We start from the raw sequence: 72,089 nt of genomic DNA on the forward strand, positions 1-72,089 counted from the left end.
CTACCCTGGATTTCATGATTGCCAGGGCTAGGGAGAGGGAGATTGATCTGGAGCATATCCGGAAGAGGAAGGCAGAGGAGGGACAGGTTACAGGGGCTTCAGGGAAGAAGCCCAAGGGATCAGATGCTGGGCCAAAAGGCCAACAGGGGCGAGGCCGCTGCAGGAAATGCAGCAAGACGCACGAGGGAGCGTGCAAGTTGGGATCGTCAGACTGCTATAAGTGCGGCAAGTTAGGGCATTTTAGCAGGGATTGTACCGCCCCTGCACCTGTCTTCTCGACGTCTGAGTTGCTGTTCTTCCACTGCAACCAGAGGGGCCACAAGAAGGCCAATTGCCCCCAGTTGACAGCAGCATCAACGCTAGTGAAGGCGCCAACTCCAGCGACCCGACGGATCACAGATGGCCGGCAGGGCAAGTCGGAGGCTCCAGTGGTGAGGAGCCGGGCCTTTCAGCTGACTACAGAGGAGGCACGCGCCACACCCGATGTGGTGACGGGTATGATTCTTTATTTATGCTTTTATGTTATGTTGTTGTAATTTTGATATGTTATATGTATGTGCTCTGCTTAGGATCGTTCCATGTGAACGGTATTCCGGTTCAGGTGTTGTTCGATTCGGGGGCTACCCGATCGTTTGTTTCTCTTGCACTTAGCAAGAAGTTTCCTGAGTCTTTGGGCAGGTTGGATTGCCCTTTAGAGGTGGAGATTGCGAACGACCGGTCGATTCGAGCATCAAAGGTTTTCCGAGATTGTGTATTGAGATTGTTTGAGGAGCGGTATCTGGTTGACCTGGTTCCCATTCTGTTGCGGGGGAACAAGGTCATTATTGGTATGGATTGGCTGAGCCCCAATGGAGCAGTGATAGACTACGCGCAGCAACTAGTGCGAGTCAGAGCCCCAAGTGGGGGAGAGTTGGTGATTCACGGTGAGAGACCACAGCGAGGGCCAGCCTTATGCTCGGCAGCGAGGGCAAAGCGTTACCTTCAGCAAGGTTGCGCAGGATATGTCGCTTATGTCATAGACTCTCGGGAGGCGGGTAAGGAGACAGTGGGCGACGTGCCCGTGGTTTGAGAGTTTGCGGATGTATTCCCCAAGGAGTTGCATGGGATACCTCTGGAGAGGCAGGTGGAGTTCAGGATCGAACTAGTCCCTGGTGTGGCTCCGATAGCCAAGGCACCGTATCGGTTGGTTCCTCCCAAGATGCAGGAGTTGTCTGCATAGCTGCAGGAGCTGTTAGACAAGGGATTCATTAGACCGAGCAGTTCACCCTGGGGAGCCCCGATTCTGTTTGTGAAGAAGAAGGACGGGTCGCATTGGATGTGTATAGACTATCGGGAGCTGAACAAGGTAACAGTGAAGAACCGTTACCCACTCCTGAGGATTGATGATCTCTTTGACCAGTTACAAGGAGCATCTTGGTTCTCCAAGATCGATTTGCATTCAGGTTATCATAAGATGAGGGTCAGAGAGGAGGATGTGCAGAAGATTGCGTTTCGGACACGTTATGGCCATTATGAGTTCGTGGTGATGCCGTTTGGGCTCACCAATGCTCCTGCCGCGTTCATGGACCTCATGAACCGCGTGTGCAGACCGATGTTGGATCGGTTTGTGATAGTTTTCATTGATGACATCTTGGTTTATTCCAAGACGCAGGAGGAGCACGAGGGGAATCTCCAAGAGGTGTTGGAGACCCTGAGGAGAGAGAGCTTATATGCTAAGTTCTCTAAGTGTGAGTTCTGGTTGCGCGAGGTGCAGTTTCTTGGGCACCTTGTCAACCATGAAGGGATTTCAGTAGACCCGGCCAAGGTGGAGGCCGTGATGAGATGGGAGGTTCCAAAGTCTGCATCCGAGATTCAGAGTTTCCTGGGTTTAGTGGGCTATTATCGGAGATTCATCCATGATTTATCCAAGATAGCCGTACCATTGACCAGCTAACAAGGAAGGCCGTGGTCTTTCGTTGGGAGCCTGAGCAGCAGGTAGCGTTCGAGACACTGAGACAAAGATTGTGCGAGGCGCCAATCTTAGCCATGCCAGAGGTCATGGAGGATTTTTTTGTGTATTGCGATGCATCCATCTCAGGTTTGGGCACGGTATTGATGCAGAGAAGGCATGTCATCGCCTACGCGTCGAGGTAGCTGAAGCCTCATGAGGCGAATTACCCGACGCATGACTTGGAGCTAGGGGCTGTTGTGTTCGTCCTTAAATTTGGCGTCATTACCTCTATAGGGTTCGCTGTACCATTTACACAAACCATAAGAGTTTGAGGTACCTCATGGATCAGCTGAATCTAAACATGAGGCAACGTCGGTGGTTGGATTTGGTAAAGGATTACGATTGCGAGATCCTTTATCACCCAGGAAAGGCCAATGTGGTGGCCGACGCGCTTAGCCGTAAGGCAGCGTCGATCCGAGATATCTGCCTACGGATGACAGTAGTGACTCCGCTGTTGGAGCGGATTCGGGAGGCTCAGCAGGAGGAACATCGGAAGAGTGAGCGGATTGTGGGACATGTTTCCTCCTTCGACTAGGATAGCCGAGGGCTATTGACTCTTCACCGTAGGATGTGGGTCCCTTATCATGGAGGCCTGCGTCAGGTTCTGATGGAGGAGGCGCACAAATCCCGGTTCTCTATTCATCCCGGGGCGACGAAGATGTATAGGGATCTTCGTCTAGACTATTGGTGGCCCTGCATAAAGCGGGATGTGGCTTGGTACGTTGAGCGGTGTTTGACTTTCAGGAAGGTCAATGCCGAGCATCAGAGATCGCACGGCAAGATGCAGCCGTTGGACATCCCGTTGTGGAAATAGGAAGATATTACGATGGATTTTATCACGAAGCTTCCCAGGACCGCGCGAGGAGTGGATTCGATATGGGTCATCGTGGATTGATTGACCAAGAGCGTCTATTTTATTCCAATTCAGGAGAGCATATCGGCCGAAAAGTTGGCCGACATCTATATCAGGGAGATAGTGGCGCGGCATGGGGTGCCATTTGTTGGATACGGTGTCTACGTCCATAACTATTTCTGGTAAGTACTTGACCCGACCCGACATGGTCCATTTGGGTTGCATGGCACCATGCAATTGAATAAACTAAATGAGAGAAATAACACATATGATTTATTAATATATTATAAGTTCTAATATATTAATAATATTGTTTAATTAGTTTTGATCAGTAATTAATTTAGAATTCATTAAGTGATCAAAAGATAACTAATTAAATATATGGGTAGATTATGTAAATCTTCCATATCTTATATAGTGGGCTAAGAGGCTCCATGGATTATCAAGTTAGGTTCCACCCATAGGATGCTCCATGGAGTTAACCCATGGATCAAGAAATGAACAGTCATGGAACATTAGGGTTTACCTAATGCAACACACTATATAAGCAATGTAACTCTCCCCAAAATCGGTTACACTAAAAAACTAGAGGGCTTGGCCGATTTTGCATGTGTTAGAGTATTCTCTCAAGTTTATTCTTTGCATTTGGTGTTGTGTGAAGCATTTGAGGCATCACACTTGAGGTGCTAGGCTAACGAGGTTTCAAGGAACACTTTCAACAACAAGGTATGTAGTTCTATCTTTTATACAAAGAAAATTGTACCCCATGTATGCTAGATAGGTTCATAACCTTGGAAAACAACTTTGCATGATTATTAGACAAACATAGATCCAAGGTTATTAGGGTTGCATGTACACTTAGGAAGTGTTAGAATGCTCAAAACCCATCAGTGGTATCAGAGCCTAGGCGTGCTTGTTTGATTTTTTTGCAAACTGCTTAAAAAATTGAGTTTTTTGCTTTCTGCCCGTATGAACTCGCCAAGTCCATGGGGGGACTCGACGAGTCCATGACCAAATGCAAGCTACTCGTCGAGTCAGTTCATGCACTCGGCGAGTAGAGGCTGTAGTTTTCAGAATTTCGATTTTTGTTGCTGGAAATGGACTATGAACATTACCCTAAACTGTTTTGGTGTTTTAAAACTTGTTTTAGTTGGTGTAATGCTCATGTTAATCCATTTACAATGACAAATCATCAAAATTACAAGTTTTTAAGTGTAATTTTTGATTCATGAAAGTATTCATATTCATGTTCTTGATCTTATGATGTTTAGATGATCATAGGAATTGTTTGTAACTTATGTGGTAGATTAATTCATGATCATTATGTGTTTTAATGGAGTCCATAACTTGTCCTCAAGTTATGGAAAACCAAAAGTCACTTTGTTTTAAAAACCATTAAAAGAACACATGGGTTATAAAAATGAAGAGTCTTCATTTTTAATACTCTAATTAACTCATAAGTTACAAGAAATGAAAAGTTTTGAAAGTTTACAAAACTTGCCCTCAAGTTTTGGAACAAGTAAAGTCATATTAAAAACTTTAATTCCAACCCTTAGAATTTTAAAAGTTAAAATTCAACCTTTATACTTATAATATTATAAGTTAATAATATATATATATATATATATATATATATATATATATATATATATATATATATATGTATATGTATAAGATCAAAGTCGTATTACCGCTAGTACGCCTCATTCACGAAGCCAGTCTATAAGGTGGGTATAAGGTTGTTGCCTATAAAATGGCAACTTAATGGGTGTTCACTCTCACCCACCGCTTGCTTGACTGGTGGATGGTCGTTAGCCGAACGGGTAGGACAAGGATTTATAAATTCTCATTAAAAGTATGATGAATATATTAAAGTAACTAAATGCTTTTATTAAATTTCCAATCTTAGTTACTTTAGGAAAAATGTGAATAAGATGTTAATCCATGAAATTACACTTTACACTTTGTCTAAGTCGTTAGTGGAGTGTGTGTGGTTAACCGGCACACTAACTTGAACTTAACAAGGTAGGTAAAGGGTGACTTAATGTTTATCATAGTATCGATGGAGCGTGTGTGGTTAACCGGCACGTCGATTGAGAGGTAATACATTAAGGGTACCAAGTGATTTTCATGGTTACTTCACACCTCGTTTTGTGATCCTCGGCATCCCAGTCACAAAACTTGGAGGGCACACTCGAGATTGAAACATGCCTTTGAAAAGTTCAATGAATCTCAAAAGAATCTAGGAGTTTCTAAGAACCAAATTAAATTTTTTTAATATTTCGTCTTTGGTGGAAATTGGTGAATTGTCATTCACCTACCTTTCAAATATGTTATTACTTAGATTACGGCATACCTCTTCTAAGTATAATATATTGTGATTGGGTCCTAGCCTTAATACTACACTTGGGTGTTTTATTAAGGACTATCTCTATTTCTAAACTAAACTTTTCTCCTTTTCAGATGTCTGCAAACCCTGTTGCTTTTGGTTCTAATCCTAATGGCTCCTTTCCTCTAATGAACTTGTGTGGGAAAGTCACTTTTGATGGATCCAACTTTAATGAATGGATCAGAAACATTCGAATGATTACCCGCTACGAGGACAAAGAATATGTCCTCGATAAGGAGCTTAAGGAGATTGATGAGACAGTTGCTACTCCTCAAGAGATCGCTGACTTTAGGGCACATGAAAGGGATGCCACCAAGGTGGCATGCATCATGATGGCCACTATGACAGCCGACCTCCAAAAGTCCTACGAGGACTTCTACCCTTTTGAAATGCACCAAGATTTGATGGAAAGATACCATCAAAGTGCAAGACAATAGAGGTATGAAATCATCTCCTCCATGATAACAACCTGAATGAAGGATGGTGAACCCATCACGGGCCACATGCAGAAAATGCAAAGATTTATGGACCGTTTGCTGAAGCTTAATGTGAACTTCCCCGAGGAGCTTGCAATAGATATCATTTTGCACTCCTTACCTTCATGTTATGATCAATTCCGCATGACATACCACATGAACAAGGAAGAGGTCACTCTCAACAAACTTCAAGGACTCTTAAAGACCGCGGAAAGTGGTCTTAAGGGTAAGGTGGTTGTTACTACTCCTACTCCTACCAACTCCACCCCTGTCTTGGCAATCGGGAAAGGACAAGGAAAGAAGAGAAAGAGTTCTTCGAAGGGTACCAAGGCTAGGACCCTTGAAGGCTCTTCTTCAAGTGGAACCAAGAAAGGTTTCATCACTCCTTCTTTTGACCCAAAAGAGGCTGAATGCTTCTATTGCCATGAAAAGGCACATTGGAAGCGAAACTGCCCAAAGTACCAGCAAGATGTGAAGGATGGGAAAGTCAAACCCAACCATGCAAGTATTCATATCTAATAACTCACCCCATTCTAACTCATAGGTCCTTGATACCGGTTGTGGTATTCATATCTGTTCTGATGTGCAGGGACTAAGAAGAAGTGAGAATGTGGAGCAAGGAAGAATAAACTTGATCATGGGAAACAGGAAAGCTTCACCTGTCACCAAGATTGGAGTTTATACTTTATTGCTAAGTAGTGGGTTTAGTTTAGATTTGAATAAATGTTGTTATTCGCCAGAAATGGCAAGAAATATTATTTACTTTCATGCATTGTATAAACAAGGTTTTACCTTTTCATTTGATAATGAAGTTGGTTCGATTAATGCTTTCTTTGATAATATTATTTATTTTAAAGCATTACCTGTGATGGTGTGTATGAAACTGTATCTGTGGTTGATAACTTAGGAAATAATATTTTGTGTATTGATTCTCTTAATAATAATAACTTGGATAAAGCATCATTATGGCATTGTCGTCTTGGACATATAAGCAAAAACGCATAGGCCAACTCCAAAAGGATGGAGTCTTGGAGTCATTTGACCTAAGGTCAGATGATAGTTGCGAATCATGCTTACTTGGAAAAATGACAAAGTCACCCTTCACAGGTTCTTGTGAGAGGGGTGAAGGTTTGTTGGATCTTGTACACACAGATGTGTGTGGACCCTTCAAACATACCACAAGGGATGCTAATCATTATTATTTGACTTTTATTGATTATTATAGTAGATATGGGTATGTCTACTTAATGAAGCATAAGTCATATACTTTCGAAAGGTTTAAGGAATTTAAACAGGAAGTCGAGAATCAGTTGGGCAGGAACATTAAGATGCTTCGATCCGATCGAGGTGGTGAGTATCTTAGTTCAGAGTTCCTCGACTATCTTAGGGAATGTGGGATTGTCTCACAATTGACACCTCCCAGGACACCATAGTTGAATGGTGTAGCTGAGAGGCATAATCGAACCTTGTTGGATATGGTTTGTTCCATGATGAGTCGAGCTTCGCTACCAATCTCATTCTGGGGGTATGCCTTAGAGACTGCCACCCATATCCTAATCTAGTCCCTATAAAGAAAGTTGCCAAAACTCCTCATGAGATGTGGACTGGTAAAGTACCCAAACTAGGCCACATCAAGATTTGGGGTTGCGAGGCGTTTGTGAGGCGCGAGTCTCATGATAAGCTAGAACCCCGAAGTAAGAGGTGTATTTTCATCGGCTACCCACAAAGATCCTTTGGTTACCTCTTCTACAGACCTAGTGATAATGTGGTCTTTGTAGTAAGAAGAGGAGTTTTTCGAGAGAGAGATTTTATAAGCCAAGGAGACAGTGGGAGGCAAATTGACCTTGAAGAACTTCAAGAGTCAAGTGGTGAAGGAACTTCAAACTCTATCCCTCAACTTGAGGAGGAAACTCCTGTTGAGCCAATTGACGAGTCTATACCTCTGAGGCGTTCAGTTAGGAATGCACCTGAGCATTACTATGGTTTCCATATTACTACGGAAGGTGAGACACTTATTAGTGATAAGACACTACTAGGTCTGGATGAACCTAACAGTTACGCGGAAGCCATGGCAGGCCCTGAGTCTGCTGAATGGAAAGAGGCGATGGATAGTGAGATACAATCCATGTATGACAATCAAGTGTGGAACTTGGTTGAAAATGTACCAGGTCGTAAGACTGTAGGGTGCAAATGGATCTTCAAGAAGAAGACCGACATGGATGGTAATGTACACACTTATAAGGCTCGACTGGTTGCAAAGGGCTTCTTGTTGGATTAGTGTCTAAGTCCATAACTATTTTTGGTATGTACTTCACTCGATGGTGCATGGTCCTTTTGGGTTGCCTTCATCAAAGCAACTTGATAGGATGAATTATGGAGAGGAGTAATTATGATTTATTAATATATTATGAGAATAATATATTAAAGGAGAAATCATATTATTTAATTAATATTAGTCAATAATTAATAAGAATTGATTTTTTGGCTAAAAGACATTAATTAAATAAAGGGGACTAGAACTGTCGATTGTGTGATAGTTAAATATTGGGCTAATGGACTCCAGAGAGGATGGAGTGGACGAATTCTATGGGGAAACCCATTAGAAATCGTCCAAGGCCTCTAAGGAGGGAGTCCATGGGTTGCTTAGGGCCTAAGCAGTCAAATTAGGGATTCCTTGTTAGATAGCCCTAATAGCCTCACTATTTAAGGACCCCTAGGGCACTAAAAACGTGGTGAAGAGTTTCCTTAGGGTTTCTACACATTTTGGGTGCCTCCTCTCTTATCATTCTTCATCCTCTTGCTCTTGGTGTTTGTGAGCCATTAGAGGAGTGACACTTGTGACTCTAAGCTTTCTAAAGCCATTACAAGGAGGATTTGAGATTGTTATTGCTACATAACAATCAAGGTAAGATGTAAACCCCAATCTTATGTTAATATGATTAATTGTATGCTAGATCTAGGGTTTATAGCTTTGGATATTCAATTGCATGTTCATTAGACAAACTAGATCCAAAAGCTATTAGGGTTTGCATGTACACCATTGGAATGATGTTTTGCTCATAACCCATCAGTTGTATCAAAGACATGGTTGTTTGTTTGATGTAGCTGGTCAGAAAGAGGGAAAATCGGGATTTTGTGCTATTTTGGCTTAGGATTATTACCAAAAACGTTTTTGATGAATAAAATCCGATTTTTTTATTGATTTTGGGTGAATATCCTTACCAAAATAGAAGATAATTACCAATTAATCAAATATTTGTTACCTTATACGATAATGTTTAATTATTTGAGTTATTTGATGAATTATCTTGTAAGAATTTGGACTAGGTCAAATTAGATAACCACCAATTAATTGTTAATTGCCTTATTTGAATTTTGTGATCTAGAATATTCTTGACAAAGTTTGGAAAAGTTTCAAATTAATCCCTTTAGGTTTTATAGTTTAAATTTGAACTTAAAAGTTTTGGTTTTGAAATTTAAATAAGTTAAACCCTAATGTTTTGAAATGTTTCAAAACTTGCCCTCAAGTTTTGGAATTTAAAAGTTGATTAAAAGTTTAATTTTGAAATGTTAAATTCTAAAACCCTATTATTGTTTTGAAAAGTTCAAATCGCACCCTTATAGTTTTATTAATTAATTAAGGTGTATAATTAAAAGAGATTTAATAAAACCATAAAGTTTTGTTTTATATTTAATTAAATTAAAAGTATAATTTATTAAATTAGAATACCTAGTATTTTAAAAGTGTAAAATACACCCTATACTATATATAACATTAAAAGTCTAGTATTATATATGTATGAGTAAACAGTCAGTCTTACCGTTAGTAGGCCTCATTCACGAAGCTGGTCTATAAGGGGTGTTTAAGGAAATTGCCTATAAAATGGCGATTGAATGGGTATCCACTCTTACCCACCGCACTCTTGACTAGTGGAGGGTCGTTAGCCGAACGGGTAGGATATGACAAAAACCTTCCATTATAAGTATAATGAAATACAAAAGTAACTAAATGCTTTTACAAAATTCCCAATCTTAGTTACTTTAGGCAAAAGTGAATTGATGAAATTCCATGAAATTACACTTTGTGCCCTTGCGAAGACGTTAGTGGAGCGTGTGTGGTTAACCGGCACACTAAATGGTTCTAAGCAAAGGTAGCAAAGGGTGACTCATTGTTTGTCATAGTTCGGTGGAGCGTGTGTGGTTAACCGGCACATCGAATAGGTGATTGTAACATTGAGGGCACCATGTAAATTTGCATGGTTATTCACACCCTGTTTTGTGATCCTCGGCATCCCAGTCACAAATCAAGGGGCATATCGAGATTTAAACATGCCATTGAAAAGTTCAATGAATCTCAAAAGATCTAGGAATTTTCAATAGATTCAAAACTTAAATTTCTTTTTCGTTTTTCATGGTGGAAATTAGTGAATCGTCATTCACTTACCTTCAAATGTTCTGCAATTTGGGTTACGACATCCCTCTCCCAAGTTGTAGAGTATTGTGTTGGGTCCTAGCCTTAATATCTCATTTGGGTGATTTATTAAGGACTCAATCAATCAACTAACTTGAATTTTTCTTCCATTTTGTATATGTCAAAGTGTGACAACTATGGTCTTCCCATATCCCATGGAACAAGCTTTCCACATGAAGATGATATTCCACGATTCGATCGGGGAACAAGAGATCATGCTTCACTTCCTCCACCTCCTCCAATTATTCTCCCTAACCCACAAGTTCGAAGGCTTGAAAAGTTCAAGCTCACTCAAGCCCTTTTGGCAAGTAAACATGGGAAACCTATGTGTGTACACGTCTTAGAGATGAAGTCACACATTGATAGGTTAAGAATGTTGGGATCCATTATCTTTAAGGAGCTAGCTGTTGACTGGGTTCTTCGGTCACTTCCTGAATCATATAGTGAATTCGTTAGAGAGTACTATATGATGGATCATGACGTGACCCTCATTGATTTGACCTATTTGCTTATAGCTGCTGAATCAGCAATGATTTGGTGAGCTGGTCGGGCAAATTTGTCTGGTGAATCAAACTCCCAAATTTCAATGGACATTGAAAATGGTGACATTGGAGATCCAGAAAAGGTAGATTCTGAGATAGTTCCTTGTGCCATTCCAAATGAGTCCATTTGCTTCTATTGCCAAGAGAATGGGCATTGGAGACGAAGCTGCCCTATTTACCTAAGAGATCTAAGAGATGGGAGAGTCAAAACGTATGACTCTACTTTAGGTAAAATCCATTAACTAACTCTTTTAAGTTTCTATTCTAGATTCTTAGTACATGATGTGATAAGATTGCATTTTGATGTTTTGAAGGATCGAAAGGAAGCTTAAGGGAAGGAGTGAGTGGAATCTAATCGTGAAGAAATGGATTTTGATCACATTGCTTGAAGATTAGATTTTTGAGATACTACTTGGATTTAGAATAGATTGCTAAGAAATATGTATTAACATAGTTTTTCAATTGAATTGAATTGTAAGGACAAAATTTTCAGCAATAATATAAATTTTGATTTTATATTATTTTTTTATCCTTGCAATGGCGTGTATGAAAAGTTGATGTTTGAATGTTTCTGTTATTAGCAATAATGGATTATGTTATTTGTGGAAATGTAAAGAATTTACCAAATAGGGAGAGTTTCTCATCGCCCAAGTTTCAATTGGACAGAAACTTGGAATCATACAACTTGGTTGCATGATGAATGAGAAATTTCATATTTGGAAATTAGACTAATTCGTTGACAAAGTGTCAAGTGAAGGACTAGGAGATCGGGTACACAAAGTTGTGTGTTGATCAAGTCCACCACAAGAGTAAAAAATATATTCATCATGATTTACTAAAGGTTTAGTAAATATGATTATACTTATAAGATTAAGTGTAATTCTGAATTGATTGAAAGAGTTTAAATCAATAGCAGAACGAATAAGAAGAATCAAGTAGGCAGAAAGATAAAAGTGTCTCTATTCTAAGAAGAAGGGAGAGTACCTTTTATTATGTTTTATGATATGTCTTAATGATTAAGAACCATATTTCAATTGATCCTCTAAGTGAGTCTTAGTACAATTGTATGTCTGAGAATAGGAATCAAGAATGGAAGAGATGGTTAAATCAAAAAGGTCAATCATACTTCGTTCCAAAACAAGTCTTAGAGTTAAGATTGTGACATTGAGTGACAAGTCTTAAGAAGGTTTATAACATTCATCAAATGTGGAAAGTTGTGATGTCTTGGATAAGACAAAGACCAACTAGGACCAATTTTATGAAGTGCTTTCTCTTGATAAAAGCTACACTAACTCTTGAATATTTGTTTGTCGAGAAATGTTTATTGACAAGAGAATCTTATATGTCAAGGAGTCAGTGAGAGTCTTAATGGTCTTGAAAGGTTTCAAGAACAAATCAAGAATAAACCTTATCGATCATCACTAGCACACGACTTGAGGTTCACAACCTATCGTGTTGACACTATCTTGTTTCTGTGCCGTTCCAATTGAGTTAATTATGCATGTGAGTTCTATGAGTTCTCATTTGAACGCATAAAAGGCAAGCACCTTGATCAATGAAAAGTACATTGATAGGAAAGGATGAGTTGCTTAACTGCTTGGAAGACATGGTGGGCACTCCTGTTACCATAAGGCAAGAAATCAAGATTAAGAGTTCGGTCCATACGAGTTTGGATTTGTCGCAAATCTTGGTTTTGACAAATTCACATGGATAGGAACACATACACCATTAAAATCTAAGTGTCATAAGATTCCCTCCTTCATGAAGATGACTGTGAGGAAATACTTTCACTAAGAGAGAGGTTAAGAAGATAGTGATTGTAAAAATTGGATTCTCGAATTTGATTATGGTTACGGTATCCCTTTCCATGATTTGAATTGTGAGATTTGGCAATTAGTCTGAATTGTTTAGACACACATATGAACTATCTTAGGAAAAGGTGTATAAGTTTAAGAAGCTTAGATAAAGGCTTATCAAGGCATCTGCTATTAGAAATCTGAAAGTTCAGCTTATTTCTGAATACATGTCAAAGCTAGTGGGAGGAAAAGTGTTATGCTTATATGATAATAATCATCATGATAGTGGGAACATAAATGTTGTGCTTGTATGATTATTAAGGCAAGTATTGCAAGTCGTAAGGGTTGAAAAGTTGTTTTGCTATAATTAAGGGAGAGAATATTATGCTTCATTTCAAATCTAAAGGCTTAGGTTGTGGAATGTTAATAAATTTAGTCAAGGATACATAGTGCGTTCTCAAAATTTCGATTATGATTATGGCATCCCTCTTCATAGTTCGAATTGTGAGAACGTGACACATTAAATATTATGGCAGAAGATTGATAAAGTATCGTATCTTTATGTAAGACATTATGCATCGTGTCCCATATGCTTCGGGTATAGGATTGATTGCAAGTGCTATAATTAAGGGAGAGTATATTGTACTTTGTTTCAATATCTAAAGCTTAGATTGAGAAATTTTGATAAATTTAGTCAAAGGATACATAGTGTGTTCTTAATTTTCGATTATGATTACGGTATCCCTCTTCATAGTTCGAATTGTAAGAACGAGACACATAAAATATTATGGCAGCAAATTGATAAAGTATCATATCTTTATGTAAGATATTGTGCATCGTGTCCCATACGCTTCAGGTATAGGATTGATTGCCAGTGCTATTATATTTGACCATTCTAAAATTTTCCAAATGTCTAGCACATTAAGAGGGAAAAAGGACAAGAATCGGTTTTGACTAAGATAATTAAACAACTATCAAAGGACGATCCAAAGTTCGCTGAGGATTGGTCGCTTGTGAGTAGTTGGAAGTATGGTATTGGATGGATCATATCGACATTATTATGAATAGATAAGACTCTATTAAGAATGAATTTTCATATGGCAAATATGGAAATGTTTCCATGTTGGGAGATGGATATTGAGAATATATGTCTAGATTAGAAACTTTTATGCAAGAAGGATGTTCAAAGGAATGTACTTTGAGTGAAAGACATCATATCTATAGAATTGTTTCTGATAGAGATTGGCCAAGTCTTGATGATTTTGAGCTATGACTTTAAGAAAGAATCATTGCATAGAATGTTAGAATCTAGCATAAGTAACAAGAATTTGATATTCTTATACTTATGATAAGGATTGGAAGTTGTGAAATGAGTATGATTGGAAATGTATTTATTTGATCTATTTCACAAAGTAAGGACCGTAGGTAAACATATGTGCATGCTGAGAGCATGGGACAAGTGTATTAATAATTCAAGTAAGAAGTTGATTACCCGAAACAACAAATAATGAGTAATCAATATGGTGATTAAATAAAATGTTTTATTTATACCCAGAGTTTGGGGCCATATGGGATTAGTATTATTCTTGTGTTTCACTTTGCATGTTTTGACTTCCTGAATAATTAAATTGGTTTAGAACAATCAAATTATTCGAACGGACCACAGTTGTTCATATGTTGGAAGTAGGTATGAATGAAGACTGTCGTGAATTGGTGTGTAGATTGTCTAAAGTGTATTAGACATAAGCAAATGTTTGCTGCAATGTTCATGAGTGCTTATGAATATGATTTGAGCATTGGATTAAACCCACGCTCACTTTGATCACTTCATGGATTTTATCACGAGTGATTGGTGAGACGATAACATCTTATATTCTTGAAACCGAGATGTGTGAGTTGTATCTTGCGAGTTGGTTACACATTGATAATATGTAAACACACCAGTAACTTGGTGTCATAAAACATATTGTTGTGTGTGATTTGGTGAGTGAGTGCAAGCAAGCATTGAATCAAAGTTTATCCGTTCCTTTTATCCAAAGTGGCATAAAAGCGATATCTGTGGGGCCCTCGATGATTTAGTGATGGCACTTAAGCGCTTGGCCAAGCCGGGACTAATTTGATGTGTTCAATTGTAGTCTGTTGTCAGTCATCATAAATCGGAAATCGGGAAACAACACATAGACAGAGAGAATGATTTAAATCCATGTCTCAGTCTACACGATATCTAGAATGGAGGAATATCTTATCCCTTTTCTAAAGGACACGCTTCTGATAGGATCAGAGTCGACAACGGTTTTTGAAAGCTACGATTGCAGATCAGGATCTGAAGTCATACGCAGAATAGTTATTAGACTTATCCAAGTGGGAGACTGTTGGATTAGTGTCTAAGTCCATAACTATTTTTGGTATGTACTTCACCCGATGGTGCATGGTCCTTTTGGGTTGCCTTTATCAAAGCAACTTGATAGGATGAATTATGGAGAGGAGTAATTATGATTTATTAATATATTATGAGAATAATATATTAAAGGAGAAATCATATTATTTAATTAATATTAGTCAATAATTAATAAGAATTGATTTTTTGGCTAAAAGTCATTAATTAAATAAAGGGGACTAGAACTGTCAATTGTGTGATAGTTAAATATTGGGCTAATGGACTCCAGAGAGGATGGAGTGGACGAATTCTATGGGGAAACCCATTAGAAATCGTCCAAGGCCTCTAAGGAGGGAGTCCATGGGTTGCTTAGGGCCTAAGCAGTCAAATTAGGGATTCCTTGTTAGATAGCCCTAATAGCCTCACTATTTAAGGACCCATAGGGCACCAAAAACGTGGTGAAGAGTTTCCTTAGGGTTTCTACACGTTTTTGGGTGCCTCCTCTCTTATCATTCTTCATCCTCTTGCTCTTGGTGTTTGTGAGCCATTAGAGGAGTGACACTTGTGACTCTAAGCTTTCTAAAGCCATTACAAGGAGGATTTGAGATTGTTATTGCTACATAACAATCAAGGTAAGATCTAAACCCCAATCTTATGTTAATATGATTAATTGTATGCTAGATCTAGGGTTTATAGCTTTGGATATTCAATTGCATGTTTATTAGACAAACTAGATCCAAAAGCTATTAGGGTTTGCATGTACACCATTGGAATGATGTTTTGCTCATAACCCATCACTTTTCTCAAACTCCTGGAGTGGATTATGATGAGACCTTTTCTCCAGTATCCAAGATTAAGTCTATTAGGGTTATGTTAGCCATAGGTGCATTTCATGACTATGAAATATGGCAAATGGATGTCAAAACCGCTTTCCTTAATGGGAAGATGACTGAAGATGTTTACATGAGTCAACCAGAAGGTTTTGTCAGTAGCGAGTAACCTAATAGAGTGTGTAAGCTTGAGAAATCCATTTATGGATTAAAGAAAGCACCCCGCAGATGGAATCTTTGCTTTGATGAGAAAGTCAAGGAATTTGGCTTTTCTAGGAGTGAAGATGAATCTTGTGTGTATGTCAAGGCTAGTGGGAGTATAGTTAGCTTTTTGGTATTGTATGTGGATGACATACTACTCATAGGAAATGACATCCCAACTCTGCAGGAAGTTAAGTCCTGGCTTGGGAAGTGTTTCTCTATGAAGGACCTAGGAGAAGCTACCTATATTCTAGGGATAAGGATTTTGAGAGACCTGAGTAGAAGACTAATTGGACTTCGTCAAAGTACCTACTTGGACAAGGTGTCGAAGAGATTCAGCATGCAGAACTCCAAGAAAGGAGAGTTACCCATCCAGAGTAACGTTAGATTGAGTAAGACACAAAGCCCTAGTACTGAGGCTGAGATAGCAGAAATGAGTCGAGTGCCTTATGCTTCGGCAGTAGGCTCGATCATGTATGCTATGACTTGTACTCGACCTGATGTAGCCTTTGCCTTGAGCATGGTTAGCAGGTATCAGGGGAACCCTGGAAAGGCTCACTGGACTGCGGTAAAGAATATTCTCAAGTACTTACGGAGGACTAAGGACTGGGTCCTTACCCTCGGTGGGAGTGATGACTTGAGAGTTGTAGGGTATTGTGATGTTGGCTTCCAGACTGATAGGGATAATTTCCGCTCTCAGTCGGGCTGGGTCTTTACCCTAAACGGAGGAGCAATCACTTGGAAGAGTTCCAAGCAGGAGACAGTGGCTGATTCCACTTGTGAATCAGAGTATATAGTAGTGAGCGAGGCAGCAAAGGAGGCTATATGGCTGAAGAACTTCATAGGAGACCTTGGAGTAGTACCAGATATAAAGGAGCCCATGGAAATTTTCTGTGATATTGAAAGTGATGTTGTCTTAGCCAAGGAACCAAGGGATCATGGTAGATCTAGACACATCGATAGAAAATATCATTTTATCAGAAATCGCATAGAAGAAGGAATCCTCGTGGCAAAGAGGGTATCATCGGATGAGAACCCAGCAGATCTCCTCACGAAGGGACTGAGTAGGGTTAAGCATCTCCAGCATGCTCGGAGCATAGGGCTGAAGGATGATATAAGTTTTAGTAGTTAGATAAATTATGAAATTTGTAAAGTGTAATTGACATTTGATGATGAATAAAAGTTGTTATTTATGAGTAAAGTGTTGCTATCACTTGTCAATCGTTTACTATATTTCTTTTGCATGTTTTGACTTCCAAAATAATTATGTTTGGTATATCATATTATTCGAACCTCCACAGTCGGTCATATGTCGGAAGTAGGTATGAATCAAGACTGTCATGATTGGTTGCAGAGGTCTAAGGTGTTGGACATGGCTACAACAATCATGAGTGCTCATAAGTTCTGAGCATTGGACTCAACCCACACTCACTGGAATCACTTCATGGAATTTATCTCGAGTGATCGTGAGACGGTAATATCATATAAGTCTTCAAACCTAGAGATATGATTTGTTGCCTATGAATTGATTATGCATTGATTGTACGAAAACACATTGGTAACTCGATGTTATAAAACGTGCTCTTATGTATAATTCAACTAGTAGCAGAACAAACATATGAGTCGAAGTTTATCTGTTCCTTCTTGGATTAGAAGCTGATATCTGGGCCCCTCGATGATTTTGTTTTGACCTATGTATCGGGCCCGGTCAAAACTAAGTTGATGTGTTCAATTAAGTTCTTTGTCAAACAAATCGGAAATCGGGAAACAAACTGCTGGACAATAAGTAAGACATTGTTCCATGTATTTGTCCGGATGATATCTAGAACAGAGGATTATATGATCCCTTATCTTAAATGGCGTATCAACATCTTCTCAGTTCCGAGAGACCTTGAAAGAGCTACAATTGCCGATCGGTTCCTGAAATATTGCAGTTATAGTTATTAGACTTCTCAAAGTGGGAGACTGTTGGATAAGGTGTCTAAGTCCATAACTATTTCTGGTAAGTACTTGACCCGACCCGGCATGGTCCATTTGGGTTGCATGGCACCATGTAATTGGATAAACTAAATGAGAGAAATAACACATATGATTTATTAATATATTATAAGTTCTAATATATTAATAATATTGTTTAATTAGTTTTGATCAAGAATTAATTTAGAATTAATTAAGTGATCAAAAGATAACTAATTAAATATATGGGTAGATTATGTAAATCTTCCATATCTTATATAGTGGGCTAAGAGGCTCCATGGATTATCAAGTTGGGTTCCACCCATAGGATGCTCCATGGATACTCCATGGAGTTAACCCATGGAACAAGAAATGAAGAGTCATGGAACATTAGGGTTTACCTAATACAACACACTATATAAGCAATGTAACTCTCCCCAAAATTGGTTACACTAAAAAACTAGAGGGCTTGACCGATTTTGCATGTGTTAGAGTATTCTCTCAAGTTTATTCTTTGCATTTGGTGTTGAGTGAAGCATTTGAGGCATCACACTTGAGGTGCTAGGCTCACAAGGTTTCAAGGAACACTTTCAACAACAAGGTATGTAGTTCTATCTTTTATACAAAGAAAATTGTACCCCATGTATGCTAGATAGATTCATAACCTTGGAAAACAACTTTGCATGATTATTAGACAAACATAGATCCAAGGTTATTACGGTTGCATGTACACTTAGGAAGTGTTAGAATGCTCAAAACCCATCACCAGTATCCGTGATTTTAGATAGGGATGTGCATTTTACTTCCAGGTTTTGGAAGAAATTTCATGACGAGTTGGGCACTCGTCTGCATTTTAGCACCAACTTTCACCTGCAGACAGATGGTTAGAGTGAGTGGACCATCCAGACTCTTGAGGATATGTTGCGGGCATGCGTGCTAGACTTCGGTGGTAGCTGGGATACCTATCTTCCTCTAGCTGAGTTCTCGTACAACAACAGCTACCACGCGAGTATTGATCGACCTCCCTTCGAAATGTTGTACGAAAGGAGGTGTCGGACCCCAATCTGTTGGGGTGAGGTTGGCCAGAGGGTCATGGGGAGCACCGAAGTGTTGCTTAAGACGACCAAGAAGATTCAAGAAGTTCGGAGTAAGATTCAGACTGCACAGAGTCGACAGAAAAGTTATGCCGACAAGCGCCGTTCAGACTTGGAATTCCAAGTCGGGGATATGGTTCTTCTGAAGGTGTCGCCATGGAAAGGCGTCATCCAATTCAGAAAACGAGGCAAGTTGGGCCCAAGGTACATCGGGCCATTCAGGGTAATAGCCCGGGTGGGCAAGGTGGCGTATAGGTTGGATCTACCAGCCGAACTCAACCAGATCCACAACACTTTCCACGTCTCTCAGTTGCAGAAGTGTTTGGTGGACGACTCGGCAGTGGTGCCTTTGGAGGATATTCAGGTCGATGATAGCCTGAATTACATCGAGCGGCCTGTGGCAATCCTCGACAGGAAGTCAAAGGATCTAAGGAACAAGACGGTGGAACTCGTGAAGGTGCAATGGCAACACCGGAAGGGATCGAAGTGGACTTGGGAGCCGGTGGAAGAGATGATGGAGCACTACCCCGAGCTGTTTCAGGATCGAGCAGCAGACTTCGAGGATGAAGTCTAAAATAAGTGGGGGAGATTTGTAGCAACTGGTTCCTTGTACGTATTCCTTGTATTTAATATTTCTTAATTAATGTAATTTGCCTTGGACTCGGCGAGTTAAAGGACCAACTCGCCGAGTAGAAGCGGGATGAGACGCGGGGTCCGAGCCTCGGACTCGGCGAGTCGGTTCCCGGACTCGGCGAGTAGGCCCTGTTTGGGCAAAAACCCTAACCCAGGTGTTTGCACCTTATTTAAACACTCTAACTCGGCCTCCCTTGTCCCTAACACTTCCAGAAGAGCTGTAGAGCGAAACCCTAGTCCCTTTTTGTCCTTGTGAGTGATTTTGGCCTTGTGAAGGAAATTTGAAGCTTAAGAGAAGAAGAAGGAGGTGGAAGAGTGCAAGGAGGAGAAGTAGATCCGACATCTACCCTGCAAGAGGCTTCCATTAAGGTAGAAAAGTTCCTACCTTGATCACTATTTCATTAGATCCCCCTTTTGTCCCTAATTGGTGGATTTCAAGCCCTAAAACACCAAACTCCATGTGTTTGTGCTCTATGATCCGAAAGGACTTCAGATCTAGACCTTATGGACATCTTAGAAGTGTAAAGTCTCTGTGGTTGAAATGATTAAGGTCCTTATTGAGTGTACGACCTCACAAAGAGCATGAAATTGCCTTTTGGAGCTCATAGGGCCATGCATGTACGTAAAGTTTGCAACTTTACGTGATAAGCATGCCCTAGGGACATAGATCTATGGTTTGGAAGCGTTGCATGTCTCAGAATTGGTCTGTATGGGAAGTGGGTCGAAGAGACTCGGCGAGTCCCAAAGTGGAACTCGGCGAGTTCTATGAAGATGGTCTTAGACTCGACGAGTTGGATGAACAACTCGGCGAGTCCTATGAAGATTGCCTGGAACTCGATGAGTTGTTCTTCAAACTCGGCGAGTCATATCTACACGCGGAATTAGCAATTTAACGTGTAGCAATAGTCCCAGAAACCCAAATCCTCATAAAGGATGCTCTGGTGAGGATTTGGAAGCGAGTAAGAGATCTGCTTGTGTGGACTCGGCGAGTCGGATCGCGAGTCGGTTCTATCGTCCCAAGTAGTGAGTTAAGGGTGACTCAGTGAGTGGGAAGAGGGACTTGTTGAGTAGGACCGGGTTAGTAGGAGAAGGACTCGGCGAGTCCAGTCAACTGGAAGTTGACTTTGACCAAGGAGTTGACCTTGGACCAGGGGTGGGTCAGTCATCTGACCTAAGGGTGTTTATGAGTGGCTAATCTATGTTTATGATTTATAGCTGGAGGATTACCGATTCAGCAGTCAGGTGCTTAGCAAGCAGACTTTCAGCAGCTACTTTTCGAGGTGAGTTGCCTTCCAGTAGCAGTGGGTCTAAGGCCACAATGCCGACCCACTAGTAGGATTTGTATGATTAGATGATTGTCTCTGTGATATTCATCTAGGGTTGCTACTACCCGAGTTATGTTTATGTGCTAGTATGATATGATGCTATGTGCTAGTGACAGTAAGGGATATAGTCCCCAGATTATCGGTCGATAGGACCGAAGGGGCAGTCATGCCCAACCATGCTAGATAGATTATGTGATACATGTTATGTGGTAGTGGTAGGGGGTGAAATAGTCCCCAGCATCCGTTTGAGAGGACCGAAGGGGAGACCAGCACCTAGGTATGCTAGTCAGCATCCGGTCGAGAGGATCGAAGGGGAGACCAGCACCCAGATATGCTAGTCAGTATCCGGTCGAGAGGACCGAAGGGGTAGGTCGGGCACCCAGATATGCCTAACAATATATGTATGTTGTGTTGTTATTTGGAATGTGGTACGGTGGGGGAACTCACTAAGCTTCGTGCTTACGGTTTATAGTTTTGTTTTCAGGCACCTCTTCAGCGAAGGGGAAGGAGTTGGCGCGGTAGCGACACATCATACACGCACATTGTTTTTCGCACCATGAGTCATTCTGGGATTTTGTACTATGATATTTGATTGCTTTCATATTTCGGTTTTCATACACGATGTATGTTATGAAATGGTTTGATCAGACAATGTTTTATTTACAAATGTTTTCTAAAATATTGATTTAAAAACAAAATTTTTGGACGTGAAATTTGGGTCGTTATAGTAATCCAAGTATCGATTGGATGATTTTATGTTGTGTTAGCGCGGAAATTTTAGTGAGCTAGCAGTCGGAGACTTCCAATATCATTTCAGCAGTGTGAGGTGAGATAAAAAGAGGTATATCCCACCCCACCCCCACCCCTATACATGACATCTTTTTGTCTCCCTGTCATCTGAATTTATCTAATTTTTCTGTTTATAATAATTAATATAGGAAATAATTACCTTCGATATTTAAATCAATTAGTAAAAACGAACCCCTTGGAAGAGATTATATTTTAAACCGTAACTTTTAAACTTTAACTATAAAATTCGTTTGTAAAAGAGAGTATTGTTGATACCAAAAATATTAAAACATCATTTTTATTAAAAATTTCAAAACACGTTATCAAATTTACTAAAAATGTTTCATAACAAAAATGCGGAAGTCATAATCACATATTACTTATCAAGATATCTTTATAATAATATAACCAAAAACCGCGAGAATGCGAATGTCGACTGCAATCACGTCAGGTTCTTTCGTCTGTCTACATTGGAGGGTCCTAAAAAAGATTAATAAACAACTGTAAGTGAAATACTTAGTGAATATACACAATACTCTCCCATTATATTGATCATATGCACACATTAACTAATACATAAAACATAATCATATAATCACATAATCACATACACATTAACTAATACATAAAACATAATCATATAATCACATAATCATGCTTCCCAAACATTGTAATATAAAAAACTTATCACTTTGTTTTGTGATTCGTTGGCACAAATGAATTTCCTCAAAGAGGCTTCTCATGGTTGACTAATCATTGACCATTTTCCCCCAAAAGGTTTGGGTCAAGAACTCTAACCCTAATAACATAGCCAACATAATAAAAGAGTTAATATAGCTCACCTGGAACAACAATTGGATAATATTACAAATGAGAGCGAAGATGAATTCATTTGAATACCTATATTCATACAATAACCCTCTAATTAGTTGAAGTATTATATATATATATATATATATATATATATATATATATATATATATATATATAATACTTCGGGTATGAACTAATTAGAGGGTTATCGTATGAATATATATATATATATATATATATATATATATATATATATATATATATATATATATATATATATATATATATTATTTTGGGTATCTTTTAAATAACATTCTAATAATAATCCTAATAATAGATAATGTATTTGATTATCGTTCAAAAAAAGTGTAGTTTTGGATGATCCTGTGGAATTATTTGTCTTTTGCAAGACATAAGGTCAAATACACTTTAATGAAAATGAACTACATGGTTATCCGGATTTATTATCAACCCACTTTGATTTCATCCTCAATGATCTAACAATTAATCACCATAATAAAAGAAACCTTCTCAAACCATCCCAAAATATAATCTTGACCCAAAATTCTGAAATCAAAATGTTATGTGTACATACATACATAATGAACACGCTCATAATACATTAATACTCACACAAATACAAGCGTATTATATACTTACATGCATGAAATAAAGTTTGCAGGTTGTCGACTTTTAACAACTATATATGATATAATAGTAAAACAAATTAATTGATTAGGTATAGTGGTACACACAATGTCTTAAACTACTTTATTAATGAACCTAATGATGGTTGGAGTATCATTGTTCACCAACCGTATACTTCAAGTCGGAGCATCTTGAAGTATCCTTTTTAATACATCTATTTAGTTTCAACAATAACTATTATAAAATTTCAATTAATAAAATAATTCAACATGCTATAATTTGTATAACGCTATTTACTTTTATTAAAATTTCGCCAACTTTGTGATTATATATTGCTTTTATTGTTTTGTTTAAAATATTTGATTTGATATATAATAGAGAGAAAATGAATTATTAATTTAAAATTTTAGAATATATGTTAACACTTAACGATGACAAAAAGAAAAACAAGACAAAGAAAATACGATCAAGTTATCAATAAGTAATTATACAGAAGATAAAAAAGTAAAATACAATTAAATAGCTCTTTAAAGTTATCCATGAATATAAAAACTTCAATTCCTTTTAAAGTGTTTCCTACAAAACTTTTTGTTGGATTTCATGGATCTTGTAAATGGCCAACTAATTTCAAGCTGCCTTTTTTATATTTTCCTTTTATAACTACATAATAACAAAATATTATTATAAATTATAACATAATGTGTATGAGTTGTTCACCTCTTCACCATACTGAAAAGATTTTGAGCTTAAATCTTACATCTATATATCTATATATTCCTAACAAAAATGTTAAAGACTGAAACCAATAGACCATTTTTATAATTTTGTGAAACATCTATAACTTGTTATTAGGTAATGACTATTTATGTAAATTCCTTATTACACAAGGTCATTTCTCTATTTTTATGATACACAGACCATTTCTATAATTTTCCAGTTAAATAGGACCATTTCTACAAATATTTGATAATATAAGGACAAAAACTTAATTAATCTAAACTGACAACAATTACTAGGGCTTGTATGACGTTAGTTCGAAAAATATAACATGATGAATATATAATAAGTATTAGAAAACAAATAGAAATGATAAATTAAAAAAATATCATAAAAAATGACGAATTATATAAAAAAAACTATGATAAAATAAATAGTTTATATAATCAAATTACATATTGAAACAATAAATTAGAACTTTGTATTTAATCCTCTAGAAAAATATGTAAAACACAAGTTTCTAAAAACTATGTTTATAGAAATAGCACCGTTAGCCCATGGGCCAAGCCCAAAGTTAACCGGAAACTCAGTCTCAATGAGTGACATTGCAGCACTTCCGCCGTCGTTCCCAACACCCGCAAATCTCCATGAACAATTGCCCTAATTCAATGTCAATTTTCCATTCACTCAGTGCTAAAGACCATGGGAATCTGTAAGCTTTTTCTATTCAGCTTACGATTGAACGCTATCGCTTTCAATTCACCCAACCAGTAATCATCAGTTCATATATACACAACCATAATGCGGAAAATCCTTCTGAAAAACCCCAAATATTCGTCGAGTGTTCATCAAAATGCCATCAAAAGATCCATATCTTCATCTTCTACACTCATTTCCACTTCCACCAAGCAGAATCATCGCTTACTCACTGAAATCAAATCCATTCTTCAATCAGACAACTGGGAATCCACTCTACCTGTTTCACACGTGCCCGGAAAACTAAACCCACACGTCATCCAACTTCTACTTCGAGAAAACCAGGCGGGCATTCAATCAAATTCCAAAACGATGACGCTTTTCGCCATTGCTTTATGCAACTCTAACTTGTATGGATGCGTTAGTCTTGTAATTGACGCAATGATCACGACGGGTTTATCTCCGATCTCAATTTGGGATTCTTTGGTAAGTTGTTATAATGAGAAATTCGATTCTCATTCTAATTTAAATCCCAAGGTTTTTGAAGTGATTGTTGATAGGTTTAGGGTAAAGGGTTTACTAGATGAAGCTGGTGAGATCCTATTACGAAATGACAATTTTGTCCCTAGTCCTCTGTTTTTCAGTTCGTTTCTAAAAGACTTGATTAATGTCAAGAAGCTAGAACTTTTCTGGAAAGTTTGTGAAGTTGTATTGAAAAAAATCGGTTCTTTAGATGTTTATGTGTATACTAACATGATCAAAGCTCATTGTATGGTGGGAAATGTTGAGGATGCAAAAAAGGTTTTTCTTGAAATGGGGGAGAAAGGGTGCAACCCTAGTTTAGTCACATATAACGTGATCATTCATGGTTTATGTAAATCCGGGAGGATTAATGAAGCGATTGAAATCAAGAAAAATATGATTCATAAGGGATTAGTACCTAATGTGTTCATATATAATACGTTACTCCATGGATATTGCAGAATGAAGAGATTTGAAGATGCAAAAATGATATTGAAAGAGATGAGTGACATGGGTTTAGATCCGAATTTTGTGATGTACAATGCTTTGGTCAATGGGTTTATGTCAAATGGTGACGTGGACTCTGCATTGAGGGTTAAAGATAAGATGATTGGTAGTTGTGTGGGCCCAAATTTGGTTGTTTATAATACAATTCTTCACGGTTTATGCAAGGGGCATATGATGGAAAAAGCAGATGAAATAGTGAACGAGATGAATAAAATGGGCGCGAAACCGGATTTTAGAACTTTTAGTTTGTTGATTGAAGGGTATTGTAAAGAGAGACAAATGGTTGATGCTTTTAGGGTTTTTGAGGAGATGAAAAGGGTAGATTTGGAACCAAATGCGAGAATTTACGGGGTTTTGATTATTGGATTGTGTCACATTCGGGATCTTGAAAAGGCATACACGCTTTTGAAAGATGCGAAGAATCTTGAAATTGATGACATGGTGTACGAGGTTCTTTTAAGTTATGTATCGAAAGAAAATGATTATGAAAATACGATTAGGGTTTTTGAGGCGATGAAGGAAGAAGGGAAAAAACCGAATGTGTTTTGTTACGCGAGTGTTATTGGGAGTCTTTGTAGAGAAAAGAAAATGGTGGAAGCAAGATCTTTAATGGATGAAATGATTGAGAATGGTTTAGAGCCAAATGCATGTATTTTTGGAGCTTTTATTAAAGGGTATTGCAATTTAAGTGAATTAAAGATTGCTAATAAGTATTTCTACACGATGATAGGTCGTGGGTTAGTCCCAAATATTGAAATTTATAAAGTTTTAATGGAGGAAAATTGCAAAAATGGTGATTTAATCGACACGTTTTCGATTTTTAGATGTATGCTTTCTAAAAAGGTTTTTTCGGACATTTATACGTATAAAATCTTTCTTGATGGACTTATAAAATATGGAAAATTAGAAGCGGTTTCTAGGGTTTTGGTTGAGTTTAAGAACAAAGGTTTTGTTCTTGATGTCTCATTATGCAACTCGATTGTATTGAATTTGTGTAAGAAAGGAAAAGTTCTAGAAGCTTGGAAGCTTCTAGAAGGTACCGGGTTTTCTTCAAGTATTCATACTTACAATGTTTTATTGAAGGGTTTTTTCAAGATTGGTGATAAAGAGAGAGCCAAAGATTTGTTTGATGAAATTAAGGAAAAAAGTTTGATTCCGAATGATGTCACATATGGTACAATGATTATTGGTTCATGCAAGTTTAAAGATTTAGATACCGCGTGTGGGTTGTTAAATGAAATGGTGGAGAAGGGTGTTTTGGTAAATAGCTTTCTTTATAATCTTCTTGTGGAGTGTTGTTACAATATTGGGGATTTGGAGAAAGCTAAGGAGTTGAGTCGTGAAATGACCAAAAAGGGTTTCGTGTTATCTTCCCGTTTTGACTTGTTGACTTCTAAAGATCAAGAACCCGAAAGAAGCCAAATGGGAATGTGATAAAATGACTAAAAAGGGTTTCTTTGTGTTGACTTTCTGTTTCGACTTTCAAAGATCAAGAACCCCAGAAAGGGAAACGGAGAAAGGGGTAGTTTTGTAAATGAAAAAGCTTTGGAACTTGAGGTAAGACATTACATTCCTCTTTCTTTTGTAATGTTAATAGAAAACATTAAATTAAAATAAACCGTTTGGTTTGACTTTTTTTTTTGTTGACTATTTGACTCTATTCAGGTCAAACAAACTTCGGGGCATTAAAAGCTTTGAGCAGATGTAGGTAAAAATAGCAATGTACTTATACATAAAACGAAGATTATTATTATTTTTTTTTTAATTTTTTTTTTTAAAAATTCTGTAAACAATGGTCAAACCATCTTTTTGAAATCATCAAGCATTTTTACCCTTTGCATAGACATAAGAAATAACACTAGAAGAAAACCTGCATGTAGAAAAATGAATAAAAGATTTTCAGTAACTAAATTGAAAAAATAAAAACTGAAAAAATAATAGAAAATCTGATAATGAAACAACACCTGAACTAATAAATAATCCATTTGCTAAAAATAAGTTGCCATGAATGGTTAATATGACACCAAGATTAATAAGCATACACCAGATAGCTGTATACATGGTTGCAATTTGCAATATTCTTGTCTTTTGAGCTGCTCTTTCAGACTGATATATTTAAATAAGAAAAAAAGATTAAATTTTATGGATTTCATGTGAAGAGGGGTAAAATGGTAAAATTACCTCTAGGACTCTGACATGAAGTTTAATGTCTCCTGTTTCAATTTGTTTGATGAAGTCTTCAATGTGTTGGACTCTGTAAGGCATTGACATGGTGTATGATCTTGCCTGAAAGCGTTTGTTATATTCGATAAATTTATAAATTTGTTCCAAATTTATAAAAATAAAAGGTAAGTTTAGTGTGGAATTAATTATTAATAAAAACAAATGGTGTAAATAATGTGTTACATTATCTGCTTGTTTTTGTATTTCTTGGAGAAGTTGTGTTCCAGTGTGTTGTGTTTGTTTGAGGTACAACAATTCCTGTATTTAATTTGGCAAAAAGACGTTAATGCCCTCGTCTTCATTATAAAAAAAAAAAAAAAATAGGTCTAGAAATAAGAGTTAAGAATTAAGATAATCTTAAATAACCTGTGCATAAGGTGCAGCAATCTTGATGAAAGAAAATTTTGGATCAAGTGTATAACCAATCCCTGAAAGTTACATAATTATGGCGACTTTAGTTTATAAAAAGGGGTATAAATTGGTTAAAGATTCAACCTTCAAGGGTTGAAAATGCCCTCATTACAAAGATGAAGGTGGCTGGAAATCTAAAAGGTTGATCTGTTGCTATAGCAAATAAATCCTACAAAAGTAATAACAACATTTTCATCGATCATATCATATATTGCCAAATTTTTTTTATAAAGTGCTTACGTCACTTATTGCAGCCAAATTCGTGTGCTTATTTGGCATTTGATTTATCGAATTTTCCATAAAATACTTCACAGATCTCCTCACCTATAATTAAATGGTTAGTGGTTTTATTTAAGATGATGAAAACATTTTTAATTGAAAAATAAAAATTACATACTGCTAACATGTCTCCAGTAGGTTGAATCGCTCCAAGACTTATTAAACTGTTCGTAATCTTCATGATTATTGATATTTAAGTGTCAATAACATAGAAAAGATTAAAATTTTCTATTAAAAAAAGGGTTGATTATATAAAAGACCCTAATATTAGGTTCTTTCCGGATTAAACCTTCTTTCTAAAAAATAATCTTTAAAATGTAACTGTTTTTTTTTAGAAAAAAATAATAATGTTGAGTACGGGTCAAATCTAAAATATGGTTTAGCGTACGGGTCAAATTGAAAAAAAAATGGAAAATGTAACTGTTTCTTTAGAAAAAATAAAATAAAATTTAGGTTTACTCGTAAAAAAACGATATATAGGGACTTTTATGTAATTAACCTAAAAAAAATATGTACCTTTTTTTCATCTTTTTCATAAGCAGCATAAAAAAGATCAAATATTTTATCTCTTGTTAAGGATTTAATCTCGCCCATCATCCCAAAATCGTAATAGATTAATGATTCGTCAACATCAATTGCAAGATTTCCAGGATGAGGATCAGCATGAAAGAAACCAGTTTTTAATATCTGTATATTATTATTATTATTATAGATATTTTTTTTAAAAGAAAATGTAGATATATAAAAATAAATTGTAAGATTCTTGAAACCTGAATTAAGTATGCTTCAATTGCACGTGAAGAAATTCTAGATCGATTGTAACCCTTTTTATCTATCGCATCTAAATTATTAATCTTAATTCCTGTAGAAAGAAATTATAAATGTACAAGATAGTGTTCAATCGAGTATTATGACAGAATTAAAAAAAAAAAAATCATGTTTATTTGTCATAGTGTTTGGGCTGATGTGTTTATTTTTCCATTCTTTGATGTTTAATGGATAATTATAAACTATTAAACTATTTTTATTTATATAATCTCTAATAACAACAATATTTAAAAAAAATGTAAAACTTGAATTAAATTATTTTTTTGTTTCTAAAAGTATTTCTAAGTGATTATATTATATGGAGTTCTGATTGAAACCTGGAACATACTCCAATGTAAGCACCTTCATTGCAGTATAATCCCAGAAAACTTGCTACATGAGATATGAATGAAGTGAAGATACAACATCAAACAAAAACTAAACCAATAAAGGGTAAAATAGTCATTTTACTATGAATATTTACATACAGGCACACGGACCCACTTAATATTACGAAAATCCCGACGGAATCTTTCAGCATTTTTGGCTTCATTTACATAATCAATCTCCTGGTATAGAATCCTGCAAATAAATAGTAAATTACGGAAATGGTCCCTGTGGTTTCGTGAAAATAACAGGTTCAGTCCAATTTTACTTTTTCTTACATGGATCATACTTGTGGTTCCTTTTATCGTTTTAAACTGTTATATATATATTTCACTTAACTATTATTCTTATTACTTATACACTTAAAACAAAAAACATAAACTAAATCAACGAGGGTAAAATGGTCATTTTACTAAGACTTAATGCCTCATTCCCAACGGTATTAGTGAGAAGGATCAAAGTCCATCATGAAAGAAAAATCGAAATTGGACTGAACCTGCTATTTTCATCAAACTAGAGGGACCATTTATGTAATTTACTCTCTATATAACTTAAAAGACATAATTGGATGCTTACTTTTCACATTCTTCATAGATCCCCATCCAGTCCTTTGTCAGACCACAAAGAATTTCATTTCTATGAAAAAACTCCGCAATTAGCTTCAAAACTCCTGGAAGAACAAAGGGCAAAATTGTAAAATGTAAACCACAAAACCATAATAGTTTCTTTAAGATGCATACTCACTTAAATCAATCTCAAAAAGCTTCTTGAGACCAGGTCTTTGAACTTTCACAACTACCCTCTCTCCATTATGCAGTATAGCCCTATGTACCTTAAGAAAAAAAAAAAAAAAAAAAAACTTTCATCAAAACTCATATATTAAAATTACAGGTAATAGAAACATAATTTACCTGACCTAGGCTAGCAGCTGCAATTGGTTGATCTTCAAACTCCTTGAACAGTTCATCAACTGGAGCTCCTAATTCTCTCTCAATCAAACACTTTGCTTTTGTTGATGAAAAGGCAGGAACTCTGTCCTGAAATGTATGATTTCATTTCATAAAAAAAAAAAAAGAATATGTGAATATGAATCATATGATATGAAAAGAGATGAAGTTATATTTATAGTTTTATACCTGTAACTTAGCAAGTTCGTGTATGATTTCATGTGGAAATAGATCGGATCTTGTTGATGATAATTGTCCAATCTTTATAAAAGTTGGACCAAGTTGCAATACACGTTCTCTTAACCATGATGCCGTTTTTTTTCTTCTGGTTTTCTGAATACAAAGAGTGGATTGATAAAAGGAGATTTTGAAGTTTAAAAGGTGAGTTTTGTGACGTTAAACCTGTTTGATTTCTGTGAAGCCTCTAGGGTATGACCATTTTGAGTTGTTGAGTAGAAGACGAAGATGGAGGGAAATAACGAATGAACATAGATCTAATGTTCTTTGAACTGGATTGTAATTCTCATTTGCCCAGCTAAAGGTTTCATCTGATGGCAAGATGTTTGATCCTTCGATTGAAGGTTTTTTAACTTCAATGGCTGAAGTGGTCTCTCTATTAACAATCTGTGTTAATCTGGTAAGAATTCCTGGTCGTTTTTCAGATTGAGTCATCGTTTTCATTGCTTCGGTTATAGGAACCATGGCTATTGGGATACGATCCATGTTTAGGGGCTTTCCGTTAGGTTTACCATTGATGCCACTTTTTATGGGGGATTTTGATTCTCTCTTCTGCATCTCAATACGAAACCTGTGAAACCTCTCGATTTTAGGGGAATTAAGTTCATGAGTATCAAGTTTTTGAAGAGAAAAAGAGATTGAGAAGCTGAGATTGTCCAGAATTGCCGCCATTTAAGATGAAACACACCTGAAAGTAAGAAACAACGGAGGAATAGGTAAATGGCGATGTGAGTGAAGCAGAGAAACTTGAATACATTGATTTCATAGTAGGATAGCCCTAATTTTCATTTCAAACTTAAATTGAAGCTATATACTGATACGATACTAAAGAGCAAGTTACTAATGCGATTTGAAAATTAATCAAACAGTTCAAAATGTTGAGATTCAAAGAATAGAGAAGGGAATTACACGAACACAAGTTGCTGAGCTCTTATTCATTCAGTTCATGATAAAAATCCGCAATAGGGAAGATTCATTCAGTGGCAATCAATCAAACTTGGAATAGGAAAATGGTAAAACAAGATCAGGAAACTAACAGGGAAATGTGGTTGTTGACACGGTGGTGGAGGGAATTTGTTGATTGAACAACCCCATGATCAGTTATCAGTAATTCAGCATTCATGAATTCGTGCTGATTGTTATGGTTCCCCTGCGTCTTGAATGTCGTACAGTTAGTTTTACGTGTCTTTCTCCTTTCTATTTTGTGTTCCATAACACGTGATTTATATTTTGTTTACACGAGAAACCCACAAAGGGGTGGTAGGTATGGCCAATTTTGTTTACACGAGAAACTAAAATATTAACATTTCAAATAATTCATGAGTAAATCAAATACGAAAAATAATATGAGTGACTAAATATGAACTAGTTGAAAGTTTGTTACCTTTTTAAGTCATTATATCTTTTTGTAATCATTTCTTATTTTTTTTTTGGGTTAACTTCACCAAAGCAACTTGATAGAATGAATTATGGAGATAGATGATTAATTATGATTTATTAATATATTATGATAATAATATATTAAAGGAGAAATCATATTGTCTAATTAATATTAGTTAATAATTAATTAAGAATTAATTTTGTGGCTAAAAGAGATTAATTAAACTTAGGGGACTAAAACTATCAATTGTGTGATAATTGAATATTGGGCTAATGGACTCCATATTAGAGGAGTGGACGAATTCTATGGGGAAACCCATTAGAAATCGTCCAAGGCCTCTAAGGAGGGAGTCCATGGGCTGCTTAGGGCCTAAACAGTCAAATTACGGTTTCCTTGTTAGATAATCCTAATAGACTCACATATTTAAGGACCCCTAGCGCACCAAAAACATGGCTAACTCATTCCTTAGGGTTTCTAGACGTTTTTGGGTGCCTCTCCTCTTCTCCTTCTTCATCCTCTTGCTCTTGGTGTTTGTGAGCCATTAGAGGAGTGACACTTGTGACTCTAAGCTTTCTGAAGCCATTACAAGGAGGATTTGAGATTGTTATTGCTACACAACTATCAAGGTAAGATCTAAACCCTATTCTTATGTTAATATTGATTATCACATGCTAGATCTAGGGCTTAAAGTCTTGGATGAATGCATGTACAATAGAGAAACCAATATCCAAGCATTAGGGTTTGCATGAGCACATAGGATGTTCTTATGGCTAAAACCCATCAATGGTATCAGAGCCTTGATTGGTTTCTATTGTATTAATGCCTCGTATATTCATTGTTGCTGTAAAATAGATTTTTGGGCTCTCTGTCTGATGAACTCGACAAGTTCCATGAGGAACTCGACGAGTTGCATGAACTCGACGAGTTTTACTGTCAGACAGAGAGATTTTCGGGATTTCTTGCTGTTTTGCTTAAGGATAATTACCTAAATCGTTTTGGACTGATAAAATCCGAATTTTATTACTGTTATATGATTATCCTTTCCAAATCAAAAGATAATTTCAAATTAATCAAATGTTTACTTCCTTATATGATAAATGTTAATTTTTGGATTATTTGATCATTATCTTGCATGAAATTATATTAGGTCGTAATTAGATAATCACCAATTAATTGTTTAATTGCCTTATTTGTATTTTGATCTAATAGTTTTGAAAGGTTTCAAAAATTTGCCCTCAAGTTTTGGAATTTAAATTTTAATTAAAAGTTTAATTTTAAAATGTTAAATTCTAAAATCCTAATTTTTGAAAAAGTTCAAATTGCACCCTTATGGTTTTATTAAATTAATTAAGTGTATAATTAAAAGAAAGTTAATAAATCCATAGTGATATGGTTTACATTAAATTAAATTAAAAGTGTAATTGATTAAATTAGACCACCCAATATTTTAAAAATGTAAAATACACCCTTATACTATATATAACATTAAAAGTCTAATATTATATATGTATAACTTAAACTGCTAGTTTTACCGTTAGTAGGCCTCATTCACGAAGCCGATCTATAAAGGGGGGGGGGGGGGGTATAAGGTTATGACCTATAAAATGGTTGGTTAATGGGTGTCCACTCTCACCCACCGCTTCCTTGATTGGTGGAGGGTCGTTAGCCGAACGGGTAGGATAGGGCAAACCCTTTCCATTAAAAGTATAATGAAGTATAAAGTAACTAAATGGTTTTACAAAATTCCCAATCCTAGTTACTTTAGGTAAAAGTGAATTAATGCAATTCCATGAAATTACACTTTGTACCCTTGCGAAGACGTTAGTGGAGCGTGTGTGGTTAACCGGCACACTAAATGGTTCTAAGCAAAGGTTGCAAAGGGTGACTCGATGTTTGTCATAATTCAGTGGAGCGTGTGTGGTTAACCGACACATCAAATAGGTGACTGTAACATTGGGGGCACCGTGTAAGTTTGCATGGTTATTCACACCCTGTTTTGTGATCCTCGGCATCCCAGTCACAAATCGAGGGGCATATCGAGATTTAAACATGTCATTGAAAAGTTCAATGAATCTCAAAGGATCTAGGAGTTTTTCAGTACATTTAAAACCTATTTTTTTTTTCGTTTTTCATGGTGGAAAATTAGTGAATCGTCATTCACTTACCTTCAAATGTTCTGCAATTTGGGTTATGACATCCCTATCCCAAGTTGTAGAGTATTGTGTTGGGTCCTAGCCTTAATATCTCATTTGGGTGATTTATTAAGGACTCAATCAATCAATCAACTAACTTGAATTTTCTCTCGTTTTGTAGATGTCTGAATCTAACCGTGGTTTTCCCAAATCCCATGGAAAAGGTTTTCCTGCTTAAAGTGAAAGTTTGTTCCACAATGAAGGTGAAAGATCGATCCCTGCCTTGTGGACTAGCTTGGTTTCACTTCCTCCACCCCCTCCTATTGTCCTCCCAAACCCACAAGATCGAAGAATTGAAAAGTTCAAAATCACTCAAGCGTTGTTGGCAATGAAACATGAAGATGGAAAACTCGTGTGTGCTCACATCCTAGGGATGAAATCACACATCGATAGGTTGACAATGTTGGGTGCATCTTTTCCAAAGAAGTTGGCTGTAGACTGGGTTCTTCAGTCACTCCTTAAATCATATGATAAGTTCATAAGAGAGTATCATATGATGGATATTGACGCGACCCTCATTGACCTAACTTACATGCTTATTGTTGCTGAATTATAAATGATTTGGCAAAGTAATGGAGTATATTTGTCTGGTAATTCAACTAGCCATGCTTCCGTGGTCGCTCCAGGAGAAGCCATCTGTTTCTTCTGCCAAGAGAATGGGCGTTGGATACGAAGCTGCCCAGAGGACCTGAAGAATCTAAGAGATGGGAGAGTCAAGAAGTATGGATCTACTTCAGGTAAAATCCACTATCTAACTCCATTAAGTTCCTATTCGTTGATTCTTAATACATAATGTGATAAGATTGCATTTGAATGTTTTGCAGGATCAAAGAAAAGAGAGGAAGCTTGATAGAAGAGCAAAATGAGTCTGATCACGAAAAAAATGGATCACGATCGCCTGGATTCGAAGATCAGATTTTGAGCTTAGAAAGTCATGATAGAGTTTTTAGGAATATTTGATTACATATTTTTTCAGCTGATTTTTCATTGTAAGGACATGTTTTCCACTGCTTTTATGAATAAAATAAAATTTTGATTTGTCTTATTTATATATATATCCTTGCAATGAAATTGTTGTGAAAAAATGATGTTTGTGTATTTCTATAAATGGATGCGATTCTTAGTTATGTTATTTATGGTTGTGTCAAAAAATTTTAAGTAAGGAAAGATTCCCATCACCCAAGTTTCAATTGGACAGAAACTTGGAATCATATGATTTGAATCATGTGATGTATGGAAATCTTGGTACTTAGGAAATTAAGACTAATTCCTTGATCACACAAGTATGTGAGTCAAGTGAAGGACTAAAGGAATAGAACACAAAGTTGTGCACTAGTCAAGTCCACCACAAATAACAATAAGACTATTCGTCATAATTTACTAAAAGTATAGTAATGTGGTTATACTAACAAGATTAAGTGGAATTCTGAATCATTGAAAAGTTTCAATGAATAGCAGAACGAATAAGAAGAATCAATTAGGTAGAAAGATAAAAGTTTCTCCAATCTAAGAAGGGAGAGTACTTTTGTATCATATTTTATGATCGTCTTAATGATTAAGAACCATATCACAATTGATCCTCTAAGGACATCATAGTGCACTAGTATGGCTAAGAAGATGAATCGGAAATTGTTGAAATGGTTAAATCAAAAGGATGAGTCATACTTCGTTCCAAAATCAAGTCTTAGAATCGTACTCCAAGATTGTGAATTGAGTGACACACACTCATCAAATGTGAAGTAGAAAATTGTTTTTCTTACTCTTGCACGTTTGAAATTGGTGTGTAGTGTTTGTCTTGATGAGAATCCACACTAACTCTTGAATATTTGTTTATCAAGAAATGTTTCTTGATAAGAGAATCTTATATGTCAAGAGGTCAGTGGGAGTCTGAATGATTTTGAAAAGTTTCGAGAACTAATCAAGAGTAAAACTATTATTAAACACTACCACACGACTTGAGGTTTGTAACCCATCGTGTTGACATGATCTTATTTCTGTGCCATTCCGATTTAGTAAACTATGCATATGATTTCTACGAGTTCTCAATAGAATGCATAAGGCAAGAACCTTATTCAATGAAAGTACATTGACTAGAATAGGTGAGCTGCTAGATAACTTAGAAGAAATGGTGGGACCCTTGATGGCAAGAAAATAAGAATGAACAAGTTCTGTCCATAAGAGTTTGAATTTGTCACAAACATTATCCTTCGATTATGGTTATGAAAAATTCACATGGATAGGAACACATACACCATAAAATCTAAGTGTCATAAGGTTTCTCTCCTTCATGAAAATGATTGTGAGGAAACGCTTTCACTAAGAGAGATTTTAAGGAGATAGCGATTATGTAAATTGCATTCTCAAATTCGATTATGATTATGGAATCCCTCTTCATAGTTCGAATTGTGAGATTTGGCAATTAGTCTGAACATTTGAGACTTAGTAATATAAGTTTTGAATTAGTTTAGACACACATGTAAGCTATCCAAGGGAAGGTGTATAAGGTTGAGAAGCTTAGATATAGGTTTATCAAAGCATATCGTATTAGAAACAATGAACTTTGGAAGTCAATAAGTATTGTTTTCTAGAAGTTTAGCTGGTTTTTAAATACGTGTCAAAGCTAGTGGGAGCATAAATGTTATGCTGGAATGGATATAATCATCATGTTAGTGGGAGCATGATTATTATTTTAAGTATTGCAAGTTGAAAATATTAATTATAGAAAAACAAAAGTTTCACTTTGCAAAGTTGCAGGGGTTGAAAAAATGTGTTTGCTATAATTAAGGGAGAGAATGTTATACTTCGTTTCCAATCTAAAAGCTTAGATTGAGAAATTTAATTGTATTTAGTCAAGGGTATATTTATTATTTGCATTCTCAAAATACGATTATGATTACGGCATCCCTCTTCATAGTTCAAATTTTGAGAACACGACAAATAGAAATATTATGACTATATTATAGTAAGAAACTGGTAAAGTATCATGTTTTTTTATTATGAATTGCATCCCATACGCTTTGGGTATAGGATCGATGCATATGCTATAATATTCGACCGTTATAAAATTTTCCAAATGCCTAGGGCTTTAGAGGGAAAAAGGAAATAAAACCGGTTTTGACTAAAATAATTAAACAACTGCCAAGGACAATCTATGTAACAACCGTCAATTTTCAGTCAAGTCAAAGTCAACGAAAGTCAACAAGTCAAACCGGTCCACTCATTTTGCCGTGAGTACTAGAGCTTACGTTAAGTAACTCCTAAACAACTCTCTATTCTAACGAGAGATCCTAAATCAAAAGTGCGTACATCTAGATCTCCTTAACCTAAAACTGTGGTACGTGGCGAGCCAAACCGATAAAACAATGTCGCATACTCATCGGGAGTATGCAAGATCCTTAAACAAGGCGTAACGGGGCTTACGGACCCTGCATTGCAAAGCCGAACACTCAAAAAGGTCACCAATGAAACCTCTCTCAATCGTTTTCACTCTATCTCTTCTTATGTCAAATCTCTCCCAAATCTCTCTAAGTATGTGAAATCTCTCCCACATATCTCTTTGTATGTGAAATCTCTCCAAGTATGTCAAATCTCTCCCAAATCTCTCTAAGTATGTGAAATCTCTCCCACATATCTCTTTGTATGTGAAATCTCTCCAAGTATGTCAAATCTCTCCCAAATCTCTCTAAGTATGTGAAATCTCTCCCACATATCTCTTTGTATGTGAAATCTCTCCAAGTATGTCAAATCTCTCCCAAATCTCTCTGAGAACAAGGAATCTCTCTCAAATCTCTCTCGAAATCTCTCCCAACTTTCTATAATCACTCGGGGCATCCCGACCCTTGAATTTGGCGAAATCAGCCCAAAAACTGAAGTCTACGCGAAAAACGGACCTTAGGAACCGAAACCCCCCCTTAAGGAACCGAAAGTACTATTCATCAACCGAACCGAGAGTACTGTTCATGAACCGAACCGAAGTTGCTGACCCATGAACCGAACCGAGACTACTGTTCATCCGAGCCGAACATCGCATAAGAGGAAGAACCGAACCCGAAGGTACTGTTCATTACTGTTCACAACAGTTCCTTCGGTTCTGGCCTCACTTCGGACCGAACCCTCGCCTTCGCTTCGGACTGCTTCTCATCGGACCGAGCTTTCACTTCGCTTCCCGCCTCCGGATTCAGCCTCTCGCTTCCGAACCATGCCCTCTTCTGACCGAACCTCGGCCGAGATCCGAGGAGTCTCGCTGGAAAGCTCATTTTTCACCCGGTTTCGCGTAATTTTGCGTTTTAAACCCGTTTTTAATTATTTTAACATAGGATTTTCACCCAAAACTTCATTTTAAATTATAAGACCCCTAAATTAATGATTTAATCACATTTTAAGGATAAAGCCTTATCTAAAAAGGAGTTGGTAAAGTACAAAAGAAGAGTGTTGACCTTACCTTAGTTTATGACGCAAGCAACCCCCACACCCACTCCATGACAACCCATACTCCTCCCCACCATACCTTGTACCTTTTACCCCCTTTCACAAGTCATCCCCACGTTTTTGAGAGCTGGATAATTATCCTCTCTCCTCATTTTCTCTCATTTTCTCTCATTTCACAAGAATATCAAACTCTTTTCTCTCTCACTTTCTCTCTCTAGAAATTCGAGATTCAAGGGCTGATCTTGAGTCTTTCCTCCACATTTGGTAAGCATAATCCATTTCCTTTATGATTATCTCAATTATTTCCACCCAAATTATGGGTATCTTACACAAACTCCATTATATTTGTGTTAGAGCTTCGAATCTTCAAGGGATTCTTCAAGTGTTTTTGGGTTGAACACTTCTCTTCTTCAACACTTACCTACTGAAATCACACAAGGTGAGTTCATACCCCTACATTTTCATGTTTTCTCAAGTTTTTAGGGGGGGAATACAAGCTAAAACACCAAGAACATAACTAAATTTTTCTAACAGCTTTCATCAGAAAAGTACAACTCCATTCACGGACTGTTTTGGACATCTTAAACATTTTCGTTTTCAAAAATGTTTTAGGTGCATGTAGTTCCACTTCTTAGCTTTAAAATGACTACTTGCACATCTCCATACGATTTTTCTACAATTTATGGTGATTTTTACAAAACTGCCTATCATTTCAAACATCAATCCGGACCAGTCTGTGATTATGGACTTTTTCACCCAAGTTGCAGGTCATTAAAAATCATGATAAAAATTATGAACAAACTAGACTCATTTTCCAAACTCTCAGAAGTTACAGAACTTGATTTGGACATTTTATGATTTTTATACAATTTTTCCAATAACAGTTACAGAAAATGTTATTAACAGAAAAACTCTATAAATTTCATTTCATCTTGTAACATGTTGAGCAAGGTATACATCGTTATGTGATTATGTGTAGTTGCAATATATGACAAATTTTATATCCTTACATAGACATACATCAGAAAACAAATGGATTTACACCTCCACAAGTAGGACAATATATATATATATATATATATATATATATATATATATATATATATATATATATATATATATATATATATATATATATATATGATATTACGAGGCTATATCCATTAAAATATAAACATTGATAAATTATGACAAGTAAGGCCTATGCTCGTTACCCACGAAATCAATTGACAAACTATAATAGGTATAGTTTAGGGTTATTTATATAACAAACACATTATTAAAGGTTTCACACATACAAAAGAGTTATTGCCACTATGGACAATTATGATAATCTATATTAAGTATAGTTAAGCCATTATACCCCCACGAACGAACACGCTAGTTATAATCGGTATAGTTATGGTAAATATATATATATTACAAACAAAGTAATAAACTATAATAGGTATAGTTTATGTTTCATCTACCCTAAGAACTTAATTACAAGAAAGGAATTCACCATCACTTTGATAAGCTATTCATATGCATAGTTCAGGTTCACTAATCTCTATCACCCCCCGGTGAACTATGATATGTATAGGTTACACTCACAATCACCATCACATCACTTTCAATAAGCTATCATATGCATAGTTCAGGTTCACTAATCTCTATTACTCCCCGGTGAACTATGATATGTATAGGTTATATTCACCACCACTTTTGATATGTATAGGTTATATTCACCATCACATCACTTTCGATAAGCTATTCATATGCATAGTTCAGGTTCACTAATCTCTATTACTCCCCGGTGAACTATGATATGTATAGGTTATATTCACAATCACCATCACTTTTGATAAGCTATCATATGCATAGTTCAGGTTCACTAATCTCTATTACTCCCCGATGAACTATGATATGTATAGGTTATATTCACATTAAAGGTTCGCATTGTTAGACTTCAACTATAATCGTTGAGCGTATATGCTTGAGTCATACAAGAATTTAGTCTGGATTGGCTTAGAATTGGTGGTGCCCGCCTCATCTCCTGTTCCTCGTTGGGTTGTGGACCTAGGGCGGACCCACTACATTCGACGTTTTATCTAACTTAAATCTTATATAACTTATATACGCTGGACAATTATAGGGGAAATCTACGGGTCAATCTAGGATACATCAGCACATCATATAGGAATATTCTGTTTACACCTAACTAAGAAAATATTGGATTTTCTGGATACATATCCTATCGCTTTTAAAAGGAAAACGGTTTCTACTCCAAACAAAACTCTTATGAACTCACCAACTTAATTGTTGACACTTTTCAAAACTACTTGTATTCTCAGGAAATCAGTGAAACAGGATAACTTCAGCGCTTTGAGGATGGGACGTTAAACCGTCAACAATTTATTTTTATCATCACAATGTAATTGATTTTGAAACATGTAAACATATACTTTGGTGTAACTTTTTCAATTATATTTATGATGGTTGTATTTACTTTGAGCACTATTATACATGTTGTTGTGATACTGTACATGAAGTCCTCCACCCCTGGACGTTTCCGCCATCCTTGGTTTGGGGGTGTGACAATCTAAGGTTCTCCAAGGATTGGTCGCTTGTGGACAGTTGAAAGTATTGTCATCGATGGACCATATTGACATTATTATGAATAGATAAGATTCTATTTAGTATGAGTTGTCAAATGGAAAATATGGAACTGTTTCCATATTAGGAGTTGGATATCGAGAATAAATGTCTAGATTAGAAACTTTTATGCAAGAAGGATGTTCAAAGGAATGTAGTTTGAATATGAGACTTCATGACTATGGAATTGTCTTGTAACAATCTCCAATAGAGTATTTTGTAATTTCATTGGCCAAGTCTTGGTGACTTTTGTGCCATGACATTACGAAAAGGACAATTGCATAAAATGTTAGAATCTAACATATTCTAGTAGTGGCGAGAATTTTGTATTCTTACACTAATGGATTAGGAATTGTGAAATGAGTGTGATTGAAAATGTTATTCAATTATACTATTTCACAAAGTAAGGACCATAGGTAAGCATAGTGTGCATGCTAAGAGCATGGGACAATTGTTGTTATAATTCAAGTAAGAAGTTGATTACCCGAAAAATTATACAATGAATAATGTGTAATCAATATGGTGATTAAATAAAAGGAGTTTTATTTATACTCAAAAGTTTGGGGCCATATTGAGTTCAATTATTCTTATGTTTCACTTTGCTCACTTGGATTGCTTCATGGATTTTATCACGAGTGATTGGTAAGACGGTAATATCTTATATTCTTAAAATCGAGATGTGTAATTTGTATCTTACAAGTTGGTTACACATTGATAATATGTAAATGCACCAGTAACTTGGTGTTATGAAATGTATTGTTGTGTGTGATTTGGTGAGTGAGTACAAGCGAGCATTGAGTCGAAGTTTATCCGTTCCTTTTACCCAAAGTGGGATAAAAGCGATATATGTGGGCCCCTCGATGATTTGGTGATGACACCTTAAGTGCTTGGCCAAGCCGGGACTAAGTTGATGTGTTCACTTGTAGTCGGTTGTCAATCGTCATAAATCGGAAATCGGGAAACAACACATAGACTGAGAGAATGATTATAATCCATGTCTCAAGTCTATACGGTATCTAAAATGGAGGAATATCTGATCCCTTTTCTAAAGGATGCATATCTGATAAGATCAGAGTTGACAACAGCTTTTGAAAGCTATGATTGCGGATTAGGATCTGAAGTCATACGCAAAATAGTTATTAGACTTATCCAAGTGGATGACTGTTGGATTAGTGTCTAAGTCCATAACTATTTTGGTATGTACTTGACCCGATGGTGCATGGTTCTTTTGGGTTGCCTTCACCAAAGCAACTTAATAGGATGAATTTAGAGAGAGAGAGGGGATTAATTATGATTCATTAATATATTATGAGAATAATATATTAAAGGAGAAATCATATTGTTTAATTAATATTAGTCAATAATTAATTAAGAACTAATTTTGTGGCTAAAAGAGATTAATTAAACTTAGGGGACTAGAACTATCAATTGTGTGATAGTTGAGTATTGGGCTAATGGACTCCATATTAGAGGAGTGGACGAATTCTATGGGGAAACCCATTAGAAATTGTCCAAGGCCTCTAAGGAGGGAGTCCATGGGCTGCTTAGGGCCTAAGCAGTCAAATTACGGTTTCCTTGTTAGATAATCCTAATAGCCTCACATATTTAAGGACCCCTAGGGCACCAAAATGTGGCTAACTCATTCCTTAGGGTTTCTAGACATTTTTGGGTGCATCTCCTCCTCTTCTTCTTCATCCTCTTGCTCTTGGTGTTTGTGAGCCATTAGAGGAGTGACACTTGTGACTCTAAGCTTTCTGAAGCCATTACAAGGAGGATTTGAGATTGTTATTGCTACATAGCTATCAAGGTAAGATATAAACCCTATTCTTATGTTAAAATTGATTATCACATGCTAGATCTAGGGCTTAAAGTCTTGGATGAATGCATGTACAATAGAGAAACCAAGATCCAAGCATTAGGGTTTGCATGAGCACATAGAATGTTCTTATGGCTAAAACCCATCAATAATAACATAACATAAACATACTGCTAGGCATGCTTGGGTTTAGAAGACCCCTTTGATATCTTTCAACCGGTATCTGAGGACTATTTCACCCCTACTACTACTAACATGTATCACATAGCATCCTAGCACACCAACATAACAGATAAGAGCATATCAAATAATTAATTATCACAAAGACAATTATCTAACAAACAACTCCTACTAGTGGGCCGGCATTGTGGCCTTAGACCCATTTCTATTTGAAGGTAACTCACCTCACACTGCTGAAGTCCCGCAGACCTAATCCCCAGCTGCTAGATGACAGGTTCCCGAACTGTCAACATCAAAATAACACCCAATTAACAATTGGGTTCCAACACGAAAATCATAAGTCCATGCTTGGGGTAAAAGACTTCTTTACCCCTATCTTAGATTAAATCAACTCAAGACCCAAGCCCAAAGGTCCAAAGGTTAAACTATGAATCAAAGCCCAACATATGGCCTAATTTTCCAAATTGGGCCCAAACCTTTACATGGTCTCACTCTAAGACCCAATCATTTATTCCAGTCCAACATTTGACATTCTAATGGCCCAATATCATGTAATCATTAAGGCCCAAACGATGGCCCAATTTTCCAAATTGGGCCCAAATCCCTTACATAGGCTTTGCCCTAGGCCCATTAAATTATTTTAGCCCAATTGCTTGTTCGTGGATGACCCATTAATAATCCAATTACCAAAGCCCAACGGAAATGCCCAACTCAAGGCCCAAGTGAAATTAGGTTTTTCACATAAAATGATGATTAGGGTTAAGTTTTCCTACTTAACTCATTAAGGACTTAATCCATTAAATCCTACATGGCCTTAGGTTAATTTGCAAGGATTATTAATTAATATTTTAAGTTCATTAAATAGTTCCGATGCGGTCCCGATAAGTCCCAAAGTAGGGTTTCATGGCATTAGGGTTTTCCAAACCCTAATTAAGGTTTCCAACCCATCTTAGCCCAATAGGCCCAATAGCTAGGTCCTTTGACCAATTATGGTTCATTAGTCCCATAATGATTTCACTAGGCCCATTAGGGTTTCACTAAGCCCATTAGGGCTTCATTGGGCCCATTAAGGTTTCAAGCATCCCAACCGAATCAAACATGACAAGGCAGAACACACCGCCACCCGACACGGTGGCCGGTGGCAGCAGGAGGCGGTAGCCACCACTTCACGGTGGTGGTTTGAGTATTCCTTGAATATTTTGTTATAGATTACATCATACAAAGAGAAATACCAATATCACACACACCCACTAACTAAAATACACACACACACACACAACCACCTAATGGTGGCCGGCGGTGGCTCGTGGTGGCGATGGCTATTCTCGATCTTCCACCTTGACAAAACACACCCAACACACGATTCCAGGTTGTTCAAGAGTCTAGCCACCCACCTGGTGGCCCATGGCAGCGGTGGCAGCAGATTCACGATAGCAGCGACGTCGGAAAGTGGAAGGAATAGCGGTAGGCGGCGGGATTGCGATGACAGCCACCACCTCACGGTGATGGCAGCGGTTCTCTTGATTCCTGTGAGCAAAATAACACACATACACTCCGATTAGCTCCATAAACGGCGGCCGGTGGTGGCAGCCACTACCTCACGGTGGTGGTTTGAGTATTCCTTGATTATTCCATTATAGATTACATAATACAAAGCAAAATACCAATATCACACACAGCCACCTAATGGTGGCCAGCAGTGGCTTGTGCGGTGGCTATTCTCAATCTTCCACCTAGACAAAACACACCCAACACACGATTCCGGTTTGTTCAAGAGTCTGACCACCCACCTGGTGGCTCACGGCGGCGGCGACAGCTGATTCACGATAGCAGCGACGCCAGAAAGTGGAAGGAATGGTGGCAGGCGGTGGAATTGCGATGACAGCCACCACCTTACGGTGGTGGAAGCGGTTCTCTTGATTACTGTGAGCACAATAACGCACATACACTCTGATTAGCTCCATAAACGGCCCTTAAAGGCAACACACATGCATTTAGCCACCTACAAGGTGGCAAGACATCGTCGGAACGCCATTGAAATGGCGACCAACGACGGTTACAGCCCCCAACAGCTAGAAAAATGGATGAAGGAGATGGGAGATAGTCTCACCGAGCATTCCGATCGCACACGACTCGTGCCTGCCGGTCACAACTCCGCCTTCATTCTTGGTGGGGCTTCTCTAGCTGTTTACGGCTTCACCAGAGGCAGAAGAGGAGGTTATGGTGGCATTCGATGACAGGGTGGCGGAGGTTGGGATGATAGTCAGGTTTTTCGTGGCAATGGCGGCTGAGAAAGGTCTGAAGGTGGTGGTCGAACCCAACTATATGACGACAGTCGGAGATGCGGCGCCGGAAGGATGTCGGCTGATGCATAAGTAGGGTTAGGGTTTGGGTTTGATACAATATATATGAGGTTTGCATGAGGGGATCGCGGGTTATACCCGTGACATTAAATCTTGTTTCATCTTTACACTTCCAGCCCCTCACATACATAATCTTTTCATAATAAATCCATATTTTACCTTTTTAACCCTAGCCATCTAAATTCCCTCCAACTTAAGTCCATTATTTTACTAAACAGCCCCTGTCCTCTGAAATTATTATAATTCGGCTCCATATGTTACCATCCAGCCCCTAAGCCACCAACATTTCTTCAAATTAAGTCCCAATAATTACCCAATAGTCCCTGTCTTCATAATTATTTACGAAACCAGTCCTAAACTGACACTTTCAACGACTTCTAAAATTGTGACAATTAGCTCTTTGAGACCATCCTTGTATATATATATATATATATATATATATATATATATATATATTAGGGATACTATTCGTTCATTAATTTATTTATTTATCTCATAAATAAACGGCGTGTTACAACTCTCACCCACTTAAATTAGATTTCGTTCTCGAAATCATTCCTTACCATTTCTTATTCGCCCACCCACTCTAGTAACATGGTGACCATCCTGGGCATACCCTGGCCTTTCCAGGGTAGCCGTGACCAATCTTCTCAAAGCCCTAAAATCCGCAGATGAACGAATTCCTCGCAACAATTCACATCTACTCCGTCTGAAATCTGTTGTCTTGAGATGGTCTGATTTCCTGACAAACCACCCATACTGAATTATTCTCGTTGGATATAGTCCGTTTATCCCTCAACTGACTACTCAACTTCTGATAACCTGTGGTTCCCACTAGAAAGCTGAAATCACAGACCCAATTATCCATGTAGATCATTTATACTTGATCAAGGCTCAACTACTCCCGCTGTGAGTGACTTATCACTTCCCAATCAACCAGCTATTTCGTCAGTACTTGCAACCTAAAACACAAATACTGACACTGCCCAAATGCTGAAATTGCATGAAGCAGCATGCTGCTATATAGCTGCTTTCCAAAACTATTGAGACCTTCATGGTCTCAGTTCATTTGTCAGTCCTCTGAAATACCGAGTTCTGACCCGGCTGCGGAGCCAAGGGACTCCCACTTAGTCGCCTCACATGACTTCTAAACGAAATCCTTCTCTGGAACTAGTTGCCACTAGTTATCATGCCACTGTGGCTCTAACAACCGCCTGATCTAACCGATCGGGTCCATGCGTCGAATCCTATCATCATCAAATCCAAGGCTAAAAGTGATTGTCACCTAACTGATGATAACCTTATATCACAAGCAATCTTATACGGTCCATTGCTTCCCTAATCCCATAACTATAGTGGCACTCTTACATTTTAATCACTGAATCAACCTGATCTAATCCTTCTGGGTAATTCCGAAATCCAATCCGTGGATTTCCATATCCTCAATGTTGCACCCAAACTGGTGGGTACTACTGTCCTTTTCATGATCTATGAACGTGCTCATGCTATCTACCAATCTAGTGGATGCTAAGGCTACACCCGCAGTCTTACAACACTCTAGCACTATCTGCCAACCCTTGTGAATGCTATGGCTATACTCGCATACTTACAACACTTCCCACACTACCTGACCACTAGTGAATGTTACGGCTACACCCGCAGTCTTACATCACTTTCCATACTATCTTATCACTAGTGAATTCTACAACTACCCCCGCAGTCTTACAACACTTTCCATACTATCTGATCGCTAGTGAATGCTACGGCTACCCCCGCAGTCTTACAACACTTTCCATACTATCTGATCGCTAGTGAATGGTACGGCTACCCCCGCAGTCTTAAAACACTTTCCATACTACTTGAACACGCACTCGACCTAACATACCATTGAACTTGAGTCCTAACTGGAGCTCTAACTTGGTTCCTAAAATTTGTTGTCTGGGAGACTCGAAGGCTGCCTGCTGCTCAGGCCCCCAGCGAAAGGCCACCTACTTCTTGGTCAGTCGGGTCAAAGGAACCTCAATCTCGGAGAAGTACCGTATAAATCTCCGGTAATAACCCGCTAGACCCAGGAAATCCGAATCTCAGTTGGAGACCTCGGAATCTCCCACTGCATCAAGGCCTCTATCTTGGCCGGTTCGACTAGAATACCCCTTATGGTTGACAAGGTACCCGAGAGATTGCACCTCGTGCAACCAGAACTCACATTTGGTGAACCTTACAAAAGTCTCTCCCCCACTTAGATTCGACTAAGTCTTCATGGCTTGTGTTGATTGAAGGATTCCCAGTCCTTCTCGTTTTCTAATATCCCACTGATGACAACCTGTGCTTACTAATGCTAGCAATCAATCACCGGTTAAACCTTGAGATCGCGTATCCTCGGAATCTTGATGAGTACTCTTGAAATCTGGTCCAGTTTGACACCTCAATCCACTTCCGATGCTGACAACTAGAGGCCTTAATATTCACTCTGGCTAACGAGTCCTCGTTCCCACTTCCAATCTTGCAGCACCACTGAACACTAACCGAACACAGCCCATGTGAAAATACAATTCTCTTGAACATCCGATGACCAACCACTTGTGCATCTAACACTATCATCTTCCTGCTACCAATACCTTCCTGGAAACGGTGGTTCCTTGAAATCTAAAGTTCTTCCGTAGACAGATGTCGACCATACCCGAACCATGATAGAACCACTGAATGTTGACTTCACTGAAGAACTATCGCTCTAACCCTGAACGAGTATCCTCTATATAATACTCCTACACATATCCCGACAAAGATACGGATTGATAACGGTCCACATGGAACCCATTCCGTAAGATGCATCCCTCTGTGGGTTCATCAAGGACTTTTCGGCATGCAGGATGGCATATATGATCCTTGATAACCCAAACACTAACATAAAACTGACCCGAGATCTGACTTATCCAAACTCACTCAAAATTCCAAGGCGATACATATTCCAAACATCCACCTAATAGTAGTAGAGGATGACATAATCGCAACATCTGGAGGAATCCTGATCACCTTCTGCTAACATAACCGACCCCGCTACACTTGTAGCAACCTAAACCCTTGGAGCGACAAACTCTCTTGTGCACTTTCCCGTACGTGTTGCACTGACTCCGACCTCGCTGGCCTTTCACCCGATGATTATAAGTCATGGATCTCTTCCTAGGACTCTCTACTATATGCACCTGGAACGACCCTCTCTTCCCAGGGCGCTCCATAACAATCTTGTATCTACAAACTCTTGGAAGTCATATCCTTCAGGGTCTGACACTCTGTCACGCTCACTAGCTCACTTGCCAATGGCTAAGCTGCAACACTGGAACATCCTCTGTCCCCAAACCTGGTCACAAACTCCTCCTCGAAGCTTCTCGGATTCTCCAAGACTCTCACTGATTCGAGTATGGCTCTTGTGCTTTCAGTAGTACGGGCCCAATACTACCTTCCACACCATCCATAATTTCCTCAACAATCCTCCCGAATCCTCCAAGTCACTTACTCAAACTGGTACACCCAGTACTGACTAAGCCTCACTACTAACTCACTGGAACATATCCTAGGCTTTCCTAGGTTCCCGTACTCACCCAGTCCTCAACTGCTGAAAGATTCCCAATAATGTCAACTAGCTACCTCATGAATATAGCCACATGCAACAGAGATCAGATAATCCTTCAAGTAAAAGACTCACCCTTAGAATGGTTAGACTCAAACGAGACCTGCGTAATAGGGTCAAATCTATCACTCTGAGATTATCCATCCCGTGCCACATGTGACTTAGCATATTCACTTAATAGCTAACTCACATTACTAACAGTCTCACAAAGCACAAAGCAAACAACATTCAGACAATGGAAAATCTAACCATCATATTCTATCCTCTAATTAGGAATCTGTACATGTAATTCAAAGGCTCATCTAATCAGTCATAACCTAAACATGCTATCCTATTGCTGACTGATCAGTACTAGCATGCAAGTCTACATGAACATACAATAGGCATACAAGGCATCCTCCATAGATCCTTAGACCTAATCTAGCATGCAGTTATCATAATCACATCATATCATAACATATCATAACATGTATGGGTATCTTGGGGAAAACTTACTTGAGCTCGGCTGATTCCACGCATCACACAAATTGTTCTTTTCAATGTTCTTTTCTCTTTCCAATTTTCTTTTCAAACTCTTTTTATAAAATAATTTTTCTTTTGGAATTGTCATACCAAATCCTTAGTTTGATTTCATACACACTCGAGAGTGTGTCCGAATCCCTCAAACCAAGGCTCTGATACCAACTTGTAACATCCCAAAATTCAAGGCTGAAAATTTCATTTTTTAAATAAGTTATTATAAAACCTTAAGTAATAAAACATCCATAATAACATCTTGTCACACCCCAAAACCAAGAACGGCGGAAACGTTCTGGGGCGAAGGACGTCATGTATAGTATCACAACACAGTAATAGTAAACAGGTAAACAAACATCATCCATTGCATTAAATATATAATTTTAATACATGTGTGTTCTTTGTAATGTAATAGACACCAAAAATGAATGATCAAAATAAAAGACGAGTCTTGTCTGTGCTCCGTCTTCTCAAAAACCTGTCACCGATACCTGTCTACTGATTACCTGAGAATACAAGTTATTTTGAAAGCATGGATCAGCATTTAAGCTGGTGAATTCATAAGTATTTTAATGTCTTTGATTTGTAAAACCGTAAGGAAAAGACTTGTAAATGTTTGATGAAACAGTTCGTATAAGTGTGAAAAACCCTAGAAAATCCCATATTTCCTACTAGTATAAAATGTAGTCTTCTACCAAGACCCGACTGTTTTGAAAGTATGTATCAATGTAAAACTAACGGTTTTTCCCCATGTAACTATTATTATCAAAATATAGTCTACCTCATCGTTTATGTAAATGTGTCATAAGATAAGAGTAAAAGGAAAAATTATGTAATCATTTAAGTATTATCCTTTGGTACTAGGATAAACACGACATAGTAATTGCCGAATAGTATTAACTGTAGACATCCGTCGATGTGCATTTTCCCTCTGTAGCTAACAACTGGGAGTAGAATGGTTAGTCCCGTACGTATATAATAGTATATACTCATATAATATGTAATAGTATCTCATCATATAGTATGTAATCATATCTCTTCATATAGTATGTAATTGTATCTCTTCATATAGTATGTAAGTAATATCTTTTCATATAGTATATAATATATTTGTATAGACTCATGAATGAACTGACTCTTGTATGTTCCATTTGTACTAGGAATAGTAAGTAGTATTTCCCAAACTATACCTATTATAGTTTGCTAGTAATGTAGTTTGAAGTGTTCATGTATGTTTATACACCTTTGCTATACAAGGTGTTGGAGCTGAAGTCATAGCCATCTTATCAAATACTTATATATATATATATATATATATATATATATATATATATATACTACATAAATGTATAGATATGGTATTTAAGAATACATAAGTGAAAAAGAGGTTTTTGTAATACATTTAAAAGGTTTGAAACAATAAATAATCATGACTTGATGTCAGTTTTTAAAACGATTTAAAAGTAGTTTGTTTGATAAAACGGTTTGAAAGCATAGTAATTCCATCTGTTTGATAGTTATTAATCACATGTGATTGATATAATAACTATGATATTCAACTTGTATTCCTCCATACAAGCATTTGAAAGCATGCAAAGGCATTTAAAGGTTGTTTAAGGGGTATGAACTCACCTGAAATGAGTGATGCGATAGTAGGATCGGTAAAGGATGCTAAGTGTCAAGTGAGGACTTGAGCACACACAGATCCTATTTAACATATAAAGACACATATATGCTTACAATTAGTGTTTATAACAACTAATTAGATGATGGAACAAACCTTAAGGACTAGGAAACACTTGTACTGAAGTGTTAAACCACTTAGGGTTGCACATAAGGAGTGTAGGGCCTCACTTGGGAGTTTATGGCCCATATGGTATGTACTACATGAGTTTACGGCCCAAAGACCATTTCCTCATGAGTTTACAGCTGTAAACTCATGGTACTAAGTTTCAAGTTGTGGTTTAAGGTCTTATAAGCCAATATGAAGTGTTCAATGCTCAAGTCTAAGCGCTAGGAAGGAATGGTGGCACAATATCACTACTTTGTAGAGTTTACAGCCTAAGGACCATATCCTTATGTGTTTACGACCGTAAACTCTTATGGGGGAATGTTTTGATTGTTGTTTAAGGTCTTAAACACTTCTAGGAAGGATCAAGGCTAGCATCCAAGGCTTAGGAAGGGACTAGGGTCCATTTAACCCCATTTAAAGGAGTTTACGGCCCAAGAACATCCCTTGGCCGTAAACTCCATTGATCATCTGATTCATGATGTTTTCCAAGTGTAAACAAGTTCATATTAAACACACAAGAAGCTAGGGCAAGTGTACTTACAAGATAGAAGATTGATTGGGTGTTTAAGGTCCAAGAACACTAGTGTGTGTTCTTGGTGTTTTGAAGAACACTTGAAGATCTAAGTGAAAATCAATAATGAATGGATGAAATGATGTATAACAACTAGATGTTAGGTTATAGCAACAAATCAAGTCGAGAAACACTTACATTTTCGGAAGATCGGGTGAAGAACGGGATGCTACTTGAGAAAGAATGGCTATTGTTCTTGAGGGTGGAAGTTGGAAATGAAAGGAATGGGGAGAAAACTCATGCCTAAGGCATGAGTTTGCGGCCAAATGAGAGTTCACGGCCCAAACTCCCCCTTGTTTGGCCGTGAACACCAATCCAAGGTGTTGGTTGTTCCTTTGCTATCCCGATATTCTAGAAATCACTTCCTTTTATCCGTTCGTTTCATGAATAATTAATAAAAATACTCAAACGGACTTTAAACCGGCTAAAATTTAGCAGAAAAGTATTTAACTTTTAATTGAAGTGTTGGACTATAGAGTTTGTACGAATGAAAATTTCGATTTGTCACACATCTCATGTCGAAAACCAAAGTAGAAATGATCAAAACATGTTATCATAAAACAATATTAAAGTGTAATCCCCAAGATCTCATGTGCGGAAATATAGTGTAATGCGATGCGATCGAACCGGCTCCTTTCCTTTGAAAACGAAGTACTTGAAACCAAAACTGAAAACCGTAAGCACAAAGCTTAGTGAGTTCCCCCATCATACCACATACCATATAGTAACATACATAGCCAAGCATATCTGGGTGCCGGCCTCCCTTTCGGTCTATTTCAACCGGATAACTGTGTAGCATATATGGGTGCTGGCCTCCCCTTCGGTCTCTTTCAACCGGATAACTGCCTAGCATATCTGGGTGCTGGCCTCCCTTTTTGGTCTGTTTCAACCGGATAACGGGGACTATTTTACCCCTACCACTACCACATAATAACATAACATAAACATACTGCTAGGCATGCATGGGTTCAGACAACCCCTTCGATATCTTTCAACCAATATCTGGGGACTATTTCACCCCTACTACTACTAACATGTATCACATAGCATCCTAGCACACAAACATAACAGATAAGAGCATACCAGATAATTAATTATTACAAAGACAATTATCTAACAAACAACTCCTACTAGTGGGCCGACATTGTGTCCTTAGACCCACTTCTACTGGAAGGTAACTCACCTCACACTGCTGAAGTCCCACAGACCCAATCCCCAGCTGCTGCATGACAGGCTCCCGAACTGTCAACATCAAAATAACACCCAATTAATAATTGGGTTCCAACACGAAAATCATAAGTCCATGCTTGGGGTAAAATACTGCTTTACCCCTATCTTAGATTGATTCAACTCAAGGCCCAAGCCCAAAGGTCCAAAGGTTAAACTATGAATCAAAGCCCAACATATGGCCCAATTTTCCAAATTGGGCCCAAACCTTTACATGGTCTCACTTTAAGGCCCAATCATTTATTCCAGTTCAACATTTGACATTCTAATGGCCCGATATCATATAATCATTAAGGCCCAAACTATGGCCCATTTATGGCCCAATTTTCCAAATTGGTCCCAAACCCCTTACATGGGCCTTGCCCTAGTCCCATTAAATTATTTTAGCCCAATTGCTTGTTCGTGGATGGCCCATTAATAATCCAATTACCAAAGCCCAATGGAAAGGTCCAACTCAAGGCCCAAGTGAAATTAGGGTTTTCACATAAAATGATGATTAGGGTTAAGTTTTCCTACTTAACCCATGAAGGACTTAATCCATTAAGTCCCGCATGGCTTTAGGTTAATTTGCAATGATTATTAATTAATATTTTAAGTTCATTAAATAATTCTGATGCGGTCCCGATAAGTCCCAAATTAGGGTTTCATGGCATTAGGGTTTTCTAAACCCTAATTAAGGTTTCCAACCCATCATAGCCCAATAGGCCCAATAGCTAGGTCCTTTGACCAATTAGGGTTAATTAGGTCCATTATGATTTCACTAGGACCATTAGGGTTTTACTAAGCTCGTTAGGGCTTCATTGGGCCCATTAGGGTTTCAAGCATCCCAACCAAATCAAACATGACAAGGCAGAGCACACCACCACCCGACACGGCGGCCGGTGGTGGAAGCCACCACCTCACGATGGTGGTTTGAGTATTCCTTGATTATTCCATTATAGATTACATAATACAAAGCAAAATACCAATATAACACACAACCACCTAATGGTGGCCGGCAGTGGCTTGTGCGATGGCTATTCTCGATCTTCCACCTAGACAAAACACACCCAACACACGATTACGGTTTGTTCAAGAGTCTAACCACCCACCTGGTGGCTCACGGCGGCGGCGACAGCTGATTCACGATAGCAGCGACGCCAGAAAGTGGAAGGAATGGTGGCAGGCGGTGGAATTGCGATGACAACCACCACCTTACGGTCGTGGCAGCGGTTCTCTTGATTATTGTGAGCACAATAACGCACAGACACTTTGATTAGCTCCATAAACGGCCCTTAAAGGCAACACACATGCATTTAGCCACCTACAAGGTGGCAGGACATCGTCGGAACTGTTGGATTAGTGTCTAAGTCCATAACTATTTTGGTATGTACTTGACCCGATGGTGCATGGTCCTTTTGGGTTGCCTTCATCAAAGCAACTTGATAAGATGAATTATGGAGAGAAAGGATTAAATATGATTTATTAATATATTATGGGAATGATATATTAAAGGAGAAATCATATTGTTTAATTAATATTAGTTAATAATTAATTGGTAATTAGTTTTGTGACTAAAAGAGATTAATTAAACTTAAGGGACTGGAATTGTGATTATGAGATAATTGCAATTTGGGCCATGGATTGCCTTTTATTATAAGGTGGACGAATTCTATGGGGGAAGCCCATATAAAATCGTCCAAGGCCTTAAGGAAAGGGCTCCATGGGTTGCTTAGGGCTTAAGCATCCAAATTAGGGTTTCCTTGTTAGATAACCCTAATAGCCTCACTATATATAGATTCCTAAAGGACCAAAAACGTGGACAAGACTTCTCTAGGGTTTGTAGACGGTTTTGGGCAGCCTCCATCCTCTCTCCTCTTCATCCTCTTGCTTATGGTGTTTGTGAACCATTAGAGGAGTGACAATTGTGACTCTATGCTTTCTAAAGTCAATACAAGGAGGAATTGGATTGTTATTGCTACATAACAATCAAGGTAACATCTTAAACCTATTCTTATGTTAATATGATTACTTGAATGCTAGAATAAGGGTTTATAGTCTTGGATAACTTGCATGTACAATAGAGAAACCTAGATCCAAGCATTAGGGTTTGTATGAGCACATAGGATGTTCTTAGGACCAAAACCCATCAGTGGTATCAGAGCCTAGATTGGTTTCTATTGTATTGATGCTTTGTATGTTGAAAAAATTCGATTTTTGTGCTTCGGGGGTCAGAACTCGTCGAGTTTTTTAGATGAACTCGCCGAGTTCATGATGAACTCGACGAGTCCATGCCTGACTCGACGAGTCGGCTGGTCAGTGAGAGGGAAAACCGGGATTTCTTGCTGTTTTTGCTTAAGGATAGTTGCCTTATCATATTAGATCAATATAAATCCGATTTTATGATATATTTGACTATATTCTTGATCTAATTGAAGATATTTATCAATTAATAAAATATTTGTTTCCTTATGTGATAATTGATTAATTATTTTAATTAAATTGGTAAATTGTTTTGCAAGAAATCATTAAATAAATCAAATATGGATAATTATGTGATTAATTGTTAATTTAGATTATTTGTTATTTGATCCTTGTGTTATGAAATGTTTCATATTTTCCCCTTTAGGTTTTATAGTTTAAATTTGACCTCAAAAGTTTTATTGTTTTGAAATTTAAATAGTTGAAACCCTAATGTTTTGAAAAAGGTTTCAAAACTTGCCCTCAAGTTTTGGAATTTAAATTTTGATTAATTGTTTAATTTTGATGTATATTTAAATTCTAAACCCTAATGTTTTGAAATGTTTCAAAATTTGCCCTCAAGTTTTGGAATTTAAAAGTTGATTAAAGGTTTAATTAGGAATGTTAAATTCTAAAACCCTAGTTTTTGTTTTGAAAAAGTTCAAATCACACCCTTGTAAAAAAATTCCACAACTTCTCAATTATTAGATTGAAGATGTAAACAAATTGGTTTATAGGCATAGCCCTTGAGATGTTCGAAATTCGCAGGTGCTATAAAATTTTCTTTTTAGAGAACACTTTGCATAGATTCCATGTCTCAGAATATTTAATTACACAATTTGTTTCAGTTTTTGTACACAAAAACTAGAAACATAGTAAAGGCTCATCAGTTTTTAGTTTTTACACAGCTACAAGAACATAATATAGCAAAAAAGATCATTTTTTCAGTTTAGTAACTCAATAAAGTTTTCCACACCCTAGTTTCATACACAAAAGTCACAACTGAGTCAACTTTACTAGCTTTAAACTTGACATAATTTCTCTTTACTTCCAACCATTGACTTTCTTTGACCATTATCACACAATATATATATATATATATATATATATATATATATATATATATTTTGGTAGTAGCTAGAGCTACACTATTAATGAACTCTCACCTTCTTTGTATATCTACAACACTTCCAAAATACACCTTTTCTTTTTCTCCATTAGACATATGAGTTGTTTTTGAAGGTGACAATTCACCATATTGAGCAATGTTTGTAGCAACATCATATGTAGAAATTGTTTTTCCTAAATCTGAAATGAGTTTTCTCTCAATTACAGATGATTTCCCACAAAATTGATCTTTATTTGTCATGTCTCTAAGTTGTTGAATCATAATGTTCTTATCTTGGTTTATATCGTCTATTGATGCCTGAAAATTTAAAATTAAGGTTTCAATTTTTTCTATCACAACACAATCATGGTGTTGTAATGAATTGAAATGAAATATGATGATATAAGTAAATAAAAAAGGTGAAAGTAGGATGTTGTATAAGGAAAGATCAGAAGTAATTGCTATTTCTTGGGTTTGACTCTAATTTTAAATAATATAGTAACTTTGTTTTTGGTACCGGACAACTTGGAGGTGCATGAGTAGGTAGCAAACAAGTTTTATGAAATTGCATTATGCTTAATCATGTATTGCATTACATTGCATAATAGCATGAAAAATATTTTAAAATAAATGTTTTAGTAAAGATTTGACGTATATATATAAATGTCACCATGATGTGTATGGACCCATATGTTGGATATCCAAGAAGTACCATGAGAGGAAGATGGAAGTAGCAATAATGAGAATGTTGAGGTGGACTCATTATTGAACTTTCTCGATAGGATATCAAAGGTAACTATAAGAAACTCGTTGGAGTGATACGAAAATCAAAAATTAAAGAAGAATAAATGAGGTGGTATGAACACATGTGCGTTTTAAGGATATACGAGGTGGACGACCGCACATGACCCATGTTGTGGAGGGGGACCAATTTTATACGATTCACTCCACTATCAATGCTCCAACAATAGGAAATCTAGTAATCTAAAAGACAAAAGCCCATATTTTTTCCGGTTCTAATAGCTCAAGTTACAATTAAAATTTACAACTCACATTTTAAAAAGTTAGGTTTAAAGTAAAAAACTGCATTTGGTCTAATAATGGGCTAATATAGATTTGCGGCAAGCAAGAGCTTATCCGATTCCAAATTTATGGAAACAATAAAGATCAAAAGATGTTTCTTGTCTCTTGGTTTTCTGAGTCCACCAAACCCCTCTCTATTGCGCTCATGCTCTCATTTTTATTGTCGACTAAAATTAAACAAGTATCTCACTCTTCTTGATTTCTAAATCTGAGTCCACCAAACCCCTTGTATGTTTTGTTTTCCAATCTTTATTGTTGATACATGATTTTTCTTGTATGTTTGTATCTTGATTTATTCATGTATTGTTGTTATTGTAGAATTGATTGAGATCTCTTTGAGTAGAATTCATGAGCAAGGGTTATCTTCCTAGTTGGCATATTTATGTCATGTTGAACATAAGAGATAATTTATGTGTTTGGTAGTAGTTCTGCTATAATAGCTTAGTAGTTATTAGTTAGTCTTTGGGTTTTATATACACATGTTATATTTACAAATCTATCGAGTTTACACAAAAGGTTACGCCAAACTTTCCATAAAAGTGTTTGAATCTTTTTTTTCTTTTTTTTCTTTTTTGATATATGACCTAACAAAAGGTTACTAAACCCTCACCCAAAACCGAAAACAGTTTTTAGTTTTTACAAAAGTCACAACCGAGTCAACTCAACTCTACTAGTTTCAAACTTGACTCGATTTCCCTTTACTTCCAACCGTTGACTTTCTTTGACCACTATCACACAACATATACCTAGATTCACCATTAATGAACTCTCACCTTCTTTGTAGGCACACTAGCTGTAGATGTATCTACACCATTTCCAAGATTCATCTTTTCTCTTTCTCCATTAGAGATATGAGCTGTTTTTGAAGGTGATAATTCATCAAATTGAGCAATGTTTGTTGCAACAGCATATGTAGAAATTGTTTTCCCTGAATCTGAAATGATTTTTCTTTCAATCACATATGATTGTCCACAAAATCGATCTTCATTTGCCATGTCTCTAAGCTGCTGAATCACAATGTTCTTATCTTCATTAATGTCTTCTGTTGATGCCTGAAATTTTCAAATTAGGGTTTCAATCAGCTTTTTCTTTTTGTCGTTAAGGTTTTGTATTTTCAGAAATCTATCAAATTATAACAATTAAAAAGTGAGGCTTTTTACCTCAAAGTCAACGGGATAGTCAATGCTGATAAACCTACAACCACAACCTTCACTGAAGTTGATCGATAAAACCATGTGAAGTGGTCTTGATTTAAGTGTTTCCCTACACAGGGACCAAAAGATAACAATCTTCATAATTCAGGGGTCAAATTGTAAAATTGAAACTTAATGAAATTCCACCAATAAAAAAACAAAACCTTTTTAGGAAAAACGGTTGTTGGTGTAACACAGCAGCTTTTAGCTCTGGTCTCTCTGGAAAAGTAACCTGTGAATAGATTAAATGCAAGAAATAGCAACATACTTTTATTTATTTTGTTTATATTTTTTAAAGAAAAAGAAAAAATTGAAAGTATAATGCTATAAATGGAAGCAAATCATACCTCAACTGATTCAATAAATGGAATCAGAGCTTTTTCTCCATGAACACTAGTAACTCTAAGAGACCATTTTGCATATTTTGTCTCTGTAATTTAAATTTTTATAAAATTACAAAACTTGCAAACAATTCCTTTTTTTAAAAATTTCATCTGATTAGAATAAGAAAAAAAAAATACCTGAAGTACATCGAAATTGATTAAAGATTATTTGAAAAAGATCCACACGAACATATGGAGGGATTTGCATTTTAAGAAGATGCAATACACCAGACATTACCTAATTTAAAAAAAAAAAAAAAAAGGTATTAAATTTAAGGTTAAAAAGAATGATAATAATAATAAGTTGATTAAAAATTAATGTAAGGGTATTTTATACCTTGTCAACAAAACCACGAATCACCAAACTTGCTCTATTGTCTTTTGGAGTTTGCTTTAAAAACATTTAAAATCATTAACTAATTTGTAAAAATATAATGTAAGGGTATTTTAGACATTTGAGTGAATACCTGAAGGTTGACAATTACCATCTTTCCTCCATTGCGAATGGACTTTAGAGGGAGGTTGCATGCAGGGGTTATCTGCAAACTGCAAGTAAATTTAATAACCAACATAACAATTAACAAAATGTCAAAGTTACCCTTTTATTTCTTTTTATAGTAAAAAAAAAACTTTTTATTATAAAAATTACCTAGTCCCCAAACATAAAACAAGATCCGACATTCTACAATTTTTTTCTGCTGCTTTCATTTCAGTAGGAGGTAGTTCATCCTATATAATGAAATAAAAGTTGCCCAAAAACTATAAATATTAAATAATAATTAAAAAAAGGTAGCAAATTTTCTATATAATTAATTATTAATTAATAATTAATAAATACCTCCCAATCAAGAACACTATCTCTTAATTTAGCTCCACATTTTGCATCAATACAACGCCTTGATGTCTCCTTTAAACCAACAGTCTCCAATTCAAAGTCTCTCAAATACCTACAAAACAATTGACTTTTTGACTTAATGCAGAAAGAACAACTTAATGAAGAAAAAAAAAAAGGTCAAGGAAACGAGACTTTTCCCACTAAGTTTGACATTTTACAAATTTGCCCTCGTTTGCTTTTTTTCTTGTATTTGCACCTCTACGCATGTTGAAATTGATAGTGTGCAATTTGTTTTTGAAATGTAAGGATAAAATGGTCATTTAGTCTTATTCTTTACAGAACTTAATGGAGAAATAAAAAAAGGAAAAGAAGCCCTTACTCTTTCCCACATTTAGGGCAAACTTCCCTAAATGAATTTCCATGCAATTCTGAAAGTTTTTGTCTTGGTATTCCAGAACGAAGATGAAGGCTATCAACATTCTATACAATATAAAAAAATAAAATTCAAATTCAAGAACTTTTTTTTTACCTGATTTAAAAAAAAAAAAGAATAAAATATAACCTGGCTGATAACGAACTTCAAAATACCAGCTTTTTCAAGTCCAACCAAAGCCATATGAGTAAGACTTGGTGATGCGCGATGAAATGGTAAAGATGCTTCTGGAATACCTTTGCCCTCACGCTGTAATTTAACAAAATTATAAATGGAATCGATGTTAATTTACTGTTTTTTTTTTGGTTTTTGTATTTTGGGGAATTGAAAGTTACACCTGAAGAGTCCAAACGCCTTTTGGGCCTCGAAAATCAGGTATTCCGCAAGAAGTTGATATTCCTGCACCTGTGAATGCCACTAGATGCTTACTCTGCAGAGGAATTTTGTAAGAATATAATCAAACACTTGTATTGATACTTTTTTTATGCAATTTTGAAGTAGATATGAAGAATTGAAAAGTGTAACCTTTTTAATCATCTTTGCGAGCTGTTTGATCTGCAAATGAAGAGAAATTTGTGATATCAGTAGAAGTAGAGGAACTTGTATCTGTAGAAATGTAAATTCCTTTCGGTTGTAATCTAAAAACGCTTATTTGAATGAGACTGTTTGATCGCGAGAGGCGCAACAAGTTTAGGTTTAACTTAAATCAAACCCATTTCAACCAAAACACAGAATCCATCGAGAACATGATCACTAGAAAGAATTAAGAAAAGATTACGAAAGAACACGGTGATCATGAAAGTGAAGAGCTGCATTCGAAATTAGGGTTTGGAATGGACTAGCATTAGAGCAAATTTTGAAAGAGATAGCTATGAATAGGGAATTAAAAGGGAAAAGAAACAAACTTTTTGTTGTAAATCATCTGGGGAGTCGAACATCTCGGACATTCCGACATCCCCAACGTCTTCTTTATAGGAGAGCTTCTCTGCATACCCTAGTGACATTTTCTTGAATTTTCCCTCGTTTAAGGCACAAGATTCTTGAGGGAGAACGAAGGGATTTTGAAGAACCAAATCGACTAAATGCTAGCTAAATCAGTAGTTAGCGGTGTCAACGATTAAGTTGATTCTTTGAAAATGGGGCAAAAATGGTTCTAGATGTCCCAACATGAGCCGAAAAGAAAATCAAGTTTCAAGTTATGAAATAAAAGTGTCACGGTGTTTTTTTCATTACCCAATGGGCCAGGACATATAAATTATAGTATTATGTTAGGCTCCTCAGTGCACTTGGTTGGGGTGGCATCACAGTGTGCGGTGCACAAATAACCGATCTCCATTTTGTTTTTGCGTTATGCCTACTTCGTCAGAAGCTTTCACCACCCACATTTTGGACCGTTGGTAAAAGGTTACATTTTGAATTTTTTTTCTTAATAATTCAACTATAAATACAACCTCATACATATATCGCACATAACACTCTCTGTAACGCCCCGATTCTCATACGTGGAGAAAATCGCGTTTCGAACTCGTTATGGTCATTCCGAGTTCGTGGTGATGTCATTTGGGTTCACCAATGCGCCAACAATATTCATGGACCTGATGAATCAGGTCTGCAGACCGACGCTTGATCGCTCGGTCATTGTGTTCATAGATGATATCTTGGTGTATTCCAAGACCCGAGAGCAGCACGAGGAGCACCTCAGGGAGTTGTTGGGAGTTTTGAGACGAGAGCGGTTGTATGCCAAGTTCTCGAAGTGTGAGTTTTGGTTGTGAGAGGTCCAGTTCCTCGCATATCTCGTTAACCAGGAGGGGATTTTGGTCGACCCGGCCAAAATCGAGGCAGACATGCAGTGGGAGGTGTCGAGGTCTCCTTCGGACATCAGGAGCTTTCTGGGTTTAGCAGGGTACTACCAGAGGTTTATTCGGGATTTCTCTAAGATTACAGTACCCCTCACTCGTCTAACGAGGAAGGGAGTGGATTTCCGGTGGGGACCGGAGCAACAGAGGGTGTTTGAGACTCTCCGTCAGTGTTTGTGCGAGGCTCCGGTTTTGACACTCCCGGAGGGAGTGGAGGATTTTGTGGTGTTTTGTGATTCATCCATCACAAGTTTAGGGGCAGTCCTCATGCAGAGAGGACGGGTGATAGCCTACGCGTCGCGGCAGCTGAAGCCGCATGAGACGAGATATCCTACTCATGATTTGGAGCCAGGAGCGGTGTTGTTTGCTCTCAAGATATGGAGACATTACTTATATGGGGTCCGTTAAACCATATACACTGATCACAAGAGTTTGAGACACATCATGGATCAACCGAACCTGAAAATGAGGCAACGCAGGTGGCTGGATAGCGGTGGATTCTCCAGTAAAGCGAACGTGGTGGTGAACGCTTTGAGCCGCAAGTCAGTTGGGTCTTCCACCCAACGGTGTGTATGAGGATAGCGGTGGATTCTCCGCTTATGAGCTTGATCAGGGATGCTCAGGTTGAGGGCATGCAACTGGAGAACTGGAAGTTGGAGAGGATCAAGGGTGAGAACACCCAGTTTGTGCAGGATAGCCGGGGATTATTAACCCGATGCGGTCGGGTATGGGTTCCGATGTCTGGTGGGGTCAGACAGACAGTCATGGAGGAGGCTCATAAGTCTCACTTCTTTATTCACTCGGGGCCACCAAGATGTACCGAGACCAGAGTTTGAGTTATTGGTGGCCATGTATGAAGCGAGAAATCACTTGGTATGTCGAGAGGTGTTTGAACTATAGGATGGTCAAGGCCGAGCATCAGAGGCCGCATGGTATGTTGCAGCCTCTAAAAATTCCCATGTGGAAATGAGAACAGATCACGATGGACTTAATTACCAAGTTGCCGAGGACGGCGAAGGGATTTGATGCTATATGGGTCATCGTAGATCGATTGACCAAAAGTGACCATTTCTTGGCTATTTGGGAGAGTTCGTCGGCTGAGAGGTTGGCCGACATGTACGTCCGCGAGATCGTGTCTCGCAATGGGGTTCCGGTCTCCATTGTCTCCGACCGAGATGTTAGGTTTACCTCCCGTTTCTGGCAGAAGTTCCACGAGAAACTGGGCATGCGGTTGCACTTTAGCACAACATTCCATCCGCAGACCGACGGTCAGAGCGAGCGGACCATTCAGACCCTCGAGGATATGTTGAGGGCGTGTGTCATTGACTTCGGTGAGAGTTGGGATTCCCACCTACCACTTGCAGAGATTGCCTACAACAACAACTATCATTCCAGCGTTGGCGCCTCGCCTTTCGAGCGGCGAAGATGTCGCACCCCGGTTTGTTGGGGGTGAGGTCGGACACAAGGGTGATGGGGCGGATGGAAGTAGTCTTGCGGACTACCGAGAAGATTCAGCAGATTAGGCAGCGATTGTAGACCGCCCAGAGTCGGCAGAAGAGTTACGCCGACAGACGATGATCTGAGTTAGAATTTCAGGTGGTTGATATGGTACTCCTGAAGGTCTCACCCTGGAAGGGTGTGATTCGCTTCAGGAAGAGGGGGAAATTGGGTTCCCGTTACATTGGACCATTCAGGATCATTGTCAGGGTTGGCAAGGTGGCTTACAGGTTAGAGCTACCGAAAGAGCTTAGTCGGATCCACAACACTTTCCACGTTTCGCAGTTGCGGAAGTGCATTATAAATCAGAAGGCAGTGGTGTCGTTGGATGATATTCAGGTCGATGAGCGCCTGAATTACGTTGAGAGGCCTGTGGCCATACTAGAGAGGAAGATGAAAGTTTTGCGGAACAAGAAGATACCTTTGGTGAAGGTACAGTGGGGGTATCAAAGGGGTCCGAGTGGACCTAGGAGCCAAAGGCAGAGATGCAGGAGCACTATCCGAAGTTGTTCGTCACGGCAGACTTCGAGGACGAAGTCTAGTTCAAGTAGGGGAAAATTGTAACACCCGATTCTCAGGTATCGATTTTATATAAGAATTTTCTTGATTTCAAGTTCTACTCGACGAGTTGGTTGCCCTACTCGTCGAGTAGCAGCGGGTTGGTCCACGTGTTTTAGTGACCTACTCGCTGAGTCCAAGAAGGGACTCGACGAGTAGGAGCTGGCAGATGAAACTCTAAATTTCGGGGTATTGCGCCCTATTTAAAGGATCATTGGCCTCCCCCGGCCTCCCCTTTACAGTTCCTTGACACTCTTAAACCCTAAATCGCGTGTGTGTGTTCTTTGGTGTGTTAAAGCTTTGAAGAGGGATCTTGGTAAGGGAACACTTGGGGAAAACAAGTAAATTGAAGCAAGGAACTCGTGGGAAGCAAAGATTTACTTCAGTTGGAACTCTCTTGAAGATATTAGGTTGTTTCCTTGGCTCATTTCATCCTTAATCTCTTTTCGGTGGGTTTTAGGAAAGGTTTCTTGTGTTTGAGCCAAGATCTGAAGTTGCAACTTCAGATCTGGACTCCCTTTGGCCTATAGATCCATAAAGTTATCAGCTTTTACAAGTATAAGCCTTCCCTCAAGTGTGAGGCTTCTTTACAAGCTTGGTGTTGTCATTTTAAGACTTTAGAGCTTTGCTTGCACGTAAAGTTTGCAACGTTACGTGATAAACATGCCTTGGGAAGTTGGATCTACAATTTGGAGCCTTAGCATGGCTTAAAAAACCTCTGTATGGATGAAGGACTGAAGGGACTCCGCGAGTCGCATGGTCGACTCAGCGAGTCCAATGAAGATTGTCGTAGGCTCGGCGAGTCAGATAAGTGACTCAGCGAGTCGGCTAGGGTTTTCCCAACCTTTGGACATGTATGAACGTGGTGAGTTGTAACGGGAAAACTCGGCGAGTTGGCCAAGGAGTTACGGCCAATGACACTAGGAACTTGACGAGCCACTCAAGTGACTCGGCGAGTTGGCAAGTAATGCCAGGAACTCGGCGAGTTGCTGAGGGTACTCGACAAGTTGAGGTCAACATGGATTGTTGACCTTGATAGTTGACTTTGACTTTGACCATGGATTGACTATGGGACTTCTGGGGTATTTTGGGAAAATATGAACATGGTGGGGACCAAAAGTACCCACTAATTTTAAATAATATTCGTCAAGCGAACCAAAAATTAAGGTGGTGTAATTTTAAAAATTTGCCGTGTTTAACGGTGGTCATGAAAAACCCTGTTCGCGGTTGGTGTCAGGTGAACCCCTGATGTGCACAAAAGTACCCACTAATTTTAATATTTATAACCTAACTAACTTAAACTAACTATGCACTTATAGGCAGTGTACCTAATCAGATTACAGTATAGCTTGGGTAAATAGGGTGTCGATCACAGGGAACGATGTTACTAATTAATCTATTTACTATTAAATTAACCTAATTATTAACAAGTTTAAAAGGGGTTTTATCTGATTTTACAAGATCAGATGAACTTAAATCAAATTCAATAAGTAAAAACACACTCTTGTTTAGCTTGAATCCATTTCTTCCTTATGGCTAGTTAATGATTACGGATTATTAAGTTGGTTTTTAGTTGTTTCAGTAATTTAGTTCTAACTTTACCAATAATTAACTAATTCATGTCAAACCATGTATGTTCACACATAATTAAACACAGAACTAATTATGAATGTAAATATGCCATGTAAGATTTGTTATATAAACGCAATTATAGTCACAATACACGTTCTTTAGCACAGCTAAGCTTATTTACTCTAATTACTAACTAAGATTGGTCAATCCTAGCTCTAACAATTCAATGTTCACTAAATCATTAGGTAAACAAGTTCATGCAGTTAATGGTCACTAAGCTACACAGAACATGCAATCAAGCAATTAGAAAAACAAACATAAGCATGCTAGGTAATACCAATCAAACACAAGCAATTTTTACCAACTAAACTTAATCCATAAAAATTGAGCTATTCATAAGTTGGAAGCTTCATCTAGCTAAACAAGAGTAGCTGGATTTAGCTGCTCATCATAGTAACTAACAAACTAACACATTTCAAAGTGTAATAAAACATGTTCTTAATTAACAAAATAAACTAAATTATGGACCTTCACTCTTTTTGATGTTGAAAGCTTTTTCCCAGAACTTTTCTCTCCTCAAAATCGTCTTCTGGAACTCCTCTTTCTAGCCAAAAGTTGCCTCTATTCGTAATGGTCAAGGATTTATATAGTTGCTGATATCCATAAATTCACGTCGTGAATAATAAGAAATTCACGTCGTGAGTTTGTAGATAATCGTGCCCATCAAGGATTCCTTCACCCCGCGTACATATCTTCTAGAACCAACGATTCACGTCGTGAATCCTTTAAATCTCACGCCGTGAATAAACTTTTTCCAGAGTTTCTTCACTTTTACTCTTTTAATTTCCAAAGTTTCTTTCTTTAACGATTTTAGTCCATTTTCTTCAAAATGTCTTCTTTTTTGCTGTAAATAACATTTAAGCTCATAAGTACCATTATTCTAAACAAATTACCAAATTTTTAATAAAAATGTACTTAAATATTGCCTAAAATTAAGTTTAAATATGGCAATATCAAAATACCGCACACTTAGACTTTGCTTGCCCTCAAGCAAATTTAAACTTAACCCTTGATTACTAACATTACATAGAACAATCTGACTTCAGCTTAGTCATTATGCCAAGACCTCAACGCATGCATTTGTGTCTAAAATTTTTCTAAAGTACCCCCATGCTTTAAATACTCACAATCTTCATAAACACTCGCCTACTTTTTCCGAACAATGCTCATTTTATGCAACCCTCCGAATCCATCCGCAAAAAACCTCCTTATCCTCAAGGTATTTTTAGTTGAGCAACCTAAGCATACATAATCTAGAGTTACAATCTACGATACCACTATGGAGCTCTTTTGGAATTCTTCACTTCTTTGACATGTGATCTTTGATTTCTTTGAATTCACCACCTTTGTTGTTTGATTTCTGGTATCTTCAACTTTTTGAATTTCTTGGAATTTTGATCTATTGATCTTCACTTTATTTGCTCCAAAATTCTTCAACTTTTCTTGCAATTCTCTTTTTTTTACATGTACCTCTCTTTTTTCACTCAAAACCTACATGCTTAAGTAGAGGCGCTCAACCTCAACCTTTATCGGCTAACGATAATAATTTTCCTGGATACATTTCAGGTTTAGGCTGCTAAACATATTGCATCCCTCAAACCAAGCGGGTTATGTTTTTGTTCCATGATTTCACTAAAATAAGGGAGGCCACAAATGCACTATAACGTGTATTGGCTCAACTAAACATTTGAACTTTCATCGGATCATCCCACATAACACTAGCAATTACAGTTCAAATTATTATTACTAGATTCAATTATTAACAATTTCAATTTTCAAATTTTCAATTTTACTATCAAATTCTATCATTATCTAGCAATTTACTTTTTCTACCCCTACCTTACACTTATTTCATACAATGCCCTCATTGTATGCATCAAAATTAAAGAAAAAGGAGAAAAAGGAACAAAATCCCTTGGGATAGTGGCGTGAACATCTCGAAAAGTGTGGAAAAACGTGCATCTTGAATATGGACTCCAAAAATAGAAACTTGGATCTTGAACTCGCGAAATAAGGAGTATACCGGCAAAACAAGAAATCGAGCCTTCAATCGTCTTCAAATGTGGTGTAAATCTCCAAAAGTAGTATGACCAATGTGGGAAAGCATACGCCACATTGTATGGTGGTAAAAATGAGCCAAAATAATCTTGAATATCTTTGACAAGAAGAATAGCATCAACCCATAGAAGACTAAAATGTCAAGGGACTTGAATCTGTAGAAATCTCATTTTCACGACGTGAGTGTGAGACAATTCACGACGTGAGATCGAAACTAAGCGTATTATGAGAACCTCCTGATAAATGACTCACGACGTGAATAATAAAAGTTCATGTCATGAAAACCGGGCAATCAGAAAAATATTGCCAATTCTTCTTCTAATGTCTTAATGTATTAAGACTCTTCTAAAGTCATCAGTTTATGACTCTTTCGCTGACTCTCCACTCTCTTGACTCACCCCACACTTATTTTGAAAATATGTGTCTCGACTCTCGGCATTAAACACTCCCGGCTAAAAACGTACGCATTCATAACTCGCTATCATCTCAAGGCGCTCCTAGCAATTTCTGAGAAACAACCAACAACGGAGAATAAAAGTAACATAATATTCAAAGTAGTTCTTAAAATCCCATAAAAACAAACTAAAAACAAACTAAAATAAAAATAAATAACGATCAATCGTCCTCCTCTTCCTCATGTGCTCCACTGGTTCCAGCTCCATCACCTCCGCGTCCACCATACTCCGACCATCGTGGGCAAATCAGGTAATGATACCCTAAATGAGGCGGCTGCTCCACCCCAATATGCCGAACAACATTCTCCATAGTGCCGCCTATCCAATTCACACTCAACGATAACTGGTCAAAATAACTAGCCATATCACTCCCAAAAGGCGCACCAACCATGGAAGCAGCTGGGTGTATCGGCTGCCCGCGGTCTCCCCTTCCTCTCACGTTCCTGCGCCTCGGTCTCGGCTCTGGCGCAGGTTGGTCGGCTGGCTGATCATCCTCATTATCACCCTCACCATCTGATGGAACTATGCCCCAATGCGATCCAAAATTTCTGACCACCCGCATAGTTTCCAAATATCCCATACCAAAGTCATGCTCGTCCACACACGTCATGGATCTAGTAATATCGGGAACAACCAAATGATAAGAACGGGCCGTACGAGTAACAAAATGCCCCCACAAATGGGGCTCCCAGGGCGCGAACTCGCAGCAGAATCGGCCAGAAAACGGGCTAGAAAATACGGGATGTTGCAACAAACACCAGGCTGTAAAATGCACCATAAGAAAAATAAGTTCTGCTTAGTCACTTTGTCGCCATGCCTCTTATGGTTGATGGAAAAGGTGATGAACCGGTGGAGTAAACGATGGATCGGGGACCAAATACTGCTCTCGGGAGATACTCTGGAATTAAACATCCCGGAGGCAATGTTATGCCAAAAAGAATACCCCGTGACACCCTCCTCATATCCTCTAGCAGCCCCACTCAAAAACATGCCAAACTCGGGAGCATAGCCTCCTGTCGATCATACAATCCTACTCTCCAAGCAAACTCAACCAGGCTGCACTCCAGGTACTTACCCCCCCAATCTAAATACCAACGCCTGTGGCCAATGTGGATCTTGAACCGTTTCCTGAAATGTCACCGTTGCGAAAAACTCGACACAAAACTCCTTGTAGACCCGCTCTGGCACCTGGAACAAATTCTGCCAACCAGAACAGGTAAACGAATACCCATCTCCAATGAATATCTTTGTCAAAAACGGGCCCACCCGGTCTACGAGCCCTACTTCCCTCAATCTTGTCCAATTGACTGTTGGAGCAACTACAATTTCCCTGTTGTAAAGCCATCCCAATCTGTTGTTCCAACGGGTCAAAACATCACGGGGCATTGTTGCGGGAAAATTGTAAAACGGGTGCAAACCCGCCACCCCAGCTTGAACCTCTCTTCTTGGAGCCATTCCTGCAAAAACAAGGAAAAAAACAGCCAAAACAAATATCCACAAATTAAACATAGAGGAAAATGAATTCTGTTCAGCCCCAGAATTCACGTCGTGAATCATGTAAGATTCACGTCGTGAATTCGCAATCCTAGAAGGCAGAATCGTAACAATCGGGGAAAAATCCAGTCAAAATATCTATGGGTTTTACTCCTATACTACTTCCAAACACTTAGCATGAACATTCAAAGGTTATTACGAACTTTAACGAATTAATTTCGTCATTTCACTCAATTAACAAACCCTAACCCTAAGTTCATCTACTAGGGCAAAAATTAAACTTAATAACCAATAATTAATACCTTTGTTGGAAGTATTACGTAAGCACAAGGGTGATTAGTAGAATTGTCGGCTAAAATCGCAACAATGGGGACCAAGGGGGGGGGGGGGGACCAATTTCTGCTTCCACTTCGTGACCAATAAACAATTGAAGGGTTTACTGGCTTTTAGGGATATATTATGTGGTCCCGTATTTTTTGAAAATTCACGTCGTGAATTCTGTAAGATTCACATCGTGAATAGTGTCTAGCTTAAGTTTGGGCCATGTACTCACGGACTGATTTTGGACTTGTTAGTCTAATGGGCTAAGCCATATCATGGATTATGTGTCCAGTTCATTCACAATTCACGTTGTGAATTGCTAAAAATTCACGTCGTGAATTAAGTCTGGAAGAGAAATTAATTTTGAGTTTAAACTAAGTTCTCAATTATCACTACTTCCATTTTAAGGTCCCTACATTATGTTCTAATAGAGTTGGATGACTTGATCTAAGTTTTTAAAACTAAAATGCAAAAAGAAAAAGAAAAAAAAAATTGCAAACCAAACTCGGGTTGCCTCCCGAGAAGCGCTTCTTTTTCTTGGAGTCTTGAGCTGGACTCCGTGCCTCCTACATTGAGTCCTCGGAAGAATCCACCACTAGGATCTTTTGTTCCGTGAATCGCCTCTTGTAAGCTTGAACTTGCCTTTTGTATGCCTTCTTTGAATTTTCTTTTTTAACTTTCACCTCTTCTTCAAGCTTGCGTTTTGTGCCCTTAGTTTCTTCCTTGCACTTCATCGCATCCTCCTCCTCTTTCACCACCGGCTTTGTCACTCTTGAAGTGACCTCCTCTTCATCACTTGTCATTTCCTCCTCCTCTTTGCTCAACCAAGAAGGTGGACTTTTGTAAGCTATGACTTCAACCAAAAATGGAACAGATGCTCTAGGTTTTTCTCTTTTGACTTGATGAACTGCCTTGATGTATTCTTCCATAATCTTTTCCAGTTCTTCTAGTTCATTGTCTTTGTTAATTGTGAACACCTCTTCTTGCACATGTTCCTTTGGGAAGCTATCTTCTATCCCAAAAACTTCTTTTTCATCTCTAACTCTCAAGGTGAGCTTAGACTCGCGGATATCAACAAGAGCTCCAGCAGTGTTAAGCTATGGACGGCCAAGGATAATTGGAACATCGGGATCTTCCTTCATATCCATTACTACAAAATCTATTGGAAAAACAAATTTTCCAATTTTTACCAAAATATCCTCCACTATGCCCCGGGGTTGTGTCACTGAACGGTTCGCCATGTGAATCGTCATTTTTGTAGCCTTTATCTTCTGAATTTCCAATTTTTTATAAAATGAAAAAGGCATCAAATTAATGCT

At 37.6% G+C, this 72,089-nt stretch overlaps 3 protein-coding genes across 3 annotated transcripts; 1 reads left to right on the top strand and 2 right to left on the bottom strand.

Moving 5' to 3' along the window:
• The first annotated feature begins 24,480 nt into the window (after nt 1–24,480).
• On the top strand, nt 24,481–27,465 carry LOC111889739 (pentatricopeptide repeat-containing protein At5g61990, mitochondrial). The gene is made up of 2 exons (XM_023885893.3): nt 24,481–27,182; nt 27,291–27,465. The coding sequence occupies exon 1, from the start codon at nt 24,702–24,704 to the stop codon at nt 27,057–27,059; it is 2,358 nt and encodes a 785-aa protein (XP_023741661.1). The 5' UTR covers nt 24,481–24,701; the 3' UTR covers nt 27,060–27,182; nt 27,291–27,465.
• On the bottom strand, nt 27,422–32,125 carry LOC111889740 (protein ACTIVITY OF BC1 COMPLEX KINASE 7, chloroplastic). Its single transcript, XM_042897934.2, is given in 18 exon segments — nt 27,422–27,495; nt 27,590–27,731; nt 27,807–27,911; nt 28,032–28,106; nt 28,215–28,276; nt 28,344–28,487; nt 28,490–28,583; nt 28,657–28,713; nt 29,055–29,225; nt 29,309–29,400; nt 29,684–29,738; nt 29,834–29,927; nt 30,309–30,402; nt 30,477–30,564; nt 30,644–30,769; nt 30,869–31,012; nt 31,082–31,604; nt 31,826–32,125. Coding segments are annotated over 17 exon segments (2,124 nt in total). The 5' UTR covers nt 31,589–31,604; nt 31,826–32,125.
• A 26,458-nt stretch (nt 32,126–58,583) lies between these two features.
• On the bottom strand, nt 58,584–62,095 carry LOC111889762 (NAD-dependent protein deacetylase SRT1). The gene is made up of 14 exons (XM_023885917.3): nt 61,805–62,095; nt 61,425–61,454; nt 61,237–61,329; nt 61,029–61,148; nt 60,846–60,946; nt 60,470–60,578; nt 60,281–60,360; nt 60,099–60,177; nt 59,969–60,022; nt 59,770–59,869; nt 59,596–59,678; nt 59,413–59,480; nt 59,216–59,318; nt 58,584–59,107 (listed from the first exon to the last, which is right to left on the bottom strand). The coding sequence occupies exons 1-14, from the start codon at nt 61,901–61,903 to the stop codon at nt 58,814–58,816; spliced, it is 1,413 nt and encodes a 470-aa protein (XP_023741685.1). The 5' UTR covers nt 61,904–62,095; the 3' UTR covers nt 58,584–58,813.
• Nucleotides 62,096–72,089: the final 9,994 nt, after the last annotated feature.

This window comes from Lactuca sativa, chromosome 9 (genome assembly GCF_002870075.4).
Source record: "Lactuca sativa cultivar Salinas chromosome 9, Lsat_Salinas_v11, whole genome shotgun sequence".
NCBI lineage: Eukaryota > Viridiplantae > Streptophyta > Magnoliopsida > Asterales > Asteraceae > Lactuca > Lactuca sativa.

What these genes read in the sequence shown, in the direction of transcription:
- LOC111889739 (XM_023885893.3), top strand. Translation starts at nt 24,702, where the DNA reads ATGCGGAAAATCCTTCTGAAAAACCCCAAATATTCGTCGAGTGTTCAT.
- LOC111889762 (XM_023885917.3), bottom strand. Translation starts at nt 61,903, where the DNA reads ATGTCACTAGGGTATGCAGAGAAGCTCTCCTATAAAGAAGACGTTGGG. An exon ending in AAGGCGTTTGGACTCTTCAG is followed by an intron (nt 61,149 to 61,236) that starts GTGTAACTTTCA and finishes GTTAAATTACAG; the next exon opens with CGTGAGGGCAAAGGTATTCC. An exon ending in TGAAGTTCGTTATCAGCCAG is followed by an intron (nt 60,947 to 61,028) that starts GTTATATTTTAT and finishes TATATTGTATAG; the next exon opens with AATGTTGATAGCCTTCATCT.